Source organism: Gossypium arboreum, chromosome 5, assembly GCF_025698485.1.
Source record: "Gossypium arboreum isolate Shixiya-1 chromosome 5, ASM2569848v2, whole genome shotgun sequence".
NCBI classification, from domain to species: domain Eukaryota; kingdom Viridiplantae; phylum Streptophyta; class Magnoliopsida; order Malvales; family Malvaceae; genus Gossypium; species Gossypium arboreum.
Window position 1 is genome coordinate 32963020 of NC_069074.1, and position 70613 is coordinate 33033632.

A 70613-nucleotide genomic window follows, 5' to 3' on the forward strand; every position below is an offset into this window, starting at 1 on the left:
CTGTGAATGTACAACATCCAGGGACACATTTATGGTGTAACATCCCAATTTTGGGCCTAGTTTGAATAGTGATTTTGAGACCACTATTCAAACTTATGATTTTTTTTATAATTTTTTTGAGGTCCATGACATGCTTGCATGATTCTGTAAAAGTTTCATGAAGAAATTTTTTGAATAAGAGTCCAATTTAACTTTTAGGACTAAATTACAAAAGTTGCAAAATATGAGATTCTAGAAGCTTTAAGTTATTATTAATTAGAGGTCCTTAAATAGCAATTTGCCCAATTTTTAATTTTATGGACAAAAATGGGCATGCATGGATAAAATTTGAAAGTTTAGTAAAAATGTCATTTTGTCATTTGGTTAATAAAGATTAAAGAGGGAAAAATCAAGCAAAATTTACTCTTCTTTCTCATGTGGGTGCCGAAATTTCTGAGCCATAGCTAGGGTTTCTTCACTTTCCAAGCATGATAGTTTTTTATGTTCCTTGTATTTTTGAAGTTGTCATCAACCGATCTAGCTATTTCTACCATTATTTTGAGTTAGGGTTCATGTTCAAAAACTTACCCATGTGTGACATGCATGTATTTTGATGTTTAATGGAGGAATATAAAAGTTTGATGTGTGATAAACATATTTTACAAAGGGATTTTGTACGAAAACACCTAAAAAAGACTTTTTTGTAAAAGTTGTAAAATAGGTGGTAAAAATCTAATTTGAAAGCAAATGTGGGCTGTTATAAGTATGATATAAGTTCGGCTAGGCTTTGGTAACAAAGAAAATAAGTATATTTCATTTTACGAGCCTAGGGATAAAACTATAATTTTTCCAAAATATGATTTATGGGCTGCTTTGAACAATGTGATAATTAAATAAGTGAAATTTACAATTATAGATCAAGAAAAACGGAGTCCGGACCTAAACCGAGGGAAGAACAAAGTTGTGGACTAAATCGAGTTAGTTGTCCATATTTTGTACCGAGGCAAGTTCGTGTGTAAATAATTCAACATCATGTTATTATGTATCTAATGCTTTGATATTGCATGAAATGTATATTTGTCTCTATGGATTTGGTTAATGATGACTTGATGACGATCCAACGAAGATTTGGTACTTTGAAATCCCGGTTAAACCTTAGGAATAGATAGGATACAAATGTCATGACATTAGGGTTATTGAGATTCCATATAAGACCATGTCTGAGATATGGCATCGGCATGTGATTTCGTATGAGACCACGTCTGGGATATGGCTTCAAAAATGAGACTTCATATAAGACCATATCTCGGATATGGCATTGATATGAGACATCGTGTATAACCATAGTTGGACTATTGGCATCGATATGTGATCCCATGTAAGACCATATCTGGGATATGGCGTTGGCATCTTACTATGTGTATGAGATTTCCCTGGTATCCTTTAGTATTCCAAGTGGTTCAACGAGTAATCCAAAGATTATGTCAAAGAAATGACAAGGTATGATCATGTTCGAAGGGTACATGTGTAACACCCCCTAACCCCACGCCATCACCGGAATAGGGCTACAAGATATTACCAGACTTATACACTAACATTTATACAAAACTCAGTCATACGCTTTACATTCCAGATCAATATTCATCAAATTTCATCATAAAGCCCCTAATATGGGCCTACGATGCCCAATATATATTTTAGAAGTGATTCGGGACTAAACTGAAAACTTTAGAAATTTTTCCTTGGAAATAGGGGCACACGCCCGTGTGGCCTAGGACATGCCCGTGTGGCCTGGAACATGGCCGTGGGGCCAGGCCGCGGGGCCAGGCCATGGGCAGATTCTGACTTATTCACTCGGACTGGGCACACGCCCATGTGACTTGGCCATGTGAAAACATGATTTTTGATCATTTTTAAGCTATTTTCACATGCTAAACACATCTATCTCATGCCCAAACATTTACTAATAGTTCTTAAATCAAATGTCATTCATTATGCCATCCAAACTTAGCAAATATTCATTCATTTCCTTGAGGCATTGAAATTGTCCAAAAAAATCAGCTTAATTTCCGTCTTTTTAAAGAGAATTTTTTTTTTATTTCTTAATATATTTACCGAAAACAACTCAGTATTTAATCCTGCATATTTTTTACTTATAAGAGGAGCTTATATAGAGAGGTTTGATGTGGATCCTTGAGTAATGCCTTACAACATAGAGTAGCTGTAAAGGCATAGAGAGATTATGATTGAAGTAGGCTGAAGCTCAATTTTAAAAAAGTTTCATTCATACCGTAGTTGGAGCTTGACCCGCCCAAATCATCTATTTAGTTGTTTAAAAATAATAATTTGTATATTTAAATTTAATTATAAAATTATAAATAATAACATAAAATCACTTTATTTTTATTATTTATAAATAGTGAAATAAAATATATCTGTTCAGGGTTGAAAATCTAGGTTCAAGCTTAATCTAAAGTGAAGCGAATTGTTTGGAACTTAAATAGCTCTATTTTAAATTCACCACTGAACAATAAATCTATTCATGAGACATATTACTGTTTAAGTCTAAAATTTAATTTGATATTTTAGAGTGTTGGGATAAAATATTAAATTCAAAAATAAATTTTAACAAAAATTAAATTTATTTAAAATATGAGTTTAAATTGATATTTAAATATATATTTAAATACAAACTAAAGATTAAATGGTTTGTTTGGGAGCAATAAAATATAGAAACATACTTAAACAAATTACGAAATTTAAGAGATTTTTATAATTATTTTAACCAAATGCATTACTTGTTTCAAATTTTGTTCTTTTCTATAAAATGTCTTCAGATTTTATATTCTTTTTCAAATTTATTTGCATAAAATATCTTCAGATTCTTTTTAACTTTTTCTTTTGCAAAATATCTTCAGATATTTGGCGCTGCAAAAGGAGGTGTGAGTTTATTACATCACCTTGACTGCTAACACTTAAAATTGTAATTCATTGCCAAAATTTCCTTGTACTGATGTCACCTACAACTCACAATATTAAATAAACATAAAGAAAATATTTTATATAAAAGCCTAGCCAACAACCACTTGATCCGGTCACAAAAATAGTATGTTATAGACGTAAGAATTTAGATTTGATTCTGAACGATCTCATTTTCCTGCCTAATTATTATAAAAAAAAAAGTCTAAATTTGGTGAATTTCCCCAATCCTTTCAAAATTATATATTAGATGTTTCCTATCATATCAATATTTGATTATTCACCCAGTTGCTTTTGGCTTTTGTTTTGTTAAATAACTGATTTTTTTAAAAGAGTTTATTATACATTTTCTAAATATAATTCTCTTTTAAATTTGTATCAAATTTTAAAAGATTCTAATTACATTTTAAACTATTAAGGTTATATCATTTAGATCATTTTATTGTTAAATTCGTTAAATCTTATTTGACATAAATTAAAATGAAATTTTAAAAGAAAATAAAACATTAAAATGAAAAAAAGTTAAATGAAAATTAAAAGAAAAATAAAACATCGTCGTGAAACAAAAAGTAAAGAAAAGAAGTTTCACTCTTCACTCTTTTTTCTTTTTTTTAGTTTTAACTTTTTAAGTTATGGGCAACATTTTACTTTTCCTTTTTTTTATTTTTAATGTTTTATTTTAAAATATTTTTAGTCGAATTAATTTATTTTAAATTATATCACATAAAATAATTTAATAATTAAATTAAGGATTTAGTAATAAAATATTATTGATATAATTTTGAATTAAAACACGTTAAAGTTTAAGATTAATTTAGAACAGTTTAATAATAGAAAGAACTCATTGATCTTCAATAGTTTGGAAATATAGTTAAGTTTGGGAGTCAATTTGAAATTTTCTAGTGCAATTAACTGGTATTAAAGTTTGAGATTAAATTAGAATGGAAGGGTTAGTGATTTGTGTAACAATATTTGTGGTTTTTCATGTTATAATTATAATGATTCATACTAAAAGTGAAAAAAATTTATGTCGGCACAGCTTCAATGTTTAAGCTTGTACCAAAAACATATCATCTTTATACAAATTTTAAGTCACGAGCTTAATCGAGTGTTCTTTATTGTCCCTCCTTGGGTTAAGAAAAATACAAGGATTTAGTGAATATGCCTTACTTTCCCTTCGCATTTAAAAAATGAACCAAACGTGAAACATAATAGTTGCAGGATTGAATATCTTTGTGCCGGGGTGTTGCTGAAATTTTACATAAAAATCTGTCATTGTTCCTAGGGTTTAAAATACACAAATGTATCAGGCAAACACAAACTATTATATATATATATAGGCCATTTTAATACATCAACCCATCAACCCAACTGTAATCATTGGTGATGAGAGGTTCCAGGTTCTTCTTGCCTTGCTTAATGTCCTCCTGGATTTCTGTTCCATGACAAATACGATGGGTCTCCTAGTCGCCTGAAATGGTAACACAATACCTCATCAGTTACAACTACCCAAAATTATATTATGATACTCGGACTTGGGTGTGAATGCTGGATATGAGTAAATGTCAGAAATGGATACAGTTCACTTGTTTTAAAAAGAACATCCTAGCCTAATTTATATCGCTAACATGTTAGCTTCAAGTTCAAAGGAAAAAAGAAAAGGTAGACTTGAAAATGCCGCTTAAAAGAGGGGGACAAAGCTATGCTAAATTGTAGAGAAAAAAACGACTAAAAAAATTCTACAAGTTTAGGGTTTAGATGCTATGATACCTAGCAAATACCCTAAACATCCTAGCCTAATTTGTATCACTAACATGTTAGCTTCACCTCCTCAGCTACTAGAAATTATTAACAGATAACAGCAGCCTTCGATAATATTTTGAAGTCTAGATGCCGTTTGACTATAGGTAGTACGAAAATGACCAAAGAAATTACCTTGGCTTAACAAGGTAGACAACAGTGAAAGACAACGCCAAAAAGAAGCACAGCCCGCCAACAGTGAGATAAGCAATGCCAAGGAAGTCGTTTTTTCCACCAAGCCAGCTAGTAGTTGAAAGCACTAGTTTTTTCTTGCCATTGAAACTGTAAGTATTGTAGTTGTTATCCAATGTCACAACTATTTGATCATTTGGTTGGAGATCCTGTTCAATCTTCCCATACAATTTTCTAAATGTTGGCAGAGCAGCAGTTCGCATCCAAACAATGAGGTCTTCTTGCTCACTTAACTGTTATACAGAAGGAACTGGATAAATTAGGCAGTAGTTCAATGTATGCAGGAAGTAATTCAACAATAAAACAAATACTCCTTCAATGAAAAAAAAAATTGCAACCACGTGGGTGGTTTTTTTTCATGAAAATTGAGATTTGAGTTCCGGGATTTGACATTTGAAAGTTCATAGTATTTTCTTGTTGCTTATTCCATTTTTTTTTTTTTTTGAATTCTACATCACTAGTTGAAGAAACTAAGTAGTTCAGAAAATAAAACAGTAAACTAAATTATGCCAGATTTGAAGATGAAAGCTTACGGGGATAGATGAATTAAGCGTTGCACCACCTTTAAGAGTTCCATTCTGAAAATTTTTGGGAAATACATCTTTCCCGAATTTACTGTCCCTATCACTTTTCCAGGAGATGCCCTTCTTGTTCACCGCCAATTGCTGATTGTTGAGGGAGAAATTATAGGTATCATTAAATAAACTCCAAGCTATAAGACCACAGGGAACAATTGGCTGGTCATTAGACATATCTTCAGGCTTACAAGAACTAACATCATCCCAACTGCTATTTTCTTTCAACTGTGAGTCACTTCGGCTCTTCACATACCTGAGTTATGGAAAGCCATCATCAAACTTGATGAGAAAGAATCATCATAAATAAATGCATTTCCAAAAATGGGAATAGGAAAAAGGAAAAGGAGCAAGAGGTTGAAATGGCTCAAAATAAATACAACAAATGCAGGGCTGAAGACAATGGATTGTCATCAAACCAATGGAAAAGCGAAATCAAGCACACAAGCAAATTTAAAAGCCTAGAAGAAGAGCATGAGAACAGTTCAAAATAAAAATAATTTTTTTTTAGTGCCCCAAAGGGAACATCTCAAACCAATCAAAGAATCCATCAATGCATAAAGTTTTCAAAGATCTAATTACTACCATTCCTTCATAAATCCTAGATCTCACCATTCCTTAAAAGATGTAATATTTTCAATCTACAGGTAGAGAAAATCTGAAGAATGTGGTTCATTCATTGAATATTTTTTTATTATACATTTTGACAAACTACTTCTGGTCCATTAGTTAAAATATTGCATGATGTCTGCTAATGAAAAAAAGGACATCCTTAACATTATTTTAAAGATCAGCCAGCATGCAATAGAGCACATAATGGAGCGCAAAACTTATAGTGAAGGTAGAAAAGATATACCTCCGATGATTCTGGTAGAAATTGTCCAGTTGGTAGTAGACATAGATAGGCTTCTTCATTCGCTTCTTAACCTAGTAAAAGCAACAAGAGAATGGTAAGAAGATATATTTATTTTTCATTTGCCTGCAGGATTTAATTCTGATCATTGATATGCTAATATAATGACGCTGAGACCATGGTTGGGACTGGGAAGAGAGTGTCTTATCAGAATTTAATTTCTTTATATATGCCTGATTGCATAAAGGACATAAGCAAAGCAGTCAATTTATTCCCTAAAACCATAGTTGGATAACTAGGAGTTACTTCCAGGATTTGATTTCTTTAATATGTGCTTGCTTGTCTATATCATGCATTCATCACTTGATGTTCTGAAGAGAGAAGCTGTATAAGAAACTTACTGTCAATGTTCTGTTGCATTGTTTGGTCAAATTACTTTGTATGAATGTGACCTTATCATTTTTGTAGCCGTCCGGTACACATGCAGTTTCATACCGATCAATGATTTCAACGACCTGATAAAGAAAAATGAAAATGAACGCTTAACCAATATAAAAAGGAAGACAACTGAATATTGCAAGATTCTTTTTTTTTTATCTTATAATCATACATCTCGAGAAGCAAACAGAGAGACCACTCCAATAGGAATGAAGACAATGCTAACAAGCATAAAGGCTGATATGACCTGCATAACAAGAAAAGCCATATTTAACGAAAACAGTTTTCCAGAAATGCCAACGAATTGCAACGAAACCATTGTTTATGGACTCGAAATAATAAAGACCCACCCATCGTGGCGTGAGGATTGGCTTGCAAGCTGGAAGCTCTTGCTGAGTGAACTTAGAGTCTGAGATGAAAATCAAACAGATAAAAGAAGGGGTTATTATCACAATCAAGAGCTACTAAAACAAAAGATTTGATAAATTATTCTTCAGTTCTAATATCTAAAATTACAAGCACAAAAGGCAATATCAGGGTCTAATGAACAGTTAGATTTGACTAATAATACCAGTAAATCCAATAAGCCCTAATTATAAATCTAAGGATTTGAAATCTAACTTTGGAACAAATTATAACACAAAACTAACAACAAAAAACACAAAACAGACAAACAGTCAAACAATCACACAGCAAAACTAGAGCAAATACAAGAATTTTAAAAAGAAAAAAAAAGATGATAAATCGCAGAAAAGCTAAAAACAAGTAGCAAAGTCAAACTACGCAGGCGATAAGAAGAAAAGAAAGGAGATTACATTTGGGTCGCTTGGAATTTCTTCTAGGAGCAGCAGAATCAGCGGATCCAACACCTCCAGCGCTAGATGATGGTGTACTGGAACTCATTGGATCAACCTTTTACTTCTCTAAACAAAAAAACAATTTATGATCTGAGAGAAAAAAAAGGAACAAAAAAGCAAAAGAAGAATAGATAATTGTAGATGGGGGGTTTGGGAGAAGATTGCTAGGCAGTAGCAATTAAAGAGGAAAGAAAATAGAAAAGAAAAATCAAAGTAAAAGAAAAAGAAAAAAAAAAGAAAAATTCAAAGAAAGTATATACTAATGTTGGGGTTAATTTTGACTTTGAAAAGAGAAAAGAAAAGGAAGTTTCTTCATACGATGGGGGCGGCACCAAATATTATTGTACGCGTCCTGGTGTCTAACTCCTTCAACTCTTGGGGATCGTCTAGAAGACGTTTGTGTTAACAACTAAAATTATTTGTCGAAACACAGCTTACTTGGTCAAACCTCTGCTTTGCCATTATCGCTCATTACATCAGTTTGAAAAACGTGCTTTGTATCCTGCATATTTTTAAAATGCAGTAATTTTATATTTTTAATAGAATTTTAGGGTTTTTTTTTTCTTTAAAATTTTTTTTCTTCTTATGATTTCTAGAAGAATTAAATTAAGACAAACCAAATGGATGTATACATTTAGGGAAAATATTTGGTGGAGTGCAAAGGTAGTTTTAGACTATAATTAAGTTAAGAGTTAATAAGTGTAGTATGGAGTATAATAAAATATTAAAATATATTTAATTTTTAAAATTATTTATGAAATAAAAAATATAATAGTAATGTATGAAATATTTATTTATATATTTAAATTGGACTTCTTATTTTAAAAAAAAATAAAGAAATGTAACAAGAAGGTTCATACGATCAATAAATAAATAAATGCCTGAATTTTCAATGTTAGGCTTAGAGGCTAATTTGGGTGTTTCTGGGGCAATCATCTAGCGGGGAAGTGAGTTCCATGCATTCAACGAGTGATAGCCTCGGCGACGGTGGAGGTTAAACGGATGATTTAGGAAGGGGAACAAGTATGAGGGACTAAATTGATAGTTGGATCGCCGGCTCGTATAGGCAAATCCCGGGCACCACAAGTGTTGATGCCAATTTTACAGGCCCTACATGATGGACTTCTTTTATATAAAAATGCAAACATAGTAAAATTTGAATCTTGGATCAGACCATTAGTTGAGTAATAAATTAGTGTTGATATCAAAGTTATTGACGTGAGTTTCTTTTTCTTCATTTATAATTATTCACTTGTATACAAAACTTGAAGTTAAGCCGTCACTGCAATTATTAGCCTTGTGACTCTCATTAAGGAATTTGAGAACCATTGCAAACACATGTTTAGGAAGAGGAACGAGGGTGCAATACTCTTACTCGCTTTGGGTATAAGCTTTCAAATCCTTCTTTTAAGGACTCTACTTTTCGTTTGTTTTATTTTGGTTAAATTTTGTTATTATTCTTTATAATAAATTTAATCTTTATACTTTTATTTGATTATTTTTAGTTATTGTATTTTTAAAATTTTAAAATTTAAGTCATCACTGAACAATAATTTGTTAAATTTATCAAGTAAAGTTTGCTATTTCCAAAATTTGATGCGCTAAACATTTTGTCATATGTGTAATGTTATGTTAGCTTATTATTTCCACATATTACTCACTAAAAATTCAGTTAATGAATTAATGACTGTCATTTGCATTAAAATTGAAAAGTACAGGGGCTTGAATGATTCAATTGGATAAAAAAGACTAAATTTACAACATATGAATAATACAAGACTAGCAATTAAATTTAACCGTTCTTGGAAAGACTAAAATTTCAAAAATTAAAAGTATAAGAACTAAAATTAATCAAATAAAAATATAAAACTAAATCCACAACTTTTACAAAATACAAGGAATAATAGCATAATTTATGCTTTCATATTTTATTTTCTTATATAAATCTACACTAGAATTGAATGTTTAAATCCCTTTTATTATCATATTGTTTTGTTTTAAAGTAATAAATGTTTGTTTGTTTTAAAGATAAAAAGGGTTGGGCTCATGTCTACATCCTTTCTCTTAAACCTAAATTAAACTACTTAATTTAAGTATTAAGCTTAAAAGTTTTGTTATCCCAAATCAATATCAAATTCAAAACAAGCATAACTATTATTATCTGAAAACTAAACATTTTCCTATCTCGATTTGTAATTAATCTTTTCCATGAATTCTTGATGTGTGATTAATTTTCTCCTTAAAATATTTTTAATTTATTTATGTAATTCTTGATTTTCTTAAAATGAAATTTTTTATAGTTTATAATTTTTAAATTTGTAACGGTGAAATTATATTTTGGCACTTCTAAAATAAAATAAAAATTTAATTTAATTTTTAAAATTATTAAAATATAAATTATTAAAATAATAAAATTACAATTTTACTAAATATATAATTTAATAGTGATTCCTAAAAAAATTTGTTGGCCTCTGACTTATGCAATCAATTGTTGGTCACCAACAGTTATATTATACAGAATAGCAACTTGAAAATAAGAGATTAGGTGAGTTCTTTTTTTTTCTTTTTTTCTTTTTTAAGATAAGATGAGATGTTGAACTGCGTAGCCTATATTCAGTTCACTCGTTAGGATACGAATATACCTAAGGTAGCTTAATACAAGCTAATTTTTAATTGGTTAAATTCTTCTATTAGTCTCTATACTTTATAAATGTTATGAATTTAACCAATTCTTCTATTAGTCTCTATACTTTATAAATGTTATGAATTTAGTCCATGTACTTTAATTTGATCAATTTTACTTCTTCTACTTTTTGAATCGGTCAATTTTAGTCATTGTACTTTTTGAATTTTGAAGTTTTAAAGTGTTGACCCAAACAGTGGATGTTAAATCTATTTAGTTAAGTTCAATTACTACTTACTGGTCATGTATTATGCGTACAGTTGTAGATTTAGTCATTATTCTCTAATTACATCATTCTAAGTCCTTATATTTTTCAAATTTTGAAATTGTGATATTGATGCAAAAAGACCGTTATTAATCCATTAATTAAATTTTAATGAGTAAGATATGGAAATAACAAATTGACATGGCATTACACAACTTAACGGAATGATTTTAACAATTCTTGTTTGGTGAGTACTGAAATTTTAAAACTTAAAAAATATAGAAACTATAAATAACCAAATTAAAGTATAATGACTAAATTTACATTTTCCGTAAAGTACAAGGATTAATAGAAGAATTTTAACCTATTTAATTCAACAGCAATGGAAGTGGGTTGGATGTGATTAATATTTAGTCACGTGTTATTATTATTTTTCATTTGATTATTACATCAAATTATCCACAATTTCGATCAGTTGTTTTAAATTCATAAAATTCTATTTCTGCTTACAATCCATCACAAATAATAATAATAATAATAATAATAATAATAATAATAATAATAATAATAATAATACAATTTCCTTAGCACACAAGAAAAAAATCTATAATGTAATCATACCGCTTTTCTTTATCCTTTCAACTTTGAATTATTTTTTGTTTCTTAACCCTTTTTAGTTGCTTTAATATCTATTGTGATCATTGTACCATAATGAAATTCCCACTTTGGCCACATTGGTCCCTCTACTTTCATTCCATCTATCATGCTAGCACCTAACTATATTCGTTAAAAAAGTTCCACGCAGAGATATAAATATATAGAATGTTCGATAAATAATTCATGAATAATTTGATTTTTTTGTTTATTTTCGTTTATTTTAAGACACGTATATTAAATAAATCGAACATAAATAAAGCTTGTTCAACTCAATTATATTCATGAACATTTTTTTGTTTAAATTCATTTAATAAATCATTTAAAGTTTATTTGTTTTTCGATTATTATATATTAATGAATTGTTATTGTTTGTGTTCTTATTTTATTTATAAGATAATTATTAATCATTGTATTTGATTATTTTTATATCTAAAATTTAGGCTCCATTTATTTCACTCCGGAAAATAATTTCTGAAAATTTATTTTTATGAAAAATCTAATATTTTTGGTGTTTGGATGAATTTGTGTAAAATATTTTCATTATTTGGTAGATTTCTTAAAAATAGTTCATAAAAGTTGTTTTCAATAAATCAAACATACATTTGAGATTTTATTTTTTATTGTTTAATTGAATTTATTTTTATCTATAATTTCATATTTTACATTGTTTTTACATATATTAAAAATATTATGCTAATTCGAGGTTCATTACTACGTCATTTTTAATTATATGAATACCAAGTGAGTATTTTTATTTAAAATGTGATATCAAAAAATTGACCACAAAATTTAACATGTCAATAATTGGACTTGATTTTCAAATTTAAAAAGTAAAGGGACTAAATTCTTGAAAATAAAAGTATAATGACTAAATTGTAAATCTGTGAAGTGTACATAAACTTATGACATATTTTAAACTTTATACTATAAAATATTTATTATTAATATATTTATAATTGTAATAAATATTTATTATTAAAATATTAATATTGAATATTTTCTATAATACGTGAATAATATTATTTAAAATTGTTATTTTTAAATTTATTATTAAAATAAAATTGAAATATTAAATAATTTATTATAATAAATTATATTTATTATATTAATAATGTATTATATGACTAAATATAAATAATTAAATTAAATAGGTATGTTTAATAATATTGAAAATATAATATTTTAATAATTTTAAATATTTTTAAAAATAAAAATAAAATTTATTATCAATATAATAATATTAAGCTTGAATTAAGTTAATTTTATATAAAAATAAAATTACTTATAATGAACTCTTTTTCAAAAATGACTTATGTTTTTCAAAATGATAAGTCATTTTACAGGAAAAAAGACTTATTTTACATTGACCTGTAAATCATTTACTGTTGACCAAACTATTTTCTGTTAAACAAACACAAAAAAATATAGAAAACATATTCCGTTAAACTTTTTACATGTAATCAAATAAACTCTAAGATATATATTTATGTTTTATTTGCTTGTTTATTATTCCATGAACATTATTTATTCATGAACATGTTCCTCGACATAATATTTGTAAGCAATGTCACCAGAATCTCATCAAAAGTTGTTGAAATTTGACAAACTATGTCACCAGAATCTCATCAAAAATGGTTGAAATTTGACAAACTATAAAACTAACCCAAACAAAATAGATGGGTTTTAAGAAAAATAGATTAAAACATAAAGATTTCAAAAAATCTAAACCAAAACTCACCTTAATTGCTAAAATTCAAGATTGATTTAAACTTCCTATTCTTTAGGGTTAGCTTTTCCCAAAATCCCAAAATAGATAAACTATCAAAATAGTTACTTTTATTTGTCTTAAGTTACATTTCAGTCACTTATGTTTGAAATATTATATTTTAGTCACTTATGTTATCGTGTTGTAACATTTGAGTAACTAAGTTTTTAATTGCCGTTAACCGTGTAACGATAAGCTAACTTGGCACATTAAATTATCATTTCAAACGAAAATTTTAGGTTAAATTCTACAATTGGTCCCTATAATTTTTAATTTTGAGCAATTTAATTTTTTTCTTTCATGTTCTTTTAACTTTCATTTTTTTCCTTTCTCTTATGTTCCTCCCTTTGTTTTTCTCCCTTCTTCATTTCATTTAACGTAGTTTTTCCATACTTTCTATTTGTTAAAACTAGTCCACAAGCTTACCTCACTAAAAAAAATTAAATTGTTCAAAAAAAAGAATAAGGACTAGTGTAATTATGAATAAACCTTAAAACTATGGCTTGGTCTCATTATCAAATATAGATTCTGGAGTACGATTATATGTAGGAAGATTCTAGCACCCCTACAATGCCCATTTGAATACACTATGGAACGTTTGGTTTGCTGAATCTTAGATTACATTCCGCAATAGGATTACGAGAATGCAAGATTGCAAGTGATATGTGAGATTACCTTGTTTAGTTCATTTGGTTAAAATGTAAGATTCAGATATTTAGTTAATTGAACATAAGAAAACCTAAAAGCAAATTTTACTATATTGTCTTTGTTATGAAATATGGACCCATTAATCGAATAATTAAATTAGCTACTAAGAGAACAATTTAGTTCACCAAATTAATATAATCCTAATAACTGAAAAGAATAACCTAAAATCCTGTAAAGAAAAAAATGAATTTAGTTGAAAGCTTTGATTTTAGTGAAATTTTTATGGAAACAATAATTTAAATCACAAACAATAAAGTAAACAAGCTTCAAACTTCAATCTATAGCAATAATATTAGATTAATCAGATAAGCATTAGTAATTGTTCTTGATTAAATAAATTAAACTCATAACAAAAAGAAATTTGGAATTTAAAAGTTAATTGAACTTATGAACAATGCAACACAAAGGAAGGGATGACAATGATGGCTATTATACAAGATCTCTAATTTCTACTTATCTCTCTCTATATTCTCCTTAATTAATTAAATAAAGATTTATAACAATCGAAAGAACATTTATAATATAACTAGACGATATATAGGAGAAGTTGAAAATCTAACTCGAGAGGAAAATGAATATACATGAGAGGCTTAAAGTTAAAATTGGGAAGAGAGGTTATGAATTTTGATTTTTCAAATTTATGAGAGGAAAAAGGAGAAGGAAAAAAATATATTTGATTTTTGTGTTAAAATATAATAAAAAATATAAAATAATTTTATCTTAAAATTTATATTTAATTATAATATAAGATAAAAAATGATGAGAATGTTAAAATCCAAAATCTGCAATGGAATACAAGACAGTAATTTTATACTCGGCCAACTAAACTTGGTTATTAGAATTAAAATTAGAATACTTTTGAACCCGACCCGGCCATTATCAGGTCTCGAATTCTCAACTTGATAGCCGAAGACGCCTTTCGAATTTTACTTGATAACGAGGGTAGTTTCCATGAAAGGAGTTGGGAGATTGATTAGTCGAGCTGTATCTCATCGGCAAACATGCCGATCGGTCGCCCCTTCCGAGTTAATTTCTCGTCGCCTCATGTTCTCTTCCTCAAGAACGCCGTCCTTGCTGGCTGTCGGAAACCCAAGCTCCGTCCTTTCCTCCAATTCTGAGTCTTTAGCATCTTTGCCATCTCTCAAGTGGAACCATTTTATAGGTTCATCTGTTTGGTTTTGTCTTTGCTGATTGTCCTTTTTGCCTTTGGGGTCGAATTTGTTTCTCAGTTATCTGATGGGTTTTTCACTTTTTTATTTTCGGGTTGCAGGCCAAAGGAGAAGCATGTTTATTCAAACTCAATCAACACCCAATCCTTCGTCTTTGATGTTTTATCCAGGGAAAGCGGTGATGGAAGTCGGGAGTGCTGATTTCCCAAATGCCCGTTCTGCAATGACTTCACCATTGGCCAAGGCCTTGTATGGAATTGACGGTAAGAAGCTTACCCTGTCAAGTTGCAGTTGAATTAGAGGGAGAGTGAGGATCTTAGACTGCAAGAACTAATCTATTGTACCGCTATATATGTCATGTTGTCTGTGTAGAAATGAAACTATGGCTATTATATTACGGAATATGGGATGAGAGAGGGCTACCTCTCATTGTGTGACGCAATTTCATATAATACCAAAATATCGTTAAGGAATGGAAAGGGCCAAGGTGAACTGGCTTCTGGTCAATCAGGTTTTAAATCTTACAACGATGTCCCAGTTGGTGAACTAATAAAGCTTCCCGAGATCATTTGGTTAAGCTTGATTATCTTGAAAGTAAAAACTGGGTTGGTTTTTATTTTGGGATTTGAAGCTCTATTTCTCTTATTCATCTGTTTATTGGATTATTTGTAAGAATCATATTAAATAGAAATGCATGATGGATTTAGGATTGCTAGCTGCTTTTAAACTAGATTAAATTGCTCAAAATCATCTCTCTAGAATACTAAGCTATGTGATCTTCAGTTTGACTTGATGGTTGTTGAGTTGAATTTGAATGTTGCATGTCGTTAGTAAGAGTGACTAGCTTACACCTTTATAATCTAGACTAACTTTCAAGTGATTATACCAAGATGAAGTTTTAAGGGTAAAAATGATAGTTGTTCTCCTGATGGTTTTGAGCGTAGAATTTCTAGCTTATGCTTCATTAGCTTGCATTTCATATGTTTATTCTTCCTTTCTTAATGTTTAACTCTAAGGTTCAAACTGAAACGTAAATGAATGTTTTAAGATTGGAGGGGGACGAATGGCAAGAACATACATATTGTGAATGCTTAATTTTCCAATCAAAAGTAAATATATTATAAATTATTTGGAAAAGGAATGACCTGGCTATTTTCTTCTGAATTTAGTTCCATTACTGGGCTTCGAAAAAGAAAAGAATGAGTTACTAAGCATCGTATAGAGGGATTTGCCTGTTTGTGGAAAGAGAGCTTTTAGAAACATTTGGCTTTTTGGTGTTCCCTGTCTTTAGTTGAATTGTACTCTAGTCTTGAGTTGAAGATTTTGATCGAGTTTGTTCATGTTTATTGGGATTTTCAGGTTGCTATGAATCTGGTTTAATCCTGTTGTGCCTATTTTTCCTCTTCCACATATAATACTTTAGTTCTGTTCTTTTGATGTTTTCTTTAACCATTTTGGAGGTTGTCGTCGGTGTAGAAAGAACCACAGGAAAAGTCGCAGGCTTTGTGAGTAATAACTATAATTTATAGGTCACGTAGGTTTGATTTATGATAGAGCATGTGATTAGAAAAGTTGTGAAGAAGAATGCTAGTCTTCTTTAAAAGATGTTTTGAATAGCAGCATGATTCTTTTTTGTTGCCCAACCATTGTAAAATATTTTAAAGGAGTATCATATAATGGTGTATTGCAGGAAAGTGGGGGTATCTTAATAGAAACAACATTGATTCATTTCTGTTGGCTTCCATCACAACAAAATTTCTGAGCCATTTCTTTTGATTAATTAATTGATTAAGGTATTACTTGAAATGAAATTAGAAGTTAAAAGTTGGATGAAGATGATACTATTTTTTGTCTGTCATTTTTCAAACTTTATCAAAGTGTTTTTGCAATTACTTGAATTGAATATTCAATTATATTTTGATTGGTGAATGGATGAATTTAATCTCGTTTCCTTGAAATGCAGGTATCACTCGAGTTTTCTTTGGATCTGATTTTATCACTGTAACAAAGTCTGATGATGCTTCTTGGGATCTCCTCAAGCCAGAAATTTTTGCTGCTATTATGGACTTTTATTCCTCTGGACAACCATTATTTCTAGACTCAAAAACTGCATCATCCATGGACACTGCTATCCATGAGGTACTTTTTCTAATTTCAGTTTTTCTTATGTTTTGAAGAGTTTAAATCTATTTGTTGGCTGTGACTGTTTGACGTGGTCTGCCATAACTTCTTGCTTTTCTCACCTTCTATCTGATTATTTTAAGATGGGTGGTTTCTTTGAAACTTTGTACTGTGCTATCATGTTTTCAAAGCTTTGAAGAAGGCACAGATTGAATGAAATAGGCATTTGCTTTTCAGCTTGAGCTTATCTTGTGTCTAAAATTTATGTCATAGCCACTGAAAGAAGTTTCAAATTGCACTATTTAGGCATGATCCTTCTGCAATTGCTGCAAAACCATTCTCTCTCCTTTCATATATTTTATAGGTTTTTGTAGGATTGAGCAAATAGTCAGTTGGATTGACTAAAACACTGAACTGGAGCCTAGTTGCTTCATTTTCTTCAGTTTGGTTTAAAAAATAGAAAACACAAAATGACCAAATAAAACACTGAAACAGACCCTAGTTGGCTCATTTGCTTTGGTTTGGTCGTTTTGGGTAGAGGTTGGTTTGTTAAGTCGGGTTAAATAGGTTTATTTGATTATTTTTCTTTTCTATTTTTTAAACCAAACTGACCAAACAAACCACCACCTATTAAAAAAAAAAATTTGTATATTGTATTTATATTCTTAAACCCAACCCATTAATGGAATTGTTGTGCTACCCATATCCCACCGGACCAATCCATAATCATACAACTGCTACACCGTATTCAACCCAAACCTAATTAGTACCTAAAACAGAAAAGAACCCGTCTATAGTCCCTTCTATCTTCTTTCTTTTCCAAACTCTGCCTAGCTGTCTTTGCCTCTTCATGCCTCACCCTCAGTCCCTCTTTGGCCAGTGCATCGACTTCACAGGCTCAACCTCACTCATTCCTTCACGCCTTCTGCCTCATTTGCCCACTGGCCTGCTTCTCATATTGCTATACTTTATATGCCTCTGCATTTCTAAATGTTCATTGTCTTATTAATGGCAATTATTTGTATCTGTGTTCTCTGGAATCTGGATATTCCTACTTGGCTTAAGAGTGTCAAGTTATAGATACTTGTAAAATTACAAAAGACAGCAATAAAGAGCTTTCATGTTCCTGATTTAAAAAAAGAAAAAGAAAAAAAGAAACCTAGACAAGTCTTTCTTGGTCATGTTGCTTGGTTAGTTTCTGTTGCCCTTGTTCTGTCTCTCATTGTGTACTCCCAAAGATTTTCTAGCAGCTCTCTCAAAGTTGCAAATAGACAAAACTGAACAGATCAAACCATTTGATTTTGGTTTGGTTATTTCGTTCCTTAGATTGATTTCGGTCAGTTTGGTTACTCATGAATATTTGCTCATTTCGTTCGGTTTTGCATATTTTTTTAAACCAAATAAACTAAAATGTCCAGATACTCTCCCCTATTTGATGTTTTATTCTCATATGTATCTTTAATCTTAGAATAAGCTAGTGGGAGAACAAAAGAAGAATTATATTTGAAGATGAAAGGAAGTGAAAATGTACTAGTGTGGAAGGCAAAAATATGGAAGAGTAATATCAGTTATCGAACATTGTTGACTGGGAGATATAATAGATGTGCTTATCTTCTCTACTTGTGGAGAATATCACTCCTTACTTGCTTCATCAGTATCTTTATTTATCAGAAACACTACCTCATAATTATGAAGGTCTGTGAATCAATCATGTAAATGCTACTGCATGATGCAGGATGACTCTGAAACAGTTGCAATGATCAAAGAGTTGTTGGAGACTCGAATTCGACCAGCAGTGCAAGATGATGGTGGGGATATTGAATATCGGGGATTTGATCCGTAAACTTCCTTTTATCCTTATTTGGTTTAAATTATTTTCTGATATCTACACATACTTTGTTTTTTCGCTTTTTTGTACTATCATTGATTGAACGTGTCCTGTTCACATTTGTAGAGACACAGGAATAGTGAAATTGAAAATGCAAGGAGCATGCAGTGGCTGCCCCAGCTCATCCGTCACTTTGAAATCCGGCATTGAAAATATGCTAATGCATTATGTTCCTGAGGTAATATCTAATGACCGTCCTTATACTTTATTCAGAATTTATTTGGTATGAATATGGATGCAGAGAATAGCATAATTCACCCATATTTGAAAAGGGGAGTGATTGGTTTGAATTTGTTTGTGTTTAATACACACTGAATCATGGAAATAGAAAAGGATAAATATTCGGGTAGTGCATGCTAATGTTAATATGATCAAAATTTTAAAAATGATTGGATAATAAGTTTTATAGGTCAAATTACCCTTGTTTGTGCCATATCACTGTCTAGCTGTATCTGTTGTAAGCAGATTCCTATCAGAATGCAGCCATAATGATGGTGAATAGCGGGTCTACTGTTTTTGGTTGTGATCAAGATTTGAATAATGACGGTTTCGCTGATGTCTATGCATATCATGGCAGCATCTTTGTCGTGTATCTGATATTCTGTTATCTTTTAGTTAGTGAAAATTTGTTCTGAGGGATTCAATCGTCACAATCTGTTAACAAGTATGCGTATGCTCTATTTTGACTTAAATAATCGCGCAGACAATTGACTTTGTCTCTCATTCCATTCTTGAATTTCGAAGCATACACTGTTCTAGGACGTAAAAGTGTATGTTATTGCTTTACTAGCTTATTCTATTGATTTCGAGCAAGTCATTTCCCCAAAGATAGCCACATGTAGCTTGCTTGTTAATTTGTCAGGGAATTATCGAGTAGATCTAGAACTCAGCATCCTTTCTAACTGGTTTCTTTACGGACTATCCTGATACAGGTAAAGGGCGTCGAGCAAGAATTTGATGCTGAAGATGAAGATGAGGATGCTGCATTAGCTGGTAAGTTGGAATAGTTCAAAGCTTAATCATCTCCTTTCACTCTGCCCATAGAGTAATCGGATGAAATAACGAGTTCAAGGACTACCAGCGGCTCTCCTGTGTAGGGTTAACAAACTATTATATGTTGGTAGAGAATCATGTCCATTCCTTGATTTAGTTGCTGTAACATGTATTCGAGAGCAAGGCCGAAGCTAATAACCATACATGCATTATACTACTTGAGAGTATATGAAATGATTTAAATGATCTTTTCTCGTGAATTTCGGGATTTTGTTCCCGGTTGAGATGATCATTAAGTTGATCCTAGAACACGAATTTAATCCTGTTAGTTCATATAGTTACCCTTAAAGGATAATGTCCAATAAATTTGTAGTTCAAGTCTTTTTCTGACTTCATTTTGCCAGAAAACATGGACGGTTGTGTTGGAAATAAAAAATAACAAGTTCCAACCATGACGAAATATGATGAAATATTAAAATATTTTTTATTAAATAATAATTTGAGTTTAACTGAATTTATAAAAACTTTATCCAAAATTTAGAGAGTGATATTAACATTATTAGAAAGAAAATTAAATGTTTAACAGGCTATCGATTTTATAATACCGATCACTTGAAATGAATAGTATAGTAGGTACTCAAAATAAAGTTAATTAATAGAAAATTTAAGAGGAAAAAATTAAACAAATTCGTACTCTTTTTCTTAATGAAAAATAATTTATACTCTCCTATTTAGATATTTCATTTTGTGACTCTTAACTAGCAAGAGATAATATAAATGCTATAAATAGAAATTTATTAATAATTTTCAATCTTTTGTTGTCCAGAAAGATTTTCGTGCTTTGTATTTCCAAAAGGGTAAATATTAAAACTGGAAATAACCAAAATGGAATGTTAAAATTAAACAGGATTTGCGTGACCCAGGCATCTTTAAGTGGGGCAAACGACATCGTTTGCGTTAAAGGATAAGAGGGGAAATAAAAGAGGTCTGAGACCTCGGAAAAAACTGAAGTACATTTGAACCTTGCAGGACTCGAAACTGGCCTTCGCGTTATTAGCACGACGATCTAACCAGCAGACCTAATAAGCCGCTATGTTGTTGTCTAAATTCTATTTTATTAACTAATGTAAAACGCTGCCGTTTTCCAAAAAAAAAACGAAAAGAAAATAGCGCATAATGGCCCATGCAGGTCTCGAACCTGCGACCTTCGCGTTATTAGCACGACACTCTAACCAGCTGAGCTAATAGGCCGTTGGTGTTCACGACCAAATTCTGTTTTACTAAATACTGTAAAACTTTGCCGTTTTCCAGAAAACAAAAACGAAAGAAAAAAGCACTTAATGGCCCATGCAGGTCTCGAACCTGCGACCTTCGCGTTATTAGCACGACGCTCTAACCAGCTGAGCTAATAGGCCACTGGTGTTCACGCCCAAATTCTGTTCTTCTAAATAGTGTAAAACGGTGCCGTTTTCCAGAAAACAAAAACGAAAGTAAAAAGCACTTAATGGCCCACCTGCGACCTTCGCGTTATTAGCACGACGCTCTAACCAGCTGAGCTAATAGGCCATTGGTGTTCACGCTCAAATTCAGTTTTAATAAATACTATAAAACGTTGCCGGAAACAAAAACGAAAGAAAAAAGCACTGAATGGCCCATGCAGGTCTCGAACCTGCGACCTTCGCGTTATTAGCACGACGCTCTAACCAGCTGAGCTAATAGGCCGTTGGTGTTATGGCCCAAATTTTGTTTTTTAAATACTAGGAATGTTGCCGTTTTCTAAAAATCAAAAAATTGAAGAAAAAAGCGCCCAATGGCCGACGAAAGTACGAAATGGCCGATGCAGGTCTCGAACCTGCGACCTTCGCGTTATTAGCACGACGCTCTAACCAGCTGAGTTAATAGACCTTTATGTCTGTATAAGTTTGTCTTATATTTTGATTATGATTTCTTACTAAAAAGTTCCCTGCACGATTTGTTTTACGAATGGAAACAATTGTGTGACAGCGCAGAGAAGCAAACCACAACCCTATGATTTCTGGCGGGAAAATTGTGAAAATTATTATAGTAACAAAAAAAATGAGGAAGTCTTTAAATTTCAGTAATAGCTAAAGCAGCCATGGCGTTTGAGTGATTCAGTTTACTTTTTGTAGAATACAAATAGAGAAATGGGATCGGAAGCTCCTCTCCCCAAATGGGCATCTACTCCTTGCATTATGGGCATTGATGAAGCCGGGCGTGGCCCTGTTTTAGGTTTTCTTCTCTCCCTTTTCTTCCTTTTCTTCGATTTCATTTGATTTTCCCCAGTTTTTACTATCTCACGTTACCCATGTTTCGTCCATCAATTTTCTTTTGGTTTTGTTTGTTTCAGGACCCATGGTGTATGGTTGCCTTTACTGTGCTCGCTCTTATCAGAAAACTCTTGCTTCCTTGAATTTTGCTGGTTCAGAATATATTTTCTTTTTTTTTTCCTTTTTAATCCCTTTTTTAGATTAATTTTGTCTCAAAATTTAAACCTTTATATGATGATATATTATGCGGCTAGGCACTTGAAATGCATACTGTAGAATGTGAAATTCAATTGTTTTGGTTGGTGTAAGCATATAAAATTTAGTGAAGATAAGAGCTTCTTTGAGGAAATTAGCACTTGAGTATGGAAATTTTGGTCTGATTTTCTTTCAAAAGCTTTTTTCGCAGTAAAAAAAATCCTAATTTAATTGATTGGTGGTTTTGATGAAAGGATTGTCTTTGTTTCTTCGTTTCAAGCTATAAAGCATCTAATTTGTTAATTTCATGTAAAAAAATTGCAATTTGAAAAGAAGTTGTGGTTTTGATAAAAGGATTGTCCTCCTTTCTTCATCTCATGCTATAAAGCGTCTACTTTGGTAACTTCATGGGAAAGTTACTTGTCAATTTAAAAGAAGTTGTATAGTTTCATGAGTTTTATGGCATCCTTTTGTGTTTATAGATTCAAAGACTCTAAAGGAAGAGAAGAGGGAAGAATTGTTTGAGAATTTAAAAGCTGATGAATCGATAGGGTGGTCTGTTGATGTTATAGATCCAAGGGAGCTCTCAGCTAAAATGCTAAAGAAGTCAGTTATTCAAATTGTAATATCTTTTAGCTTTTCCTCTCTGTATTTTTCTTTTCTCTTACAAGATTTCACACGTTTGATCATCAATAGGAATAAGGTGAACCTGAATGAGATATCACATGATTCTGCAATCGGTCTCATCAATAGGGTATTGAACATGGGAGTTCTTCTAACTGAGGTACAACTTCTTTTAACCTTTCTAAAATGAGCTGGCTGTTGATTGCATCTGTTAGTTTAATACGAATTTTACATGTATTTTTGGTGCTTCACAAGCAAAACAAAATAAAGTAAATGGCATGTTGTTATTGTTATGAGATATTACATTGTTCGAATAGTTGTTTGCTTTTCAATGCTGTAAGGTAATATCAATTTTCAGTTGGAATAGATGCCCGAATATCCTTGGATGATTATATACAAGGAAAGTTTGGCAGAAATACTGACTCTACTGCGTAACAAGTCATAAAACTCTAATTGTTTTTAGTTGTGGCAGATATTGCTTGAATATTCTGATCAATCTAAAGGTATAACGAGGTTAATGAAAGAAAATGGGGACTGGTAATAGGATTTTATTCCTAGGGTTTGAATGCTCAAGTGGTAAATATTACTTGAATATTCTGATTTACTCCTAGATTGTCAGTGCACAAGCAGTTAAAAATAGTTAGTTTACCATGCAATAATCAACATCTTTAAACCTTTGTTCTTTCATGCATCCAAGTATTGCATAAGCCATACCTCAAGCAATGGATGCAAGCTTCTCATCCAAGATTCAAAACAATCATTGACCTAATTCGTCAAACATTTGGAGATATAAAAGATAGAAGCAGAACATTACTGTATAAAGCTAGAACTGCAACCATTTTGGAAAGAATATTGACGTGTTTTAAACATGCCTAGCTATTTTATTTGCTGAAAAGCCTTGTAACGCAATTTCAAATTTCAGTAAGTTACAACAAAAATAAGTTGTTTCAGATTAGGTCATACCTAAAATGTACAAGAAATTTTACAAAATGCAAACTTGGCACCATTACCGTGTCAACAGTAAATTTATATTCATGAACTTGGTATAACATACAAGCATGGATATGAAAAAGGGAACAATTGCAACCTAGCTATCTAAGCTGCAATATTGAAAGAGAAACAATTTAGTAAGCTATAAAGATCAATAAGGAAGCTAGTGATAATATTTAATTAAATATGCCCAGATAAGCATGAATGGAAGCAAGCCAAACTAAGGTATTTTCAGCACACTAACAAGACAAACAAAAGAGCTTTAAGAATATCGTTTCAGGCAGTTAAGAACAGATGTCAAAATTAATGATTCAGATACTGAAAGTACACAATGACAATTGTAGAGTTTACAACACTGAAAATGTATTAAAATAGAATTAGCATAACATTCTTATAAATAAGAACAGAGATGGATATTTTCGAAGCAAATTGTTTTGAATCCTGTTTTGGATGTCATATAATGATCTAGCTAGTCAAAAGATCTAAACATTCATTATTTCTCTTCAAAGTAACATAGTGGAACTTAAACTCACGTGGATGCATATAAACTGGTCAAACTCCTATAATAAGGGACTATTAGTTGCTCAAACTCAAAACACCATTTTCTAAGGTCCCCAGAAGTGAACTGGATGGGTCAAAGCTCCTGTCAAACATATTGTAGAATGATGAGATTCTGCACTAATTTGATAGAAATCAGGAAATCTCAACAAAATTGTCTAGAAAAATCTGACGTACTAAATTAAGCTATTATAGCCAATTAACATTAGATTGAGGAATATAGTAGCTTCCATGATCGGCTATAGGTTGAGATGTTTGAATGCTGGAAACATGCTTTTTGCGCTGAAAATTTGTATTTCAGCCCAAAGAGGGCAATAGCAGTCTCTTCCGCAAAATCAAATTAAACAGTGTAATAATGTCAAGCAAAATTCAAAAATAAATGTTGAATCAAATATCGCCTAGAATTCACAATGACTGCCATTATTAGATACAGTGAAATCTAATTAGAACAAAGGGTGTCTAAGCTTGAATTGGAATGAAGGCAGGTATTAATAAAACCCAAGGATTGTTAAGTAGAATTAGCTACTTGTCTAACTAAAGCGAAATAAAAGAATCTTCCAGATTTCTGATACTCTCAGCTGCACAAGAGGTGTGCATCCCTTATTTTCTCTCCATTTCAGCTGCTGTCATTGCGATTTGGAGAAATTTGGAGATTACCGTTAAAGTCTATTAATCACAAACTTATTTTCAACTTATTTTCAGTCATCATGTGTTAAGTGAAGTGGAAATATTTTTATGACACCTATGTCTAGGAGAGGATGGAAAACCCTTGCTTAGGTAGCAAAGGCAAAAGACATTATCGGATGTTCTTCCAAAGTATCCTTTTAAAATTAATGTTAGGCAAGATTTGAAGATCTAGCTACACTGTTTTGTTTAAAGGTTTTTTGGGGAATCCTAAAAAAGGGAACATTTTAATGTCCCTGTTTCAGGTTTACCTTGATACAGTTGGAGATGCTGACAAGTATAGAATCAAACTGTCTGAAAGATTTCCATCCATCAAATTTGTTGTTGCAAAGAAGGCTGATAGTCTTTATCCAGTTGTGAGTGGGGCAAGCATAGTGGCTAAGGTCAGTTCCCTTTTCCAAGGCGTCACCTTCAGCTCATCTTGAACTGCTTTCATTTTTATTTTATTTTTTATTTAACCATGCAGGTAACCAGAGACAGAGCCTTGCGAGAATGGGTGCTGGAGGAAACTTCTGAAAACATGCATAGGAGTTTTGGTTCTGGATATCCAGGAGGTCGAAAGTGCTTGACATTATCTTATTTCATCTTTTTCTTTTTCCTATTAGAAAAGGTTAACTAAACAAGGAATCTTGTCATCTTTGATTCGGCTAGATTCTGAAACAAAGGCTTGGCTGGCACATCATAAACACTCAATATTTGGATTCCCAACACTAGTCCGCTTCAGTTGGGGTACTTGCACTTCATATTACAAGGATATGGTTGAAGTGTTATGGTATTTGCTCAAACACTCAAATTCTATTTACTTTTTAACACTTCCACATAATTGTGCATGGCCCTTTCTTCACAATGTTTATGAAGTTTAAGTGTTCTTGTGCTTTAATCAAGGAAATTCCATGATTTATTGTTCTGTAGAAAGAAGAAAAAGCATAAATTACAATCCTCTGGTTAGTATAAAAGTAAAGACATTATTACCTTGATATGCCTTTAGAATTATGTATTCTCTATGTTTAGGGATAGGTCTACAAATGGGCTGAACTGACTGGTGTAATGCTTAGAATAGATGGTTGATCTTTATTTGAGTTTGGTTGAATTCTGCAAAGACGGTTTTACCTTAGCTGCTAAGCTGAATTAATTTTTTTTCATATTGCATTAAGCTTTAGCTATCGTAAAAGTTGATCATTTACCAGAGATGTAGAAATGAATTTGGTTTGCTTTATACAAGGTTTAAAAAAACCTGACTGGAGGTCAATCTGGTAAGACCTCGATCATCAGTCTAATTGGTTCAACCATATGAACCAGCCGGTTTAATTTAAAAAATTCTACTAGTAAGTAAATAACTTTATTTTTAAATAAGTGCTAGATATATTAAATCATTGATAAAAATACATATTTGGCTTAATGGTATGGTCTTTAATATAAAATTAAGAAGGCTTGAATTGCATCCTATTCTATATGTTAGGGAATCTGATAAGGTGGATGAAGATGTTGGTTATGGCAGCAGTGGGAAGCAATTGAAACTAAGTAATATTGGTTTCGGCAAGGCGTCGAAGCGGAAAATTGAAGAAATAGAATCAAGTGGTAAAGGGAGATGTAAGTTCTTCCATTCTCGTAAGCTTGAGCAACTCACTCATTTCTAGGAATGCACTTTGATTCCATAACTTGGTTTCTTGGTTGAATCCCTTTGATTTACTTTGTGATTTATTATATATGAATTTCTAGATAGAACTCCTTGGCCATACATCTTATTCTTGATTATGCAATATATATTCCTAATTTAGATGGTAGAATATTTAACTTTGCCGTACAGTATTGTTTCTTTTGTTATTATTATAGTGTGCTGGATACAAAAAGTGAAAAAGGTGAAAATAGAATATATATATATATATAGAGAGAGAGAGACAGAGTAAAATTAAAAGAAAAAAAAGTATATATGTTTCAAGCATCATAAGTTAAAATAAAAAGAAAAATAAAACTTTAACATGTTTAATTTTGTAAGTATATAATAGTTGCTCATACTCTCTTTTTTGTTATCTAGATTTTCTTTTTGCAAATTAAAGTGAAAATAATAATTTGTATTTTATTTTTTCTCTAGATTTTCTTTTGCAAATAAAAGTGAAAATAATAATTTGTATTTTATTTTTTCTATCAAATACATTCAAGTTTCTTTTTACTTTCTACTGTCTCTATAGAGATAAATCTCAAAATTCTATATAATCTTTGGTTTAAAGTACAATTGTGTACATGAAACTTTGATTGTGGCTTAAATGTATACATGAAACTTTAATTTTGATTCAATCATACACACTTAAATAAATAAATATTTCAATTTATTTTTATATTGGATAAATACAATTATTTTTGAATGTAATATATAAACATAAAATAATATTACATCAATAATTGTGTTAATAATTTGTGAGAATTTGATTAAATCAAAATTTCATGTATAAAATTATACAAAATCAAAGTTCTTATATAATTTTGAGATTTATCCTCTATATAATAGATTTTCACATTATAAATTATACAAGTTTAGAAACAGATGTAACGCAATGTTTTATGCATGACTATTTATTTGGTGTATTAATGGTGAAGTTTTTTAATTTCATACTGGGGTTAATAAATCATTAAGTTTTCTTAATTCATATTTTTAAAAATAAAAAAATCGATATAGCTTTGTTTGCGAAATTGGACTGTAAGTGTACAAGTGACTGTACAAGTTTTATACGCGTAATTTTGTTGAATCGAATAAATCCCGATAACAATAAGCGACAACTAAACTAGCTTAAAATCAAAGGTGATCCAAATTAGGTCAGCTTGAATTCAAAATGATTTTACCCAAAAATTGATTCTAACAATTAATCTTTTTAAGGATGTCTACTTAAAAAGTGCAGATATAGAAGTAGTTATTTTGATAAATTTGGAGACACTTGTTAAATATTCGTCTCGCGCGCCCGTTTATTTCGGTAAAAAATTGAAATTATTATTCTTTTTTGGTAAAACAAAGAGTTGGAACAGATGGTAAATAGCATAATCAGACAACAAAGGTCAATAATCATCCAACATTTGATTCCTATCATTCCATTCTCAAGCTAATTCAAAAAGAAGACGGTTCCTCAAGCTTGAAAGCTCTTATTCAGTCAAACCTCCTATTTCCTCTTCTCTGTTTATTTACCTCGGATTTTAACTTTAAGCGTCCAATTATACCTTCCTTCTGGGAGCGGTATGGATTTTGGCATCCGCAATTGCACATCAAACAGTCCAAATGTTTCCAAAGGTGTTGGAAGGTGCAGATTTTCAGGATCAATTTGAACGCAAAGCTGCCTTGCAACCTGAAATGGAATAAAAGGAGGAGATTAATCGAGTGCGTACATGGAAATAACAAAATCATAATATTCCAAATCCACATCTTAAACGTTTTATGATTAAGCTATGTCACTTGGACTTGAAGCGAGTGTTTGACATGGGTTTATTCAACTTGCTCCAAGTTGACTCATATATTTGGAGGATATAAGCATGCACATATCTAAATAAGTGTCGAACATGAATACTTCAGAAAAATAAGAGTCCGAATAACATAGCATACACAAGGAGATTGTCTATTGCAGTGACGTGAGAGAAACTATTACTATCAATAAATATCATGGCCATACCTCAGCAACAATTTCATCTTTTGTCACAGGTGAGCGCAATTCAATTGGGTCATCTTTGGTCGATCGGGCACGAAACTTTTCAACATTGATAGATCTCCTTAATACCTATAAAATGCAATACAAGTTACACACTCGTACCACAAAGAGCCTGACATAAATACAATTACTGTTTTCAAGCTTCAACAAACTTTTGAAAAAGATTCACCAATAACAAGTTGTATCAATTATGACTAGTCTAGTGGCAACTTGTTGTATGTAGCTTCAAGTGTTGGCATGCTATCTAGGGTTTGAACCTTGTGAAACCCCATCCTCCTCCCACTTAGAATGTAATGTAAGCTTTGCTTGTACCAAAAAAGAATTTAAACAAGTCTTAATTTAAAATTTTAACACCATTGTTATCCCACATATGCCTAGTTCCACTATTGTTAGCCTAACCATAGAAGAGGAGGCAGGTCCAATGTTTCAGTCCCACAAACCTTGACCTTGTTTCCCCAAACACTTTAAAAACACACATATACATACATTGTTGAGAGGCTGTTTTTTGTGTATTTCCATGTGTTGGGAGGAAGGCAGACAAAGTATCAGGCATTTAAACCAGAAAAAAACATTTACGAAATTAAGGGCTTCATAGATGGGAACTAACCAGCCGGCCATTAAGTAGACGATATGCAGCCTTTTCATATACTTTGCTCTTATCTTCCACATTCTTTGTAACTACTTGAACCTCTTCTTCCTTGGGTTGATAAATCTGATGAGGAAGTATACCACTGGTAAGTTATCATTTAACTGAAAATGAAAAGCACAATATCCCACATATCAGAAGTGACTCCACCAAATAAAGACTTCAAAACAGTAACTTAATTTGACAAAACTACAAAAGCAGAATGTGCATCTGAAATAAGGAATGGATTTTTACTTCATCAATATCTAATATCCATATGCAACATATGAATCCTCAAAAAGAGTGAGAGAGTGAGAGAGTGAGAGCGAACGCAAGATTTAATATAATTGCAGTCAGAGACATGTTTCCTCCTTAAGGCTGAAATAGCAGATAATACATGTCTAAGAAAAGAAACTACTTATACCATGACCAGCAAAATCTAATCAAAAACCAACAGCAATATGAAAACACTGTTACTCAGACTCTTCATTTTCCTAAAAAACCTGTGTCAGACACATTCGGATATAAATATATGTATATGATCTTCTAAATATACAGAAAAACTTAGAAAAAACAAGTATACTTGTGTTGAACACTTACTTGTATCTAGCACTCACCCCCTATGTTAGATGGACTATTCATTTCCCTAATATATTTTTGTCTGATACATATACAGACATAGTATAGAGATATACTCCTCCAAATACAAGAAAAAAAACCTTATAGAAGCAACATATACTCATATCGGTCACATTCACATATCCAAATCCATTCCCAAGTCCAGCCAACATGGCTTGCCCCATAACCCGAGCAACAAACTGAAAACGTTCGACCTTTATGACAAAAGGTTCATGAGAGACTTAGGTAATGCATACAGATGTGTGTGTTTAATGGAAAACAAATTGATGCATAATTGTTTGTAAATTAACAATACGATTATGATTAATATCAACTGAAAAACTTCTTTTTATAAACAAACAGCATTGCAAGAACACATGTTTCAAGCATCAAACACAAACTAAAAGAAAGAAGAAAGCGACCTTACGCTGCTCCTTAATGAGATAAGCGAACTTATCAATATTAGGAACAGCAAGCAATTTCGGCATCAGATGATTGCGAAAATAACCAGGAGCGACTTTGACAGTCTCACCAGCTTTGCCAAGTTTCTCAATGCTCTAAAAACATGGTAGCAAAAGCAAACGTGAATAATATTTTGCAATCTGAAACAACAAAAAATTGAGAAAAGAAAAAGATTATTGGATCGAAATGACTCACCGTCGTAAGAATCACATCCAACTTTCTGTATCTAATTCCTTGACAAGCATAGAACAGAGGTTGCATCAAACGGTCATGGCTTTGCTGGACATTCGTTTCTTTGATAATTTGCCGAAGGGCATGTCTTCCATTCTGGATATAAGCCATTAATTTCCTAACTTCAAGTACCTGATTTGGCGGAGGGGCGGGGAAATGGATCGCCGGTTAACGGCGAGTGGGAAACTCGGCGAGCGGGAAAATGGATCGCACGGCGAGGTGGGAAACTCAAATGGGTTTAGGGTTTTTCAAGTGGACTGAAAAAGCTAAAAGCCTAAAAGGCTAAAACTACTGCATCTGTTCCTCTCGTACTCCTTTGGGCTTATATATTTAAAAACCCTCAAATTATAATGACTTATTGAAATAACGGCTTGTAGTATTTTTGTGCCTAAATAAGCCCTTATATATTAATAAATTTCAAAGGCTTTTATGAGTATAGATTACAGAAAAGGGGCTTATTTAGGTACAAAAATACTATGAGGGCTTATTTAAATAAGTTACTATTGTTTGAGGGTTTTTTTAATAGTTAAGCTTTTTTTTTCTTTTTTGTTTTAAATCACCCTATTTGAAACGACGTTGTTTAGAGTTACTAACATCTCAAATTCTTGTCTTTTGGGTAAATTCTGCATTTGGTTCCTATACTCTAACCAAAATTTAATTTAGTTTCTCTGCAATAATTTTGGTTGAGGTGATTCCGATGGGTTAATTCTAGGGATGAGTATTCGATTGAATTAAGTCAAATTGAGTAAAAAAATTTCAAGTTAGTCAAGTTGACGAATCCTATTTTAGCAACCGAACTCAATTTGAAGTTTTTTTAATCAAATCAAGTAAAAAAATTTTGAGTCAAGTCAAGTCGAGTTAACGAATCTTATTATTTATACTCAATATTGTGTTCACATTGACCGATTATTTAACTAGTAGATAAAGTATAAGATTATTTAACTACATAAACAATATAATAATTTTGCCTTTTAACTTAATGAGTAAACATTTATCAAAATGATGTAGTTTTGCATTTTAACTTAATAGTTTTGACTTTTAACTTTGTAAAAGATAAACATTTATTAAAACGATGTAGTTTTGCGTTTTCTTATTTGGATTTTTGAATAACTCAAATTGTGCCATTCATATTTGAGTTAAACAAAAAAATTAATTTTTTATTCGAGTTGATTCAAATAACTTGAATTATTTAATTCAAAGTTTGATTTTTTTTATCGAGTTTTTAAATCGAATCGAATTTTGCTCACCCCTGGTTAATTCTCCCTTTGGACCAAATTAGTAAAAATATGAAGAATAAAATATGTTCAAGTCATTATATTTTTCACACATTTAAAATTTAGTATCATACTTTTATTTTCAAGAAATCTTTATACTTTTTAAATTTAAAATTTAAAATTTAAAATTTAATTGTTAAATCATTAAAATATTAGCTATACATATAACAAAAAAAATTATATCGTAATAAATTTAAATTTAAGAAAAAATACATAAATTTTAATTTAAAAAATTTAATAATATTACACATCACAAGAGTCAATAATACCAAGGGTTCATTGAATAAATTAATACTTTTAATCATTATAACAAAACAATTTGATGTGTTTATAGAAAATAGGAATCAATTTAATCATTTTACAATAATTCTTAATATTAAAAATTTGACATACATCTGAAAAGTATCGAATAAAATTTTGAAAAATTAAGTTGGAAAACATTAAAATATATATAATAGTAAATTTCAAGATTACCTTCATCAAATTTTAATATTCTTGAAATATATTTACTATAAAAACATTATTTTATTATAGATACCCAATTTTTATTTTAAAAATAATATCAATTATTTCTTTTATATGTAAAATGCAAAATAATATATTTATTTGAAAATGATATATATGATTGAACTAAAAAATTGACAACATATATAATAGGATTTAAACATTTGTTTGGAACTTGAAAGTGGAAATAAAATTGAAATTGAATAAAATTATATAAAAATTGAATTATTAATTAAAAAAAGGAAAACACTTACAATTTTTAGTACCGAATATGCAAAATTTGTCCTTTTCAATTGTTATTATTAGTATTATTGCTCTCTTACCGATCGATTCCACTCCCTCCTTCCTTTTTCTCTCACCGAAGAACTTTTACCATTTCTTTTATCTTTTTCAGCTTAGTCCATTGAAGATTGTATACAGAATGACCTAGGGTTTCTGATTTCCGTCCAATTCGCCGTCATGGCTTTAAAAATCGTTTTTCTCATTTTGCTCTTTAGTTTCCGGTTTCGTCTCTCTCTGTCTGGTAATGGTAAGCTTTTCTTTTGCACATGCGATTTCTAACTCTTAATTTCTTAAATTCGAATATGCTTTTTTGATTTGATTCTTACAAAAAGGGAAATATAGTCAAATTTGTTGAACACTATTGTCTTTTGTGACTTCCGTTTTATGATTATTTCAGTATTTATTTATTTTTTTTTTGCAATAACTACTTTGATATCTTTTCGTTTACTTCAATTTTCATTTTTGCTGTTATTCTTTAACATTGTTGATTTGGCGTTTCTGTATTGAGTTTAGCATTTCTCTTTATTTCGGAAATTTTAGGGCAAACGACCTCCATGGAATCAGTTCCTGATCTTCAGAAGTCAATGTACATGGTTGTTGATGGATACCCTTGTGTACGACTAGTCAATCTTTCTGGAGAGATTGGTTGCTCAAGTAAGACCTCCCCCCATCTCACTGTACCCCAATGATGGTGGAATCGTTGTACCTAAATGTTTCCATAGAGTAGTTCTTTCAGTTGCTGTTTGTTAACTTGTGCTTTTCCTGCTAATGTTTTGTTCTTCAGATCCTGGTCGAGACAAGGTTGTTGCTCCAATTATAAAATACAAGAACAACAAGGAGTTGGGTCAGCCATCTGCAATTTTGTTGTCAATGGATGATGTGCAAGGTTTCTTTCTTAGGTATGTTCTGCCCATCAGTATGTTTTTGAGGCCTCCTTGGGAGTGTCTCCCTGGTATTCATGTAAATTTCTTTTCCTCTTCCTGGGTCTTTGTACTTTTCTAGTTGAGGGAATATATATATATGTATATTTGCCATACCATATAGATTTGTTTCCCTCATTAACTGGAATTGTTTACCAAAAGGTTCATTTCAAATTTGTTTTCTTTAGGTGTATATGTATGTATTTTAATTTCTTATATCATCTTTTGGGTTTTTATGTTATACATTCTTTGAATAAACCTGCCATAGAACTCTCTTATGTATTAAATATTCCATAAAAAGGTAATTATATAGTATATTGAAACAATGCCTTCTAAACTGAATTTCCCTTTTTGATTCGTTAAGTAATAGATTGATTAGACTTTTGAAAAGGTCCTAAGTCCTAACTGTGATACTTCAAATTTGTGTCTAATTTTGGTTTCTGTACAGCTGGCAATAACTTCTGATAAAAGCTTAAAATATTGTCATTTTGGCAAGGACTGGTATCTTTTGACTAAGATGTACCAGAACCAAAAGAAAAAAAAAAATGTTGCAAACAAGGCAACAGACAAGATAGAGATAGAGATGCTAGGCAGTTAGGATTTTTGAAAGTTTTCTAATTTTAAAAAGTTGAGGAGAACAGGAAAAAATAAATAAAGAAAACAGAGAAGAAATCAATCCCTAAAGACCAAGCAATGATGCTGAAAATCCTAAAAGAAATAAAATTCTTATTCCTATTATGACATCAACAAATACTTTAAGACTCCAAATTGAAAATTAATAAAATTACCCACAGTAAGATTCTAGAGTCAAATCAGAAATTTCCAGCAAACCAGAAAATTAAGAAAATACTGTTGCACTTTAACATTCAGAACACAGAAAATGAAATGAGAACCTTTGACTTTAACATAAAGAAATGTAAAACTAAATTCAGAAGCAACCAGTAAAGTCTGCCCAAGCAATTAGTCCCAGCTCAGCTTCTCATCATGGCCTTATGCATTAGGCTTGGTTGCAGGCTGCTGACAGTGTAGAGACTTGCAATTTCCTTTTTTTTTTTTTAAGAAAAAATGATTTAATATGTATACTTTTTCGGTTTTAAATGTAAGAAGATTGCTATATGGTATATGGATGAAATTAGGGTTATTATGAGCGAGGATTGGACTTGTTTGTGAATGTGGAATTAATTTTCTTGAAGTTGTAGAAAGCTATTTGAGATCACTATTCTATTCCATGTATTAATTTAGAGCACAAAAAGGAGGATAATAATGTGTTGTTTCTATGTTTTAGAATAGTATATGGAGAAGGAAGGCTAGTGTAGCATTGTTATATTTTGAGGTAATCTCTGTACATTTGGGTAGCTATGAGAACTGGGGAAGTCTTGCAGCAATACTGAATTGGTTCTGAGGAAACATCTCAATGTGAAGGATCATATTCAAAGGTCAAATTCATTTAACAATGGATGTAAGAACCTGTTTCTCAACTCTGAGTTTGACCACTATGGAATAAATATAGAGAAAGTTTGCAATATCAGTGTTATAATCTTGGTTCTTGGGGCCAAAAGTATCTATCATATGCTCGATTGTTGGTAAATATTCACAGTTTAGATGTTTCCAAGTTGAAAATTTCTGAAGATTGCTATTAGAGAGGTGCTAGCCCTTCATTGCAATTTATAGCTTAAGTGCTTACTTTAAACTTTCAATAAGTTATGAAGATGGCAAACTTTGGGATGAATGTTGTAATTGGTGGCTTTCTGATGATTTTGTTTGTTGAAGTGATAATTCTCTTCAATAATCTTATTGTCAAATACCTTCTTGTATTTCAGAATATCAAATGATTCAAGCTTTGATAGTAATGTTGCTGGTGTTTTAGTTGAATCAAGGGTTGAAATCCAACATAAGCTAAGAGGTAACCCTGTCTTTTACTTATTGCTTTTAGTCTTCTCTTTATGGAGCTAGGCTGGGTCAAGGAAATATGCTCATTTTACTAACAATTTAATCTTTTTCTTGCAGGATTCTCTCCTGCTCGAAAGTTTCCACAAGCTGAATTTGCACCCTATCATAACACTAATTATGAGTGGAACCCAATTGTATGCCATTAGTCTATAGTAGGATAAAGATCCTTTGAGTTTTGAAGTTTCTTTGTTAGCTAGTTCGTATTGTACATACGCTCAGTTTTTGTCATCAATATCTGTTATGATGGGCCTTCATACTTTTTTTCAGGGATCTGGAATCATGTGGAAATCGTATAATTTTCCTGTGTTTTTACTTTCTGAAAGTAGCACATCAACCTTGCAAGAGGTAAATCTTGCAGCTTCCAATTCCAATATCTTTTAGTATGATGTTATTGCTCTGATTTATAACATGAAATTAAGTCTAATCTAGTGATCATGTCTCTTGCATGCAAGAAATGAAAGAAGAGTCTTAGATTTTTTTTGTCAGCTCGATTCAATGGTTACAGTTAATTATCCTCTTGATTTGTCAAGTCTAATTGCAGTTGTTTGATGAAAATAGATTAAGAGACTGTCTTAGATTTCTTGGACAGCTAGTTTTCTGATTTGGATACAACATTTATATCTTTTTGGTTCATTTCTAGTTTTGATTTGCTGGGCATGGTTTATTTCAAATAAAAACCAATATATGATGCCGTTATTCAAGCAACTTTGAGTCATGCTGGAAGAATTGAACGGAATATGAGTGGGACACATGAAAACAGAGAAAACAAGCAGTTGAATGTGCCCAAAACAAAAGGCCAACCGGATAAAAAATTTGTCTAAAACTATAACACAATGGCATTTGATCTCACTACTAATTTTAGGACGTCCAAACTCATTACAACTTATATGTACATGAATCTTTAATCAAACAACAGTATTAGAAGGAAGTATGAAGAGGCTAAGAAATAAAGCTGCCCTTTTGGCCCTAGATTGGTGCTTAGATGCTTCTACATCTCAAATTGTGCCCAAATTAATTGTGTATATGGCATAGTTAGTACAATTTTAAGATCAGAAGCAAAGATGTCCTGGTATGTAATATTTTAGGCCACAGAAGTATCATGACTGATAGCTTGCTTGTTTAGTTAGATTAGTCCTTTTTTAGATGCAAATATCCTAATGAGTTCCCTTACCATGCAGATTGCAATGAAGAATGAGAAAACAGAGCAAGCTTATACTACAAATGTTGCAGAATTTGACGTGGTGATGCAGGTATATTTTACTACTAGTTTAACTGTGGTCTTGCAAGATTTTGTTGATGATGTAACTTCTTGCACCAGTTATGACTTACATTCTAGTTTTTGATGCATTTGCTTTGTATTAGACAACTAAGGTTGGGACCCATGATTCAGAATCATGTTTGAAAGAAGAGACTTGTCTTCCATTAGGAGGATACAGGTAAAGTTTCCTTTCCTGTGGAGTTACCACTTCATAGTGCAATCTGTTAGTTTGGTTTGAATCTATTTGGGTTCTAAATAAATATAAACTTCTTTCTTTGGTATCTATTCGAAGTATGAAGTTCATCAATTGGTTACTTCTTTGTTCCTGTCCTTACAGAATTGTTAACTTTGCGAAGGAAGAGTTGGACCACTTTAGCAAAAAAAAAAGAAGGAAAAATCTGATTAATATTTTCAGGAATAATATAAGAAATGAGTTTGCTGCACCGTTTGATTGGCTATTTTCCTAATTAACAATTGCTTCCTTATTTAATTTTGTTTTATCGGTGTTCTCAATTTGACTGGTACAAAAAAATTAAGCTTTGAATATACAAGATGAAGTGATGTTTATTCTTTTGGTGACATAATGTTTCTACTGATAGGTGGCTTGATCAGACGGGTGAGTCTTATGCTGCATTAGACTTCTATGCTTCAATTTGTGAATTCTAGTCTATGGAGTCACATCTGGCAAATGTTTGCAGTGTTAGTTTTGGCATTATAACCCTTTCGTTTAGCCAAAATTTAACTAGCCCTTGTCATTAGACAGGCCATAATAGAAAAAGACTAGCCTGCTAGGTGAGGAAAACATCTATAGCCAAAATTCCATTAGCCCTTGTCATGTGATGGGCTATAATAAAAACGAACAGCCTGCTGGGTGAGGAAAATATCACTTCATTAGCTCCTTGATTTTCCTTCGTGCCTAGTGTGGAACTGATGCATCTCCTTTTAGTGCTTGGTTTGAGCATTCTCTCCCACTTAACATCTGAGAACCTTGTTAGTAGTTGGGCTATTCTGCCTTCACTTAGGATATAGAGATGCAAAACAACAGATGTGAAGGGGATTTTAGGACATCTACAGATTTGGCAATCACCCTGTTATAAGTAATGACTAATGTGGGAGAAAGCTGTTTCTACGTCTGTTGGAATAAGGAGAGTAAAAAAACAGAGAAGTAGAGTTGTGTCGCAAGATATATTCTCAACATGATCTTGGGCTACCATTAAGGTGCCACAATATTATTAGACTGACTTGATAACCATGACACAGAAGTAGAACTTGTTGGTAGCCAAGCTGGAAGTCACATAAGATGCTTGACTAGATGAAAACTGTAAGTGAAAATGCAACACTGCTATAAAATTAACTTGAAAATCCTTTCAAAATACACTAAACTAAACTCAACCTGGAGTAAAATTACAATATCCCATGTCAGCTCTAATCTTCAGTATCCAAATTAGAATTTGTGTCTCACACCAAACTTTCCCTTCCCTTTTGTACAGCTCGAGTCAATTCTGCCAGATTTATTTTCCATGATGAGTCAATCTGGTACCATATTATCAGAGGATGCTGTCAACTCAATAGACACGCCCATCAAGTTAGGCTACCATCCTGCTTTATAAGCTCCACAATTTCTTCACCTCTTAATATATTTGTTTGCTTCATTCACCCTCCTCTGCGTATAATCTCCTTACATGGCATCTCTCCTTGGAATTTCAAAATAACTATTTATTGAGCTTCTTTTAGTTAGCCGGCACTTAACCTTTTCTTAGTGTAGATAGTTGAACTGTGGTTATTTCTTTGATACTGGATTTTGATGAAATTTAGAGCACTTATCCATGTTGTAGTAGTATCTGATAATTTTACAGCTTATGTTCTTAAAGGGATGGGTAATGTGCAGAAATCATGTCATTTTTTTTCCAGGAATGTATATTACAAAAAATGTGATTAAACAAACACCCTACAAAATGAAATTAAAAAAAGGGAAATGGTAAAACATGTTTTCTGATGACCTAAAACTGCTGTATGACGTTATTGAGGTGCAAGGGTTATTATGTTTTCTGAAATTTTACATCAGTGTCTAATTTTATTCATCTTAATAATGAAGGGCAGTGTTTGGTCAGCAGTCCCACCCATTAACAACTCATCTTCAAATCAGTCCAAGCCCATTATACTAACAGTGGCTTCTATGGATGCTGCATCATTTTTTCGTGACAAAAGCCTTGGTGCAGATTCCCCTCTATCTGTAAGTTTGTATATTTCATGGTAATATTTACTTCATTTATGTCTTTTCTGCCAAATAAATACAAACTTCGGTTCACAATACTTTTCAGGGAGTGATATCATTGTTGGCAGCAGTTGATGCCCTTTCTCATGTAGATGGTTTAGACAACCTTAATAAACAGGTTTTCTATGGTGTTCTCCCTAGCTACATTTTTGGAAGGTGTCAATCTCCAAGATAAGTTTTTTGTTTGTTAATGTTTCTATAAATTTAATGCAGCTTGTCTTTCTTGTTTTCACTGGTGAGGCCTGGGGTTACCTTGGTAGCAGAAGATTTTTACTTGAACTTGATCAGCAGTCAGATGCTGTTCGTGGTCTCAATAGCTCACTGATTCAGTTGGTATTCTTCTCCTTTGGTTAAACTTGTTTTTCACTATGTCATTGGAGGGGGTTTCTTTGGCTATTGCTCTCTTACTTTGATTAATTAAGATTACCTGTGTGGATGTGTATGTTGTGAAGTAATCGGTCCTTCTTTTTTGCTTCTTCTGTGTTATGTAGTTGCCCTGTGATCATGTCAAGTTTGCTCTTTCATAGATATAAATATCAATTTTTTATTTGATTGCTTGGAAAAGGTCATGGAAATTGGATCAACTGGAAAGGGCTTCAGTCAAGGGAACAAAACCTTCTTTGCTCACACACAGGTAGTGAATGGCTTGTTTATTTCATTAATATTAATAATGTATCGGAAGTGTACAGTAACATCTAAAAATTTCCTTAGACATTCTACACATGATTGCTTGTGTTCTTTTATTTTTAAACATTCTATGCAGGTGTTTGTTCTTTGCAATACAACATAGTGCCATAGGTTAGAAAGGTGGAGATGATAGAAGGAATTGTTGATTTGACTTATTATTGCAGCTTGTGTTGAGGCATTAATGCTATTCGCTTTAATATATGGCTGCTGCATTAATCTGTTTAATGGCGGATCATTTACAATGGGGGTAGCAATGAAAACATTTTGCATTGTTGGGGCCCCTTTTAGTGTTCCTGTTGAAAGTTAGCATTGTTTAAAATGTAAATGCAGCTAGCCACCCATGTTGGTTACAAAATTGTCGTTGAGCAAATTGAAAAGTTTTACTTTTAAAACATTTTTAAAATTGAGTGAAACCAAGATAGACATAGAATTTATTGAAGAATGTCTGAATCTTCTTTTTGATAAGCAATTAACCATGGACATGTGTTAACCACTTTCCTTTTATCCTGGTTTGTGCTGCTTTAAATTAACACTATAATAATGATCAGAAGAAGAACAGTTTCCATGATAATTGCTCTTAATTTGTGAGATCCACCTGTTTCCCTTGATTGAGATAGTTATTATGCTAGCATTCTTAGGCGCCCGATACTATGCCACTAATTAATATTTATTATCCTTCGGTAACTAATTGATATTCCACTCTCACTTAAGTTTGCTGATTATTGCTGTAGGTTTCATCTGACACAAATGAAGCTTTGGATGCCTTGAAACTTGCTCAAGAGTCCCTTAAATCTGAAGGTGTTACAGTTTCAAATGCCAGCTCTTCTAATCCTGGAATTCCTCCATCGTCCTTGATGGCATTTCTGAGAAAGGTTTTGGGGAGTAAACTTTGACTCTTACATTTGTGTATGGTCAAGCATATACATGATGCAGAGCGTACTGCTTTTTTCCAACTAGAGCTGCAAATCATTTTAATTTTAAGAAACCTTAAAATTTTAGTTTATTCTCATTGGAGCTGTTCCTTGTCAGAAATATATTGATTCGTAGTCTGCATGACCACATGATTTTTTCCCTTCTCTCAACTGATTTTTCTTGTTAAAAAAAATCTTGCCTTTTAGGCCTTCCCTCTTAAAGGAAAACCCATGTTCTTTTCAAAGACTTTTCTTGCAGGAAATACCTTGCCTTTTAGAGTCGATAATAACTTAACAGCAGTATGACATTATGATATGATATGGTAGGAATGTAGCATGCTTATCACTCCTTCCTTTTGAGGAGAAACAAATCAAGTCATAAACAACGCTAATCTTGTCAATTCATTTGACTGCATTTTGCCCTAAAACGAAAGCCTCCCCTGGAGAGGGATTGGGAGTTCTTGGAACGAGAAATCCTGAAATTTTCTCTTTTTGATTAATTTAGATCAGTCGTTTCCCTGGAGATTCTCTTTTGCTAAAACATCTTGGAGGGCTTGAGACATGAGGTTACATATCCTGGATCCTTAATATTGAAAAATTCTTGCCCCTCTTGATTTCCTTTCCTACTTTTATTTGAGTCGTTTCCCACGGTAGTCAATTTCCCTGGAAAAGTAAATTCCTCTTGTTCTGCACTCTCTAGTCGTTCATTTCCATGGCTATTCCTAGGGTAGGAGTAAAGATGAGATTCACTTAATAGGCTTACTTTTATTTTACCTTATTAAAATATATGATATATTAGTATATTCTACGACTTCAATTGTATTCTGTTCTTCACCTTACCTATTACTTCTTGTACATATAAATAGGTTTTCTGAGAGGTTACCCTTTTGCCATGAAAGTAATACCATATATTCTTATGGATTTATGAATTAAAATTACAGCTTATTATTTTTATGGGCAATGTTAGCCCAAACCTTAAACTAGTAATTGAGAGTAATGCTTACTATTATTTGATAAAAGGTAATTAAAACTTTTTAATTTTTTGGTACATACATTTGAGAGGCAACCTCCATCCGTTAAACCCACCTCCATTACCTAACATTTCAGGATTTGAGCCCAAAACCTCTAAGGTGGAATTTTTAACTGTTGGGAATTTGCTTGGGGCCATGCAACATTACTTTTATAGAAACATTTGATTTATTTTGGTGGAAAACTTTTTGATTTTCTATTTAGGCATGGTAAGGTCTTAAGTTTGTTACTTTCCCTCTAGGATTTTCTTACATGCACTCCTGAAAATACAGACCTTTTAATCTGTATATGTAAATTTCAGGATTAACAAACTGTACCTTTATTATTAACCCATTAAGACTAAGAAATATTTTTGGTTCCACTTGCCATTCTTGTTGCCTAACTTTGCTTTTCACATTAATCATTGTTATTAGAAGATCTTCCACTATGCACTGCCGAGCTTTTCACTTTATGCGGGGAATTTTTGTTTTTATTTGTTTATTTAAATACATCACAAAGTAAAACCATATTTATTATCTGCTTTTGATCTCTTAGTAGAACTCTTCAACTTCTGGGATTGTGTTAGAGGATTTTGATACCGTTTTTGCCAACAAGTTCTACCATAGTCATCTTGATGATTCAGGTGAGTTCATTTCATTCTTGTTTGTTTTTCTCTGCTCTTCATTTTTCATTATGTTACTCAAACTTGCAAATACTCTGGCCATCATCTATGTTGCAGCAAATATAAACTCTTCAGCAATAGTTGCAGCTGCTTCTCTTGTTGCTCGGACTCTCTATGTTCTTGCGAGTGATAAAAAGGATTCCACCAGTTCAGCCCTAAGTTCAATTAATGTGAATGCCTCTCTAGTAGAAGAACTAATTAGTTGCTTGTTGGACTGTGATCCTGGTCTGTCATGTGAGTTGGTTAGCAGCTATATTATAAGTGTTGATACATGCCCAAGCCATTATGTTGGTGTTGTTCTTGGAGAACCTTCCTCAACACCTTCTCCCAATCAGGTGGATGACATTTCCAGGTTCGTGTGGAACTTTCTGGCAGATAGAACATCAACTCCAAAGGGCAGTACAACTGTTTGCTCAAAGGATTGTAGCAACAATGGTGGAGTGTGCATTAGAGCAGAAACCGATGGGAAAGGCATTTGTGTTAACTCCACAACCAGGTAACTTTGCTGCTTAAAGTTTCTAAAAGCATTTTGTCTTAGTAAGACCTGAACGGATAGTCTTGAGCCAGCATTTTGAGAAGCAGTGCGTGTTATGGCTTGTTGCTTGTCTTACCTCGTCCGTTCTTCCATGCTCTGGATTTGCAGCCCATGAACATTCCATTTTGTTCAAGCATGTTTTAAATTCAACTTATGTTGGATAATTTCAACTTAAGTTGTCATTGCTGCAATCATTCCTCCAAGCATTGTTTCCTTCATTTTCTTTTTCAGTTACATTCCGTTACCCACTTTAGAGCAAGTGTGTTCGTTTTGGCAAGTGAATTTATTGCCATTCTGTCAAAGGGACGATCAATAATTAAAAATGTATTATAATCTCTGATGCCTTAGATGATTAAATCTGCTTCATTTGCTTTTACCGAAGTAGAAAATGCATATATATACATGGTTCGGTGTTCTCTAATGCTAGAGTATGATTTGTCTGGTTGATACAAAGCTCTGCACTAACTGTATATCACTACCCAATTATCAGTACATTGTCTGTACAAATTGAAGCAGTTCGTATTATTAAGTATGATTGTGTGAGAATTAGCTATACGGCTTGCAAAATGATTGATTAGTATCCTTAATTAAAATTGGACAATGCGATTGTTATATTTCTAGAATTGTAAACGAATGTTATTCCTCATCATAGGTACATCCCGGCATATTCAACTCGCTTGAAGTTGGACTCTGGAACATGGAAAGTGCTGCCTCCGAACTCCTCAGATCCTATGGGGATGCTGGACCCTGTCTGGACGGAGAGCAATTGGAATACGATTGGTCTCCGGGTATACACCGTCCAGGAAGCTGCATATGACCGATTGGTTCTGCTTGGAGGTATAAGTGTCACAGTCTTGGCTTATTTAGCAATAGTACTAATAAGAGCCTACATAACAAAGGCCTTGAAGCAAGATTGACAGATGAAATTAGAATTCATGTCTTACAAATTTTTTTGAAAAACATCCAGAAATTGATAGTACCAAATGTCAAGTATGATAATTAAGGATGGCATTGCATAAATTAGTTTTACGTTGAACCTATATCAGAATTGCATAAATTCTAGTTGCCCTGTGGGCTGTTCTTTAGAGGGTAAAAGCCATTGGATTCTATAAGATTAAAGCTTTTTAAGATGGATTTGAATTTGGATTTCAAAATTTTAGATTTAAAATTTTCTGAATTATGGATGTAAAAACCGTTTTGGGAGAAAAAAGTTTTATGCTTAGAAATTTAATAAAAGTATATATTTATATAAAATCGAGTAAAAGATATATAATTATAAATTTTAAATAAAAAGTTTGTATTTTAAAAATTAGAAAATATGGATGAGTTTAAATGAATTTGGTTTTCTCATTTGAAAATATGGATGGATTTAAACAAAGCTTAACGCACCTATTTTGAGTTGAATTAACTGTGTTGCACACTCATCCATAAAACACTTTTAGTTTTTTTATTGAGAGCAATGTTTTTTAAATTGGACTTGTAGTTGAATTTGTCAAGTTATCAATACATCAGTGTAATTGGTTTAACTGATTTGATTAAAAAATATAAAAAATTTAAAATTAAGTAATAAAATAAAATTTGTTTAATTGTCGATTTAATTGATTTTTAAATCGATTCAGCCGGTTTTATATTGGTTTTCACTTTAATCTATTCAAAGTCATTCTCTATATTAGTGCTTAACTTGTTTGGTTCAGTTCGAACAATATTGATCAAGAGTCCATTTCTCAATAATAAAACCTTACATATAAATATCCAAAACTAATCAACTAGTGGTTGGGAGAAGTGAAAATGAATTTCTTAAAGCATTTAAATCTAGTTCTAATCATGAAGTCGACATTGTTCAGAGGATATTCCCTGTATGACAACCTCAACCCATATAAGACTTGGCTAGACAGTAAAATAGATAAAAGAGCGCACGTATATATATATATATAAAAGAAGGTAAAAAACCTTCCTTCCTACACATAGGCGTGGCAAGTCCAACTTTTTTTTTGGGGGGGGAATTTCATCAAAATGGTTAAACTTCAGCAATGGTCTCTTTAATATATCTAAATTTAAGATTTAATCTATATATTTTAAATTTTAATATAATTTAGTTTTTATATTTTTATCATATTATTAATTTGTCCAAATTATCCGTGAGTATATATAATTTGAATACTTTAATAGTCTTAGAGTTTGACACATGATTTTCTATTTTTTTTAGATTTGCGTTTTTTTTTACGTCACAAGACAATGGTCAAATTTCAATTTTGGCCTTTAGACTATGTTGAAACTTGACATTTAATCTATGTACTTTAATTTTGACATAGTTTAGTCTATCTACTTTTATAATATAATTAATTATTATAAATAGTTAATATTGTTAACTATTTCAATCTCGACGTCAATTTTTTCTTAAAAGCAGTATAATTTCAATGGAATTTTTTATCGTGACGTTTCAAATGTGTTTTAATAAAATATCATAATAAGTCTTTTCAATGTTATTTTCATTGTTACATGATTACCAAGAAACTTAAAAAAATTAAAATGTCACACCAAAGAAATTAATAGAAGAATTTCAATGATGATCACAACTAGACTTAAATTTTTAAATTTCAAAAGTAGACTATATTTCTAAAAATAAAAGTAGATAAATTAAATTCCAAACATACTGAAGTATACAAAAATTAAATCATATTTTAACCTTTAAATTTTACTCTATAATTTAAAATAAGTAAATAATCAATTCAATACGAAATGCGTACTAAGAAACATACTAATCACTTATGTATATATATAAATAAGGAACACTTGCATTTTTTTTATTTTTTGTAATTTTCAATTTCAAATGAGTTGTTATTCTACCATTGTGTCATCATTAATTTGAATATAATCATTGGTGAGACCCATTTAATTTAACATAACTTTAATAATTCTAAAAGAAATCAAATATAGGATAAAGATTATGTAAATAATTACTTTTAAGGAAGAAAGGAAGGAATGTAAAGGAAATGTTTAATTGTGTTATTGGTATTAGTATTTTTACGCATTTAAAATTTAATCCCTCTCTTTTAATTTCAAAATTAATCTTTTTATTCTTGGTTTAATAATAGAATTTTAGTTGATAATTCTATAAAAAGAATTCCATTAAATTGAATTATGTAACATAAATAAAAGAAATATGCTGATGAGGCCAATTTAGTGCTTGTAGAAGTAATTTAAGAACAAAAATGACTTTCACTTTCATTCTTTGAAGCAACTTAAAACTCCCAATCAATATTGGATACCTTCCAACTCTACTATATTCAACATTTGTTTCTTTGTTTTACTTTTCATGTGTGTAATATTAATAATTTCTGTATTTTTATTTTGAAAATAATATATAATTTAATTTAACAAAAATCTTTTGTCAACATTATCAATTGAATTTCAATCATGGCAGTCAATATGATAACAATATTGATTGGCATGTATCGTTTCATAAATTAATACTGTCGTCTTCATGAACCTCCATAGAATTATTGGTTTTCCTCGAAGGGTTGTGAGGATTTGCGTTCTGATGAATCCAGTTCTTGTTTGGTTGCTCTCTATTCAGTATTGTTAATGATCTTGTTTGAGCAACTATCAGTCAAAATCCCACGACTGAGTGATTCGTTTTAGTGTTTTTCTTGTAACTGTTGGTTCTTTTAATTGTTTTTCTTTGTTCTATTCTTCAATAAAAAGGAAGGCTTTTGAGTTAAAAAAATTATTTTAATTTTTCTATAATTGCATTTAAAATTAAAATGTAATCATTAAATTAAGTTATAAAACCTAATTAATAAATTTAAAATTATATTTACATATAAATATATTTATATGAATGTAATTAAGATATATTTGCTAATATATATAATATATACAATTTAATAAAAATAAAAATTTTGTATGTTTAAAATATTGCAGATTTATTATTATAAATATATATATATTTACGTATTAATAAATTAAATACATGTTGACATATTTATTTGTGTTATGTTGGTTTTGCATATTGTGCTTATGCCATATATTTGTTTATTTGAAATTTTATTTATCTCATGTATTATTTTTATGTTCGTATTATCTTTAATTCATATTATGTACGTATAATTTGTTATTGTTATTTAATTTATAAAAAGAATAGTGAGGTCATTATCTAATTCATATCATTATTTATCATACAAATTAATTTTAAAACATTTATATCTTTGTAACTTTTAATATAATTTTGTGAATTAATAATTAACACATTCATGAATTTATGTTTTGTTTTTGTGTCGTGTTATATTTTAGTTTTGTCATATCCTATTTTATGTATCGATTTGTAGGTCAATTAGTTTGATGCCTCTCTTCAAGCTGGTACTCCGGTTGGTCTAATTGGTTCAAAAACCATAACTCTAAGTCTCTACACTTTGTACATTTGGAATGTAGTCTTCCAATTTTTACTTTTAAGAATTTAATCTCTCAACTTTATGGATTTAAAAATCTGTTTTCAAATTATATATAACCACATAATATTTTAATTGAAAATCTAACGATTTTAACTATTTCAACTAATTAATAGAATTATAAAATATACAGATCAAATTATGTTAAAATTTAAAGTATATAATTAAATCTCAAATTTAAACATATTAAAAGGACCAAAATTAAAATTAATTAGTTTTCATAAAATGAAAAATCAAAAGAAGAAAGAGCTAATGGTATGGGCCAAGTGTCTTAAGAAGAAACATCCTTTCAACATTCCTTTAATTAGGGACGTTAATTTGGTCTCATTAATCGAATTAATCGAAATTTATACATTTTGTTTTGTTTTTATTAAAACAAGTATAAAACATAACAAAAATAAATTAAAATGTTCATTTGACTGAATTAACCAAATTAGTAATCACCTAATACATAAAATATATAATATTATTTATTAAGTCCAGTTAATTACCTGATTTCAACTCGAATTAACTGTTAATTAAAATTCAAAAATCTTTTAACGAATTAGATCGATTCAATCGATTAATTCGATTTTAACCAAGTTTGAACACCCGTATATAAGTATAGATTAATTTAATATTGTATTCACGTTAAAAATTGATTTTATAAAATAAAATATTGATCCACATTATTTAAAAGGGTAAAACAATCATATATTCATATAAATTTATGTTATTTTTATTTTGTATTGTAATTGTTTTTACGTTTCAATTCATAGCATATTTTTGCATATATTATATGTATTATGTTGATATCATGTCATTACCGATAATTTTTCATGCTAATTAAATTTAAAATAAATATGTATTCTTGATTTGTACATGATTTTAATATCAATTTTAATACATTCATAACTGCTTTACATAATTGTTTTTGTGTCATCATATTTTATAAATATGAATTATATAATATTTTATTATAATTATATAAAATTGGTTTATTTTATTTTATTATATTTTCAACATTCGAACTTATGTTTTCTCAATTGAGAATGCAATGTACCTATCACTTTTTGATTGATTGTATAATTAAGAAATCATATTTATTTTAATTATTTAAATGCAAATTGACCGCATAAAGATTTTTAATTATTCGTATTAATATTTAATATATTTATTTGAGTGAGTATATTTGAACGTACTTTTGTTTAAATTCATCAAATTTAACTTAATTTATGGGATGAAATCTTTGATTCTTATGAATATATCAATTAAATAATGGGATATTAATTTTGATTATTAATATTATTTATTAAGATGCCAAATGGCATATATCTAACTATGCCAAGCAAGCAATGTTTCCTAAATTTTAACCTTATATTAAAATTGAACAAATTTTATTGAATTTGAGTGGAAATTGACTTTTTTTTTTTTAAATAAAAAAAAATCCAAACTATACGGACAGATTACCGGGAATCTACATTCAACGAACCAAAATCATCATCTTTTTGAGAGAGTTTCCACCTGTAATAAAACAAACCCAAGTTCAGTGAATCTCCCCACTTTCCATTATATTAAATGGCCGTCCCTTTCATTCTTTTGCTTGTCCCACTGCCCTCTCCAATCACCTTACACAAAATTCCCTGTTTCAGACTTGTCCTTTTCTTACGAACTTCCATTTCCATTCCTTTGTGAATTCTCTTCAGAAAATGAAAAAACAATGTATGGGAATCAATCTGACAACACTTGCAGATTACAAATCCAACTGAATGGTTTGGAGCCGGAAATGATGGCCTCCTTCAATAGAAGCTGGGCTCAGCAGACCGAAGAGAGTTACCAATTGCAGTTGGCGCTGGCTTTGCGGGTTTCTTCGCTGGCTGCTTCTGCTGTTGATTCCAACTTCTTGGATTTCAATTCTGATGCTAACACCAACAGAGTTTCCTCCTCCTCTTCCTCTTCTTCTTCTTCTTCTTCTTCACCTCAGCATGTGTCTCATCGATTCTGGGTATCACTTCATTTTTTCTGTTTCTTTGAGTTTACTTCTTTTTGTCCTTGAATTGTTGGTTAGTAAAGGGTTTTATGCTTTATGGTTGATGATTTAATTTATGTTACTATGTTTTCCATGATTATGAGGATAATGTCTGTGTCGTATACATTAAATATTGGATTTTCTATTTATAATGTTTCTGCAATTTCACTTGGCCATTTTGTTCAAGTTTTCATGTTTATAATTTTTTGGAATTAAAAATCTGAGTGACCATGTCCTTCATAGTTTTTGTGATGTTTATCTCTTGTTGGTTGAACAATGTGTTTATATTTAGAATATTTCTATGAAACCATATTCTTGGTAATGGTAATAAAAACATTTTTCATCAAGTTTAAGCAGGCAAATAGTATTTTATGTTGGAAAAAGTAGTTCTGGATTATTTTTCTTGGTGGTTGATGAATTTTACATCCCAATGACTGAAGAAGTTCAGAAAACAAGTTTAATGATTCATATGAAGAATTTCTAAGGTACTCTGATTTGCTTTGGTTCAGGTAAATGGCATTCTGTCTTACTTTGATAGACTTCCAGATGGATTTTACCAAGTCAATGGGATGGATCCTTATGCATGGACCTTAAGTGCTGATCAAGGAGAGATTGGCCTGATGCCCTCCATCGAGTCATTGAGGGCCATTGATCCGCATGCTGATTTGTCTATTACTGTTGTTCTGATTGATAGAATAAGGGATCCTAGTTTGAAGGAACTTCAAAATTGGGTTCTCAAAATATCTAGCAGCTGGATCAGCACAAAAGATGCAATTAATCGGCTAGCATGTCTTGTCTGTAACCAAATGGGGTATGCATGTTCTTCATTTTGCATCAGTTTTAGATTCAATGGTTTTATGTCATATCTCTAAGGAATAAAGTTTTGTTGTCACCGACAGGGGTGCAGCTTCTTCTGAAGAAGATGTTTATAGACAATGGAAGGAGTGCACCGAAGTTCTGAAAAACTGCTCAGGCTCTATTGTATTTCCAATTGGAAGCCTATCTGTTGGCCTTTGCGTCCATCGTGTGTTACTGTTTAAGGTATATCTCTGAATACAAGCTAGCTATCATTTCATGTGTGTATACATACATATATTTGAGTACGTATTGGTTAATTTCAGTCGATGTTTTATTTCTGAGTGGCTGTTGATCAAAATGCTTATAGAACGGAAAACGTTGTCTAATTATAACTTTTGCAGATATTAGCAGACTTGGTTAATCTACCATGTCGCATCACAAAGGGTTGCAAATATTGCAGGAGGGAAGATGCTTCATCCTGTCTTGTGCAGTTGGGTCCTGACAGGTAAATTGGAATTGACTCTCACGCTTCACAAGTGTTTATTGGAATGTACATAGGTTTTATTTAGGTGGTTATGTGTCAAATTTTTTCAAATTGAAAGCTTATTGAATGATGAATTTTTAATGTCTCAAATTGATCCTTATAAAGTAGTTAGACTTTTTTGTTGGCATTTTATTTTGAAGTTAGAACTCTATGAAGCTATTATTGAGAAGATCCAGCTCCCTTTCCTCTCATTCCATGCTTTAACATGCAAATTTCCAGGGAATATTTGGTTGATTTGTTTGAGGAGCCAGGAGCCTTAAGTCAGCCTGATTCCTCACTCAATGGTACTTCATCAATTTTAGTTTCTTCACCGCTGTGTCATCCAAGATTTAAACCGGTTGAGATTGCTACAAACATCAAGACATTGGCCAAACTCTATTTCATTGATGATCAATCCCATAAACATGCTTGCGTTGATGCTTCCTCAGGTTATTCTCTTAAGTTATTCGTGCACTTACAAAAAGACGATGTGCTTGATGTATTTTTTTTTATAGTCAAATATTTGAGGACAAGTACTTGAATTGAAGAAGTGCTTTTTCAGTCAAACATCTATCTATCTATCTATCTATATATTATTCGCTATCTCATTCACTCTTTAACCCCCTGAAGTTGCAATTGCTAAAGTTCAATAGTTTTGATGTTGAAAATGGTTTCTTAGAATTGCATGTCAAATACGACCTAAAAAAGTGATAAATTGAGCTTGCTTGAGAAATTAACTACCGCCCAATACATGGTTTTGACAATTTTTCTGGTCTTTGATTACTGCAGACAATGCTAGCAATAAAAATGAGCAAACTGGTCCACAGCCTAGGAAAGCATTTGATAGAAACTACTTTAACAAGAACAGCCACTTTTCCACCTTAAGCAACAACAAAGAATCTTCTCTTTCACCTCTGCACCAGAGCACTTTGTGGAATATTGGCTGTGATAATGATCTTCAGATGCTGAACTCTTCAAATTTGTTGCCAAAAGCCATCAACCCAACACACTTGATCAGATGTCCTCCTCTGCCAAGTTCTGTTACATCTCACATGCACAAAGATGTTTATCAAGCTTTTCCATACTCAGATCCAATGCAATGTACTATTAACTTCAAGCAATCAGATGATCCAGTAATGAGCTTTGACCAGGAAGATCTGAATATTCCTTGGAGCGAACTTGTTTTAAAAGAGAGAATTGGAGCAGGTATATGATGTTTTAAACTCTGAAGAACATAAAAACTGCATGATTTAGTAACATTGGACACTGCTTATTTCTCATTCAAGAAGTGCATTGTATTTTATCTTATGGTATGTTCAAAGATCATACATTAAGGATGCTAATAAATGCTTTTCAGGTTCTTTTGGAACTGTTCATCGTGCTGAATTTCGTGGTTGTGTAAGCACATCTTACTCGTGTTTGTATGGATTTCTACTTGTTTTCGTAACTTCCCCCTTTTTTCGTTGTATGAATGAGGGAGCTCATAAATTGAGTTTTTTCCTTAGTTCGTGCTTTTCTTGGAGGTGCAGAACTTGTGAAATTAAATAGAAAATCCTAAATCTCCCTTCTCAAACATGGATTGTCTTTGAAGGCACCCAATTCAATTGTTTATATCAGATTACTACTCCTAATTAACTTATGAATCCACTGTCATCGTGTATGAACTGTTAAAACTTATTTTATACAACATGTGCCTTCAGGAAGTTGCTGTCAAAATTCTCATGGAGCAAGATTTTCATATAGAACGCTTCAGGGAATTTTTACGGGAGGTATGATTAGGCTACTGTTTTCCATCTGTTTGTCCCTTTTAATGTTTTAAATCACCATTTTCTCATTTCCATTGCTACTTGCTAGGTTTCCATCATGAAATGTTTACGGCACCCTAACATTGTTCTGTTTATGGGTGCTGTTACTCAACCACCAAAGTTGTCCATTGTTACTGAATATTTGTCAAGGTACCAAGATTTCCCTCTTATATCATTCTTATGTGCTTTCCCTGCATTTCATCTTAAATTTGAGGCCCTTCTGATACACAGAATGTTTCTTTGGAATTAGACGGAGTCTCTTTCGACTTTTGCAGATGCCTGATGCTTGGAAGGTTTTAAATGAGAAGCTTCGCTTGAACATGGCATTGGATGTGGTAATGTGTTGTCAACAAGTAACTTTATTGAATCTCACAGGAATTCTAATTTGCGGTATTTGAAATTATGTCATATTTCCATTGCATGCTGTTGAGAAGGTGGGAATAGGATTGAGCCACTAGGCAATTAACGGGAATGCTGGAAGCAATGGCCTTCCCTTTATCACTATTCCTAGAACGACCTATGGTGATTGATGATCAGCTTGTCAAAGGGAGACTGAAACCTTTAGGACTTGTTTAGAGAGAAACCAATACCTGTTGAAAATTAGATAGAAATTCTGCTTATTATTTTATTTTACCATAGGATTCTTAAATAGAGACTAGTTACATAAAAAGATGTTTCTAGGAGATAAAACAACTTAACCTTTATAATTAAAAATAGCTTAAAATAAACTAAACCGAAGTAAATAGTTTTACTTTAAGGACTTAACTAAAGCCTTTTTCCTCTCATATGTGCGACCAAAAAAAGCGTCCACAACATATGCTGAGGCATTTTTTCTGGTGACAGGCAAGGGGAATGAATTATCTTCATCAACTTAAGCCTCCCATTGTTCATCGGGACTTGAAGTCCCCAAATCTTTTGGTAGACAGAAATTATACAGTTAAAGTAAGTGTTAAAATTCAATTCATGTTACATGCTACATACCTGTTTGTAACTTTATATGACAATCTAGATACTAAGATCATATTTTACCATTTGTTCTTTTAATGTTTCAAGCTACAATAGAAATGCTATTTGAAAAAGAACCTCTACACAAGGTACTTTTATTGGATAGTTTCTGAAAATGTCTTCTTGAAACCTTCATCAAAGCTCACCCTTAGAGGGCATAGGACCGGTGTAATTTCTTTTGTTGTATAGTTTTAGAATAGATAGTCAGCTGTATGCGATAATTCTGTAAGAACTGATAGGAACTGTGATACACTGCCTTTCTCATATGCTTTGCAAGAGGGCAGCATTGATAAGGACCTGAATATTTTTCTGCAATTTTGGTCATGCAGGTCTGTGATTTTGGTCTTTCACGTTCTAAGGCAAATACATTTCTTTCATCGAAAACAGCTGCCGGAACAGTAAGTTTTGTTTGGATTCATTATTTGCACTTGGATGATTTACGTACTAAAAGTTAAATTTCCTTATTCTTTGTCTAGCCGGAGTGGATGGCACCTGAAGTTCTATGCAATGAGAATTCAAATGAGAAATCCGATGTTTATAGCTTTGGAGTGGTTCTGTGGGAACTTATGACACTCCAGCAACCATGGAAACATTTAAACCCACCACAGGTCAATCTATCTTTTATTTCATTAGAAATAATTTATCTAGAGATCCATACATCTATGTTGCTCCTGCTTTTCATTTTTCCTGAAATACTCATGTCTGACATATAAATACGGGGATGTGATCTCTGAGGATCCCTAAAATACATAGGAAAAACTTGGAAAACCATGTTAGACGACATGTCTGTATCCCACACTTACACCCAAGTTCAGGTAACATAGCTTTACACGTGTGCACAAATAGGGAAAAGAAATGATTAGTAATAGAAGGTATCTTCATCAAAGAAAGGGAGGTTTTAAGGGAAAAAAAATCTTAGTTGTGGGAAACAGGGTTCTTAAGAACAGTTTTTGCTCTTTACTACTGTGTTCTTAAAGAATAGCTTCAGTTAATTCAGTCGGTTTGGTTTTACAGTTTATGAACCAATAATCGATTGACTTAACCTATTAAAACTGACTGTTCGAACAGCATCAATTAAAGTCGGTAAGCCAATTTTAGTCTGACTTTGGGTTGGATCTATTAATGACTGCAAGGTAGCTGTTGATGATGTTATATAATATAATTTAGGGGCCAAAGCATATATAAATATAAATCTTGCTGATTTGTTTCTATAGGTTGTGGCGGCTGTAGGTTTTAAAGGTGAAAGGCTTGAGATCCCAAGCCATGTAAACCGAGTTGTAGCTTCCTTGATTGAACAGTGTTGGGCTCGGTAAGTAGACTTTCTTACGGCCTAATGTTTGCATCTCAATAATCTCAAAACTTGTGAAACCATTTGAGTTTAACATTATTATTTATTTGGGACCCCCCTCTCTTCTTGGTCCTAATATCTTTTTTGGTTAACCTGCAGTGAGGCTTCTGAACGCCCTCCCTTTTCCCATGTCATTCAATGTTTGCAGCAAGTCATCCAAAATACTGCATCTCAAGAACTTCATGGACCAAGTCTTTGATCCACAACATATATGGGTATGTCCAATTTTTCATGCAAATATATGAAAACTTTAGACAAAATTCAACATAATTGTATTAACACATATCCATATTAAAGACTTACCCTAATCCAAATAACATGGGTGATATCCTCCTAATTATCAATTTTTATTTTAAAATATTATCAGATATGTTTGATAGGATTAGTTCATTAAATAAGGTTGAATGCGTGTAGTCTTGGGAGCAAATGTGCGATTCTTCTAAATGTTATTTTGATTAAAAAGAATTACTATAATATAAATTATTGTTTGCTAATAGCTGTCGGATTGTTTATTATTAAGGTTACTTGGAACGAGCGAAGTAAAGAAATTTTTTGATAGAATAAGTTGTATATTGTTAAGGCAGTAAAAATATAATTTTATCTTTATATTTTATAATTTTCTAAAGATTAAATTAATTTTTATCATTTTTAAGGTGTAAATACGTAATTTTATTAAATATTAATTTAAAATTTTATAAATATAAAAGAGTTAAAAGTTAAAATTTTTATTTTCGAGGGTCAACCCATGGCTTTGCCCCTAATTAGGGAAGTTATGTGTCAGGACGCTTTTGTTTAATTAATCTATAACTTCTATTTTTAATACAAAATTATTATTCTATTAGAGTCTGTTCAGATAATAATTGAATGAGAGTGTAATTATAATATTTTGAAATTACAAAGAATTGTAATTCTAATATGTTTAACATGGCTAGTATAAATTACTATAAAAATTATTAGCATGATAAAAGAAAATTTCTAAACAATTAGTAAAAATTAAATTTCAATTATCATATGTATTATCTTAGTTAATAAAGTAGTTGATAATAATATTACTAGTAATAATAAGAAAAATAAGTATCATATACAATTTTATTTAATTGTTCTAATGTTCCATATTTGTTGGGTTACATAACCTTTTTTATTAAATGTTAATCTTTGATCAAGTTCATCATCTGCATCTGTATTATTAAAATTATTAATATATTTTATTTCATATACTTTAAAATATGGGTAATTTCAATTTATCTATGAATAAAGTTATAAAGCATGTAATATGTTAATACGATTTAAATTATGTGTGTTTAATACAATCCATTTATTAATGGAGTCGATATGTCACATATTACTATGTTATTGAGCCATGACACCAACTATGAGTATTATGAGACTTAATAACATAGCAGCATGTGACATAAAAAACCTCGCACGCATTGCTCAAGTGTGATGGATCAACTTTCAATTTGATTTTTTTTTTAAATTTTATTATATAAATTTTATTTTTTAAAAAAAAATTCATATAAAATTTTAAATAACATATACACTATATAAAATAAAAATAATTCAACATTTAAAATAAAAAGTATATTTATGAAAATTTATTATATATAGATTAAATAAAGTTATATAAGATAATTCTCCCTTAGCATCATATAATCTCCCTAAACAGTGGGCAGACAGACATTAGAAGTGAACCCATATCCATGTAATTGGATCAAAACAATTAACATTCCTCTTTAGTCCTCAGAATTCCAGCATTTTCCAAAAAATAGTAATGAGGGAGCTGGCCAACCAATTTCCCTATTTCTGATTGCGTGACTTCCAAAACTGGGTCTTCCTGGAAACAACATTAGTCGCCTTCCAATTCGTTGCAGGTTTTTATAACTTACATCCTCAACTCATTTTTATATATCTATTTATATTTTTATAAGTTTTCATAATTTCTTTTATATTTTTAAAATTAAATATATTTTTAAAAACTAATGTGATAACGTAGTATAATCTCATAGTATCATGATATTGCATTTTAATGGTGTTAAAAATAATTCAAGTATTTGATGGAACCCTTTGTGACAAAACACATTAGTGAATCAAATATATAAATATAAATAAACAAATATTTATATAAAAATAAAATATAAATAGAATAATTTATATTTAAATTGTCAAATACGTAAGCTAATAAAAACCATAATAAAAAGATGAAATCGAAAAGAAGAATACATTGAGGCCTGTTTAACACAATTTCCTTAAGATAAATTCGGTCGCTCTAACATAACTTGGAGAAAAGTTAGTCGAATGTTTCCCAGGATACAACAACACAATAATCAAAGTAGTAGCACCTCTGCAGCAATCAACGAACAAACGTTGTCTTTTTAAGAGCAAAATAAATTTGGTGTGAGAGAGTACGAGTGTGGAAAAATTCTTCAGAATTCATAGCCTTTTATAGGAATTGAGTATGATGGAATTTTAGAAATTTTCACAAAATTATTTTCTTTGGCTTGTTCTTGTCTCATTCTTCTTTCATCTTGTTTGGCTTTAAGGTGCTTTCGCTTAAGTTGTGTTTTGGGAAGAATTCTGTTGAATCCTTCTTTTGTAGAAGTTAGGCTGACTTAGGCGTTTTTGGAGTAAGAAACTGCCTAAGGCCGCACGGATTGTGAGGCAAGAATCCTAAGTCCGTGACAGTTGGTATAAGTCGCTCACGTTGTGTGAGTACACCCCAACCTTGATGAGTTTGAACTTGCACCCCTATGCTCAAGGCAAAGTTCTAAAGTTAATTATTTAATCATCTTTCAAGATGATTCTCATATATAAACACATCTTACATTTGGTATTTAACCAATTTGGGATTTAAGCTTTTCTTTTCCTCAACAAATATTTTCAAGTAGCTTACTTTGAGCATCAATTTCTTATTTATCACTCAACCATTTTAAGTATATGATATACCGTTGTAAAGTTCTCATAGAGTAGAATATGAAACCATAATTTTATTATTCAACTCTCCAACTTTACCTATTGAAAATATGCCTCATAGTTTCGATAAAATATAATTTTTCCAACATCTTTATCAAGTTTATGGATTTATAAATAAAAAATTCAAGTTAGGAAAATAATGCCAAATTTGCTTTACCCAAATATAATAATATGACTCTAATGCAAGGACTATGAAACTTTTACCCAAAATAATAATTACAAACACTTATACCTAAATTTAATTATTGAATAGCTTTGCAAAACACCAAAAATAAAGTAAAGATTTTATGTACAAATTTTTTTTGAACATTAAACTCATTATATGTTCTTATTATATCCGCTCTTTTTGATATAATGTCTAGAATTGCGTATAGCCTCCTAACCCTTAAATAGGAGGATAACGTGTTTCAGCACACTTAAATTCATGTCCTCCTACACTAACAACAATGCCGATACCAATTGAATTAAAATTCAATCCGCAATTTTATGCATAAATTAAATTCAAATTAATTATTATTAAACATAGTTTATCCATTATTGCTTATTTGTATAAAATACCTTGCGGTGTAGTTATTACTTATTAGTAAAACTAATTTAAGGGTTAACAAAGTTAGTGTGACAAAGTTATTGCACAGCAACTCAAATAAAAATTGATTAAAATTTATTTTTACAAAGTAAAAATATTATTATAAGGGTCTTTTATTATATTTTTACATTTTATTTTTATGAATATATTTTTACATAATTTTTTCATCTGCATCGTGAATGTGTCATAATCTAATAAGAATTAATAATTTTCATATTTTAGGTTATATGCCACATTTTGTTTATTTTATGGTTTAAATGGAAATATAAGCCAGTATGAGTAATATAAATTTGCATTTTCTTCTTCTCCTTTGAAATTATTACTAGAAAAACGCAACGTATCCTATCCTGATGGTAGAAGATCTGTAGATTGTCGCCATCCGAACCACAATAATTTAGTTTAGATTCACAGCTGTCGCTATCAGTCCCCAACTCTCCGACCTTCTGCCTTTCTTTTTAATGCCTTAATATATCTGTGTTAATGACTTGATCACGTCCACAGCCAATCCCCTCCTCAAAATCTTCAAAGTCAAGTAAGTTGACACTAAATAAAATATGGTAGTTGAGGAGAAAAGAAAGCTTCTACATCTACATTCCCAAACATTATCTACATCCGTCGGAAGACAAAATTATAATATGAACGTCACATAAATTAAAGAAATTTGTTAGCTTTTCTAACTTAGACATTGATTCAATCTTTACATAATAAAGAAAACAGGAATTTAGTCTTAAAAATTTAGGATCAGGAACAATATTCTTTTTTATGAGAGATAAGAGTGTTAATTAAAGGTTTGAATACAATTTTTTTTATAGTAATTGTACCTGTCATTGTTAATATTATTTGTACGAAAAACTCGTGTAATCATATCTTGTATTAGTTTATATAACAAATTATGAGTATAAAATTTGATACTTTCATTTGTTAACACGAAAGAATGTTCAAGCAAAAAAGAAATGCATAAGGGTAAACTTAAAAATTCAATTAAGTGTAGAGGCTCAAATTTGCCCGGTCCAAACAAATTAAAATCAAACCTAAATCTTATCAATTCACAAGCCCAAATCAAACCAGACACTACCCCATCCCAAAATTTTACAAGCCCATAATTCTAAAAGAATAGCAGAAATAAAAAAAAAAAAACCTAGCAGCAGTGTGCGCCGCTCCCCACATGCCTAGTCAGCACCTCCAACGCCCAAGGCTCGGCGCCCCATCCCATCGCCCGTACCACCAAACCCTCTAACACCTGCAAAACCAAAGCAACAAGCAAGAAAAGCAGACAACAGCAAAGCAAAAAATATGGTATTGGCCATTTTTTTCGGTTAAAAGAGAAAAGAGGGAACTGATTGTAGGGGAAGCGGTTTTTTTAATACAAAAAGATTGTATTACACGGAACATATTTTAGAGAAATCAAAAGCAGAAAACAAGTTGAAAAGGTTTGCTTTTATTTTATTTTATTTTTTCTGTTTTTCCCTTTTTTTTCTTTTTTATTTGTTTTAGAAATCTTTTTACAAAGAAAAGCATAATAAAAAGGGGAACTCACTCGAAGCCTCCCGCGGTCGCGACGTCAGTGAACCTTTCTCCATCGTCAGAATCGGGCCCAAAAGGGAGTCGAGAGCCTCCTCTCTTCGGCGTCTCTGCGTTTCGGTCGTGTGGCCTTCAAGGGGTGTCCAAAACGGGGTTAAAAATGCCCATTTGCGTGACGCCGGCCACCGGTCACAGTGGTGGTGCGACGACGGTGAGGATGGGTTTCTTTTGAAACCCTAGTAGAGAATAAATGGGAAAAGGAATGGGTGTTTTCGGATTTTTTTTTAAGAGAAGGAAGCAAAAATGAAAAAAAAATTTAGTTTAAATACAGGGGTGAAATGGTGCCGTTTTGCACCAGGGTCACCAGCGCCTAAACGGTGCCGTTTGGGGCTCACCAGACGCGACCCGACCCGCTTCCTCAGGATCCGCGCGTTTCCAACTTTCGGGTTATTTACCCTTTTGGTCCTTCCGCATTTTTGAAATCTTAAATTCTATTTTTTTATTCTTTAATTTGTCCCTTTAATTTTATTGCTGTTTTACTTCAGTCCTCGTGGAGCTATGCGTTTTGGGGGACGGGGATATTGCCCCATTCGGTCCCCCATCTCATTCGCATATCACAATTTGGGACCCAATATTTTATTTTCATTACATTTTGTTCCTTTTAATTCAATTTTAATTTCAATTCGGTCCCTTATCCTGTTATTTTATTATTTTGCAGTTTATTCCCCTCAACTTCGTTTCAGTTTCAAATCGATCCTTATTTTTATTATAATTTAGACTTGAAGTCCCGTCCTAATTCCAGTTTAGTTCTTTATTGATTTAATTTCATTTTTTATTTATTTGTTCATTTCTTTCTATTTTTTGTTATTTCTTACTATTTCGTTTTAAAATTTATTTATTCATGTTTGTACCTTCTTGTTGTATCATCAATATTACATATATTTCTATTATTTACTTATTTATTATTTTCATGTATACGTTTTATGCATATATTGTTGCTTTATTCATTTTATATATTTCATGATACGTTTACTTTTTATACACCTTCCATTTTATTTCATCTTTTAGTCAATCGATTTACTTTATTAATATTATGATTTGGCCATCCATATTATTTTATTATTACTATTGTATTACTACTATCATTATCATTATATTCTTTTCTTTGTTTGCATTTATACATAAGTTGTTATTATTATTATTATATTAAATGAGTTAATATTATTTTTAGCACATTTATTTTATTTTTTATTTTTATTTATTCTTTTCATAACTCTTATTATTATCATCATTATTGTTGTTATATTTTATCTCATCTTTGCTATTTTATTTTCATATTTCAAAAGATTTCCCACTTAATATTACGTGTGTATATATATATATATGTACACTTTATTTACTTATATTTTATTCTATATGCTTTATATATACATATTAAAGTTCACAAAGTTAATATTCTCTTCATAAATATTTGTTGATTCACATCATTTCTCACTACCAAAAATGCACTTATTTGTTCATTATTTGTTTCTCTTTTACATATGGTTTCATTATTTCATCCATTCCTAAATCCCTTTTTTATGTTATGTTTGTTTATTTGTACGTCATGTATCCTTGTTTTATTGCTTTACTCATTGATCGAGATTTGTTTACTAATGTTGCATCCACCTTTGTAATTTTATTATTGTTATTATAACATTGTATCACATATTGTATATCACTTTAAATATTACATTAATTTTCACCAAAATTCATAAAAGGGATTCTTTAATAAAGGTGATATTTTGTGTTTTGGAAATTCGGGAAATCGTGCCCTAACATGCTGGGTTTCGATTTTTCGTTTGTCCAAATAATCAAATATCCCTTTTAAGTTTCTTTCGCATTTTCTAAACTTCAAAATAAAGGCAATATCCCTTTTTTGAGATTCGGAAGATTGTGCCCTACGTGTTGGGTTTCGATTTTTTTTGTTTGACCCAAATAACCGAATAACCTTTTAAAATTTCAATGCATTAGTCTTGGAAATCACAAGATAATTTTGGTATCGAAAGTTTGAAATGTCGTGTCCTACGTGCTGGATGTGATATTTTATTTCTTCGAAACAAGAGAATCTTAATATTCACTTCAAATTAACCAAACATTCATAAAAAGGGATCGTATTTTAAAATTTATTTTAAAATCTTTTTAACTTTCGACATCAAGACATCAATTAATCAATTAGGTACCAATTTTGGGCATTACGAGGGTGCTAATCCTTCCTCGTACGTAACCGACTCCCGAACCCGTTTTCTCGAATTTCGTAGACCAAAGTCAATTTCTAGTAAAACAAAATGTTTTATTAAAATAATCAAATTACGAGGTGACCCGATCACACCTCAATAAAAAAGGGATTGGTGGCGACTCCCAATTTTTGTTTATCATTTTCAAAACTAAAGTCGATCCCCGTTTTCAAAAAATGGTTTCGACAGCTTGGCGACTTCGCTGGGAACTTGAGAGTCGAGCCATAAATTGATTGGTTTTTGTCCTTCGCCGAAAATTGAAAACTCGTTTTAAACTTATGATCCCTTCATTGCATTTAATCCGTTTTTCATACGGTTTACATTTTTTTCCTATTTTCTTTATTGCTTCGGGTTTTTCTTATGTATATATCCTCGCATATTGCATTGCATGACCGCCGTGGTCACACCTTTTAAGTGAGAGTGAGAAGCTATGCCTTCGTGAGGTTTTCACCTATGCATGGGCTAGTGGATCGCTTTCGGGATACATCCGTACCTATGTCTTCGTGAGATTTTCATCTCCGTATAGCCATAGGGAAATGTATTCTCCTGAACTGAACTCGGTCCATATGAGCCTATAATGGGTGAGGATCGAGGAATCTACTAGTTCAGGTACCCTTACTCTAGAACTGAACCACATATAGAGAGACCTAGGAGCCTACCCTAGGTAGAGCCACGTTAAACCCCTAGTGGTCACCCAAATAGGTGGTTTATTTGTTATTTATTTCTCTTGTACTAACGTGTTTTGTTTTTGTTTTTTTTTAAATGCATCGCATTACATCATCATAGAAATGATGTGTTGATTCATATTTGATTGCTAAATAGAGCAGTTTGTCATAAGAAAACGAATTTCTTGATAAAGTGGATTATAACACAATTGTCTAAATATGGTCTAAGTAAACACATTGAAAAAAGGCTGATAGCCCATGAAGAAATACACGACTTTGCTTCATTGCCCGAGGATTAAAACCGACAAAGGTTATTCGAGAGCCATCAAGTCTTGACTTTCTTAAAGGAGCTGACGAGTATCGAGGGGATAAGTGAACAACGAGTTGCAGTCTGGATCAAGCAAAAAAGAGTTCATGGGGACGTCTTTTAGAAAATTCGTAAGACTCGACCATAACATCCGGATATGAAGAGGAAGATAGGTGTCTTCGCTTATGAGAGAAAGGTCGTATATGTAATCCGTTTTATGTAAAGGAATTTGTTTTCTAGAAAAGTTGTTCTAATGAACTTAAATTCAGAATCAACGCCTTTTTTTTTTTGCATTCATTCCATGCATTTGCATTGCATTGCATCATTTGCATTAAACTTTCATTAAAAGACCCTAATTAGGTAAAATTATTTCAGAACCAATAAAGGATATGGACAAAAGGTTGGAGAGAATAGAGCAAATGCAAATACAGATGCAAGAGCAATTGACCAAACTTCAACAAGATATGCGAGAAAAAATGCTAGAACTCTAAAGAAATATGATGGGCTAGTTAACCCAGTTACTGGCCGGAGAACTTGAAAAAATGAGTGGCCTAGTGGTCAATAGTGAGGATGATAATGAAGACATCGTCTATTCCCCATGTTTTACCCCAATAATCGTCCTGAGCCAACCAGACATGTAAGGGGTACCCGTCATTATCGGACCCCAATATCAGGCTGATGCGTCGGAACTGTTGAACTTTTCGATTGGTTCAGGTTTTAACCCGAAAGATGATCGAGCCAAGCCGGTTTTTCTAGCAGAAACAAAGGAAATAGAAGGGTGGACTTTAAAGGCCCCGGAGAAGAAGGAAAAGGAAGCGAATAATGCGAGTGGGTATAATAAGGGCTATTCGAAGCTTGTTATAGTAAGCAAGCCAAAGACAACAACTATTAGCCATCAGGTCCCCCCGAGGCAAGAACCCAATCCAAGACTAAACTCAGACAAACCCCAGCTCGCGCCCATCCCAATCACGTATAGGGAGTTGTACCAAATTTTGTTTGACGCACATGTTGTATCCCCTTTTTATGTAGAACCGATACAACCTCATACCCTAAATGGTACGATGCAAGCGGCCAGTGTGAATACCCTGGGGGAATCACAGGGCATTTGATCGAGAGCTGCGTCACTTTTAAAAAGATGATCGAGAGACTCATCAATTTGGGTATCGTGAAATTCGACGCTTCCTCTGGTGCAGAAAATTTGTTACCCAACCTTTCTGTAAAAGGGGTAAACATTATGAGTTCCATGATGGATAGGGGCATGAGATCTAAGGGTACATCGAGCTAAGGACAGTAGTGCAAGACTTGATATTGGGAAACCTAAACATTAACGACATATTAGAAGAGGGAACCCGGGAATAAAATTTTATGAGCATTTTCCCTTACATACTTGGGAGTGTTTTGAGCAATGAGACTGTGGAAGAGATCCTTTTTATTTTTAGAGCTAATCTAGAGTAGTATTCAAAACATGCTTGTTGCTTTAAGCCTAGAAGAAATAAGAATCCTTTGGTGAAATAGGCTTGTGTCCTAAGTCTTTATTTTAATAAAATGTATCTTTTTGAGCAAATATTCTTCTATTTCATTTCATATTGTACAGATAATCATTCTTAGATTCATTTGTTCTTTGGACTTTCTTTCAAATATTCATTTATACTTCATTCATGATCATACCATACGAAAAATCATCCGTAGAATCACTTATTCTTTGGAATATGGCTTCAATAGTTCCCCAGATATCAACGACATGAGTGACGTTGCTACTGACCCAGAATCTTCTTTTGAGCGAGATATGTGTCTTGAGGGATCTCAGGACTTGAAAGATGACAAAGATCGTAACATATCTCCTGATTTGTTAAGGATGGTAGAGTAAGATGAAAACAAATCTTAGAGTAAGATGAAAACAGATCTTACCTTACAAAAAGTTAGTGGACAATAAGCCTAGGACAAGAGAAAGAGGTAAACATCGGAGTCTGCATCACAACAACGACAAAGCGAGAAATCATTGAGCCGTTCCAAGATTTCAAAGATGTTTTCACATGATCGTATCAAGATATGCCTAGGCTACTAAGGCCTATGGATGCTAAAAAAGGATCCATACGAGCACATACTTATAGTCTTACGTTAGCCAGACTAATCATGAGGTTCGGATACTGCTGATCCACCATGGAAGGGGATTGTATCAGTCAAACCATGAATGCCAAATGGAGGAAGACAAGACTTTTATACCTCCTCAATTTCTTCACAAATTTTCTCCATGTGGGGCATAGAGGTTATGGGCCGATCTCTTTGAAAGCTTCTAACCGATACTGATTCGTCTTTGGGGTCGTCAATTACTCCACGAAAAGGGTGAAAGTTGTTTCATATGCCAATGTCACTAAGTCGACAGTCATCAAATTAAAAAAAAACGAACTAAATATCATGGGAAAGATGACAGAGACTTGTAAAGATTGGTGTGAGAAGTCACTATTTACCCTCTATGCTCATCGAACGTTGGCCAAGACCTTCGCCGGGGCAGCATATTTCATTAGTTTACGGGATAAAAAGCTGTTTTGAAGAAGAGATTCCTTGTCTATGAGTCTTGTCAGAGCTGAAGTTGGATATGGCAAAATGGATCCAATCCTGATATGATTAGTTGAATTTGAATAAAGAAGGTTGAAAGCTATCTGTCATGGTCCAATGAACGATGTGAGCTTACGATGAAGAGGTTCACCCTAGAGAATTCCACGAGGGGAACTTGATATTAAAAAAGATCCCTCCTATACAAAAGAACGTCTAAAAAAAGTGGATGTCAAACTAAAAAGAACCTTATTTGGTAAAGAAGACCTGTTTTGGAAGGGCATTAATATTGACCGAAATGGATGGCAAAGATTTGCCCAAGTCAGTGAATTTGGATTTCGTCAAGAAGTATTTCACCTAGAAAGTAAGAGGCCAAGGCGAAAACCCGCAAAGGGTGCTTTGAGACCTTTAAAAAAAAAGAGAAGAGAAAAGAAAAGAAAAATGAGAGGCCAAGGCGAAAACCCGCAAAGGGCGCCTCGAGACCAAATGGGATTCGAGTTGAAAACCTGAAAAGGGTGGCTCAAATTTGGATCAAAGTGGGGCATACAACAGTTTTGCTATGCCTGAATTAACAACAAAGAAGTATGTTACATCTTGGAGCATCGACAAAGTACTCTGGATCCCTTAAACACATGAAAGTATTGCTCCATCTCCCACAAGAAATTATCCACTTTCCTCGCTGACCTTGCTCCCTAACTTCTCTGGTTTGAGGACATTAATGTCTCGGTTTAGTGTTACACTCAACACCCCTTTACGCATAATAGCTCTACAAACAACATTCTCTCCTTCGAGCTCTTCGACTTTTGCATTCAAATTCATCATTGTGGCTTTATTTTATTTCTTCATAGTTGTCATCTTAACTTCAAGAGCATTATTTTTCTTTGTCAGCTAAACCCCATTAGTAATGAGGAGTGTTTCTATTACATCCATATTGGAACTAAGGGCCTCCGCCATATATTCCTTGAACTGCTCTTTTATCGAGTACAACTAATCAGTGTATGACTCCACTATCTCGAGCGTCTCCCTCATGTCCTCTATAGACTCCTTGACCGCGTCTGAACGTACTAATGTCTAGAGTGTGAAGGCTGCAACCAAAGTATAAACGTTAGGCAATTTTTGCAAGTATACGGGCCAGGTTGTAATATAGTTTTACAACGAAGTATGGAAGTACTCCAAGAATCATACCCAATGGAGGCTAGACTAAACTAATCCTAACTTCTATGCTAATAGGTCTAATTAGTAATTTAATTAAACTATATTACGATTACTCTTAAGGTGATAGAAAGTAATAATTTATTAAAATACTAAAAGAACATAAAAAATTAAAGAGAATAATTTGTGGATTTTATCAGATTTAATGATAGAAGATTAACTCGTTTCAGTGTTCATAATTAACTCAAATTTCGGGTTCTATCTAATCAACTAGTCATTAACCTAGCAAGGCCTCTCGGCCTTCCACTAACCTTATAAGTCAGCAAAAACTACTTATCTCTTGACCTCATAGTCCAGACCAGATTTCGGTAAGGTTTTCACAAATCGGCAATACCAATTTTGGGTTCATTCCCACCTATATGACTTCTTAGGGTCATCTAGGTTAGGGTTTTATGTTCTTTCTATCCCAACCAGCTGATCCACTAAAAAACCCGTATATAGAAGCTAATTAATCCCACATCCATTTGTTACTCCTCCGTTACCGGATTAGTTCCCCATAGATTTAACAAATATCATAAACTTGATTAAAACATAAATAATAAGAATAGATTAAGTAAAAAGTTTAGAAAAATCCTGATAGATATATTGATAATGTGCGAACAATAATCCTTTGAAGAGTTTGATTGATCCACAATTTGAATTCCATAAAGAATAGAATAAAGCTAAAATTATAATTATGACTGAAAAGAAACCTAAATTATGAATGAAAATAAACTAAGCAGAAAATGGAAAATTAAAATTGGTAAAAAACTATCCATAAACTAAGCAAAGCAATCCTATTTATAAGCCTAGGGTTGGTCCCAGGTCATTGACCTAATTTGGCTGACTATTTCCTATAAAGTTGTTGTGTCGCGACATGATGGCAGTCTACTAGTCTTGGGCATGTCATTAGGGCTGTGTTATGACACCGAAGGCAATTTGCTCATTTTGAGTACTATGTTCATAGTGTTACGACATCGAAACTACGTGTTGCAACATCGCAGGAAGTCTATTGTCTCTGGGCCTACGTATGGTGTCCTACACACTCACTAAATAGGTTACTTTACCTTTAGGCCCGTCTTGGCCCGCACGAACATATAAATAGTCAAAATTGCTCATTTTATTATCTGCAAACTATAAATAAAAACTAAACAAAAACATAACTAAATTGTTTTCCTACGAGTTTGTTAAGTATGAAAAATAGTTTAATCTGCTAAATCGAATTGTGACAGATCACTCCTCGAGATAGACCACACAACTTTCCAAAGCCGACAATATATCCTTCAATAAGTTATTTTTCCTGAACCTCTTCTGAGTCTCCAATGAGACATTTTGCTTGTCTCCTCATTTCGTCATCTCAACGTCTTCAAACCTTAGCTTTAATACCAAATGTCACAAGACTAGGACTTTAGTCTCGCAAACTGCACGGCTTTAAGCGATTTTTTGCTTCGAATCTACCTAAGTCAGTCTAACTCTCACAAGGGTGAGAATTCTCATATAATTTTTCTAGGACAACAAATTATAGTGGAAGAAAACTCGAATTGAAAGAGCAACGGATAAAAAAAATGTAACACCCCAAACCTGGCTTAGACTTTATGGCCGAATCTAGCGATGTCACATGGAATGGAATTTGAAATTGAATTTATCAAGTTATAACCGTTTTTATTTGTTAGCTTTTATTTATCTTTCATCAATTTCAAAACTATTTTCTCGTTAATTTAATTCATTTAAAAAATATATTCTATAGCGGAAGCTTTTAAAACAGTGATATTTAAAGAAAATCGTTCGCATTTTAGGAAAAAAATTGTATTTAATAAAACCGAGGTTTCATTGCAGTTCTAAAATTCATGAAAACAATTAAAATCCAAAACCAAGGAAAACAGTCCAAAAGTCCCAAATTACATCAAAATACCTCGGAAAACAAATAGGAAATAAATACTATAACTGAAATTAAAACAGTTCAATAATCATGTGGTCACTATTGAGCCCTCCGCCGCACCGATCCGTCTAAGTCTGGGGATTACCTGTGCGGATAAATAGGAAGGGGTGAGTTTACATAAACTCAGTGTGTGATCTTTACAAAAAAACATACATACAGTCAAATGCAATCTGGGCCTAAGCCTATTACCGATTCAGATACAGTTTAGGCCTTAGCCCATTCAGATACAGTCTCAGATGCAAATTAGGGCCTTAACCCATTCAAATACAGTATGTATACAGTAACAGAAATCAGTATCCTACCCACTAGCCTCTATACACCATCTCCGACCATCCCTACACACCATGTGGGGTTTAAAACACCCACCCAGCCCTACATACCAAGTCGTACCGAATGTGGCACATATCAGTAGTATTGTAGCTGAGCTGCTAGATAATAGGCATAAAAGCCTTTCAGTACACTTTATTCAATAGTCAACTGTCCCACCCCAATGTAGATGGAACTAAACATGCTCAATGCAAATATACAGAAATACATGCTTACATGCTATTATTCAGTTATTAGTCATACATACAGATTAGTAAACATGCATAAATTTAACAAGCTCAACACATACATTGTATGTTCAAATCACACAATTTAAGGTCTAAGTAGTGCTTACTGACCCTAGAGTGGGTTCACAGTCGACTTGGACTACCCATGCAACCCTAAGAAACATTTTAGCTAAATGGGCCTTCACGCCCATGTGCTTTGCCCGTGTTAGCCCACATACCACAATTTGCGTTGGCCCTTGTAGATCACACTGCCTGACCCAAATTCCACATGCCCGTTTGGACTACCCATGTGGGCCCACACGCCCCTGTGACCCACACGCCCAGTTCGATTTAGCCCATATGGTCCATACGACCATACTTTGGCAATTACACGGCCGTGTCTTACACACGGCCTAGCCTTCATCAATCACACGGCCGTGTTGTCGCATACGGCCTACCACACGGGCAATAACACGCCCATGCGTCAATTGTAGAGTTTTTTAGCTTTTATCGAATCTCATTTTCTGCGTTTTCGGGTACACACCTGGTTCGTTTTCGGTGCAAAATTACTCCCAAAGCCTTGCAACCTAAGAAAGAAGTACCCAAAAGTCGATTTAGCAGCCAAAATTATGAATTGGTTCAAAACCCAAAATAAAAATTAAGATTTACCGACGACGAAAAACCACAGCTAAACCGTTTGAGCAATTGGTGCGAAGTTCACTGTTTACCACTTTCTGCTACCCAAAATAATGGCAGAAAAATCAAATTCCACGATTATACTAACAAATTTAACACATAAACATAATTATTCCAAGACACCAAGAACCACTTACCTATTCAAGAGTACGAAGAATCGACACGCCAGCGAATCGCAATTTGAAAAGGGGAGATTTTGATAAAAGTCAGAAAAAGAAAAAGAAAAATGAAAGTTGGGAGTAGAATAGCAAAGAGGGAAAACAACGTCAGAAGAGAAAAATTTTGGGGAAAACAGAGAGAGAAGAGAACTGCCTGCATATCCCTAATTT

The 70613-nt window shown here is 32.1% G+C and overlaps 6 protein-coding genes and 4 non-coding genes across 14 annotated transcripts; 4 read left to right on the forward strand and 6 right to left on the reverse strand.

Annotated features, from left to right (window-relative positions):
* Window positions 1-4043: 4043 nt before the first annotated feature.
* LOC108451880 (ALA-interacting subunit 3-like) lies at window positions 4044-8201 on the reverse strand. 2 transcript variants are annotated; one of them, XM_053028200.1, is made up of 9 exons: window positions 7992-8201; window positions 7632-7734; window positions 7167-7225; window positions 6989-7063; window positions 6780-6893; window positions 6382-6452; window positions 5484-5781; window positions 4894-5183; window positions 4044-4429 (listed from the first exon to the last, which is right to left on the reverse strand). In XM_053028200.1, exons 2-9 carry the CDS (start codon window positions 7717-7719, stop codon window positions 4375-4377), a joined length of 1050 nt encoding a protein of 349 aa, XP_052884160.1. In that variant the 5' UTR covers window positions 7720-7734; window positions 7992-8201; the 3' UTR covers window positions 4044-4374. The 2 variants fall into 2 exon arrangements, with proteins under 2 accessions (XP_052884160.1, XP_017605070.1); XM_017749581.2 differs by having other exon boundaries at window positions 7632-7739; window positions 7992-8200.
* Window positions 8202-14524: 6323 nt separating this feature from the next.
* On the forward strand, window positions 14525-20122 carry LOC108451881 (nifU-like protein 4, mitochondrial). The gene is made up of 6 exons (XM_017749582.2): window positions 14525-14853; window positions 14962-15123; window positions 16824-16999; window positions 18717-18820; window positions 18936-19047; window positions 19802-20122. The coding sequence occupies exons 1-6, from the start codon at window positions 14643-14645 to the stop codon at window positions 19874-19876; spliced, it is 840 nt and encodes a 279-aa protein (XP_017605071.1). The 5' UTR covers window positions 14525-14642; the 3' UTR covers window positions 19877-20122.
* Window positions 20123-21039: 917 nt separating this feature from the next.
* On the reverse strand, window positions 21040-21113 carry TRNAI-AAU (transfer RNA isoleucine (anticodon AAU)). The gene has a single exon. It is a non-coding gene; the product is annotated as a tRNA-Ile (tRNA).
* Window positions 21114-21203: 90 nt separating this feature from the next.
* On the reverse strand, window positions 21204-21277 carry TRNAI-AAU (transfer RNA isoleucine (anticodon AAU)). The gene has a single exon. It is a non-coding gene; the product is annotated as a tRNA-Ile (tRNA).
* A 233-nt stretch (window positions 21278-21510) lies between these two features.
* TRNAI-AAU (transfer RNA isoleucine (anticodon AAU)) lies at window positions 21511-21584 on the reverse strand. The gene has a single exon. It is a non-coding gene; the product is annotated as a tRNA-Ile (tRNA).
* A 109-nt stretch (window positions 21585-21693) lies between these two features.
* Window positions 21694-21767, reverse strand: TRNAI-AAU (transfer RNA isoleucine (anticodon AAU)). Its single transcript has one exon. It is a non-coding gene; the product is annotated as a tRNA-Ile (tRNA).
* A 46-nt stretch (window positions 21768-21813) lies between these two features.
* Window positions 21814-26988, forward strand: LOC108451882 (ribonuclease H2 subunit A). The gene is made up of 8 exons (XM_017749583.2): window positions 21814-22112; window positions 22231-22302; window positions 22828-22951; window positions 23042-23129; window positions 25447-25584; window positions 25668-25755; window positions 25853-25973; window positions 26661-26988. Exons 1-8 carry the CDS (start codon window positions 22028-22030, stop codon window positions 26836-26838), a joined length of 894 nt encoding a protein of 297 aa, XP_017605072.1. The 5' UTR covers window positions 21814-22027; the 3' UTR covers window positions 26839-26988.
* A 1170-nt stretch (window positions 26989-28158) lies between these two features.
* LOC108451883 (uncharacterized) lies at window positions 28159-31158 on the reverse strand. The gene is made up of 5 exons (XM_017749584.2): window positions 30791-31158; window positions 30556-30690; window positions 29498-29602; window positions 28855-28959; window positions 28159-28533 (listed from the first exon to the last, which is right to left on the reverse strand). Exons 1-5 carry the CDS (start codon window positions 30935-30937, stop codon window positions 28369-28371), a joined length of 657 nt encoding a protein of 218 aa, XP_017605073.1. The 5' UTR covers window positions 30938-31158; the 3' UTR covers window positions 28159-28368.
* A 1716-nt stretch (window positions 31159-32874) lies between these two features.
* Window positions 32875-44207, forward strand: LOC108451884 (nicastrin). 3 transcript variants are annotated; one of them, XM_017749587.2, is made up of 16 exons: window positions 32876-33133; window positions 33427-33540; window positions 33671-33785; window positions 35627-35709; window positions 35814-35890; window positions 36024-36101; window positions 36935-37006; window positions 37119-37192; window positions 39115-39247; window positions 39336-39407; window positions 39503-39622; window positions 39855-39923; window positions 40708-40848; window positions 42454-42538; window positions 42635-43073; window positions 43765-44207. In XM_017749587.2, the coding sequence occupies exons 1-16, from the start codon at window positions 33064-33066 to the stop codon at window positions 44027-44029; spliced, it is 2007 nt and encodes a 668-aa protein (XP_017605076.1). In that variant the 5' UTR covers window positions 32876-33063; the 3' UTR covers window positions 44030-44207. The 3 variants fall into 3 exon arrangements, with proteins under 3 accessions (XP_017605074.1, XP_017605076.1, XP_052884161.1); XM_017749585.2 differs by having other exon boundaries at window positions 32875-33133; window positions 42454-43073; XM_053028201.1 differs by lacking the exons at window positions 32876-33133; window positions 33427-33540; window positions 33671-33785; window positions 35627-35709 and having other exon boundaries at window positions 35890-35908; window positions 42454-43073.
* A 4818-nt stretch (window positions 44208-49025) lies between these two features.
* Window positions 49026-55541, forward strand: LOC108489847 (serine/threonine-protein kinase CTR1-like). 2 transcript variants are annotated; one of them, XM_017794524.2, is made up of 15 exons: window positions 49026-49544; window positions 50078-50379; window positions 50468-50609; window positions 50768-50871; window positions 51130-51338; window positions 51679-52095; window positions 52247-52287; window positions 52590-52658; window positions 52744-52844; window positions 52945-53029; window positions 53538-53636; window positions 54029-54097; window positions 54176-54307; window positions 54914-55008; window positions 55147-55541. In XM_017794524.2, exons 1-15 carry the CDS (start codon window positions 49260-49262, stop codon window positions 55244-55246), a joined length of 2250 nt encoding a protein of 749 aa, XP_017650013.1. In that variant the 5' UTR covers window positions 49026-49259; the 3' UTR covers window positions 55247-55541. The 2 variants fall into 2 exon arrangements, with proteins under 2 accessions (XP_017650013.1, XP_052884206.1); XM_053028246.1 differs by lacking the exon at window positions 53538-53636 and having other exon boundaries at window positions 49027-49544.
* The last annotated feature ends 15072 nt before the right edge of the window (window positions 55542-70613 follow it).

Bases quoted from the DNA above. Each gene is read 5' to 3' on its own strand.
- LOC108451880 (XM_053028200.1), bottom strand. From the start codon at position 7,719: ATGAGTTCCAGTACACCATCATCTAGCGCTGGAGGTGTTGGATCCGCT. The intron at 7,226-7,631 runs GTAATCTCCTTT...TTTTCATCTCAG, and splicing joins AAATTCCAAGCGACCCAAAT to ACTCTAAGTTCACTCAGCAA. The intron at 5,782-6,381 runs GTATATCTTTTC...TCCATAACTCAG, and splicing joins TTCTACCAGAATCATCGGAG to GTATGTGAAGAGCCGAAGTG.
- LOC108451881 (XM_017749582.2), top strand. From the start codon at position 14,643: ATGAAAGGAGTTGGGAGATTGATTAGTCGAGCTGTATCTCATCGGCAA. The intron at 18,821-18,935 runs GTAAACTTCCTT...TCACATTTGTAG, and splicing joins GAATATCGGGGATTTGATCC to AGACACAGGAATAGTGAAAT. The intron at 19,048-19,801 runs GTAATATCTAAT...ATCCTGATACAG, and splicing joins TAATGCATTATGTTCCTGAG to GTAAAGGGCGTCGAGCAAGA.
- LOC108451882 (XM_017749583.2), top strand. From the start codon at position 22,028: ATGGGATCGGAAGCTCCTCTCCCCAAATGGGCATCTACTCCTTGCATT. The intron at 22,952-23,041 runs GTCAGTTATTCA...GATCATCAATAG, and splicing joins TCAGCTAAAATGCTAAAGAA to GAATAAGGTGAACCTGAATG. The intron at 25,974-26,660 runs GTATTTGCTCAA...TCTATATGTTAG, and splicing joins GATATGGTTGAAGTGTTATG to GGAATCTGATAAGGTGGATG.
- LOC108451883 (XM_017749584.2), bottom strand. From the start codon at position 30,937: ATGGCTTATATCCAGAATGGAAGACATGCCCTTCGGCAAATTATCAAA. The intron at 28,960-29,497 runs GTTAGTTCCCAT...TGCATTTTATAG, and splicing joins GTCTACTTAATGGCCGGCTG to GTATTAAGGAGATCTATCAA. The intron at 28,534-28,854 runs GTATGGCCATGA...ATTCCATTTCAG, and splicing joins AAGATGAAATTGTTGCTGAG to GTTGCAAGGCAGCTTTGCGT.
- LOC108451884 (XM_017749585.2), top strand. From the start codon at position 33,064: ATGGCTTTAAAAATCGTTTTTCTCATTTTGCTCTTTAGTTTCCGGTTT. The intron at 33,134-33,426 runs GTAAGCTTTTCT...CGGAAATTTTAG, and splicing joins TCTCTCTCTGTCTGGTAATG to GGCAAACGACCTCCATGGAA. The intron at 33,786-35,626 runs GTATGTTCTGCC...CTTGTATTTCAG, and splicing joins GTGCAAGGTTTCTTTCTTAG to AATATCAAATGATTCAAGCT.
- LOC108489847 (XM_017794524.2), top strand. From the start codon at position 49,260: ATGTATGGGAATCAATCTGACAACACTTGCAGATTACAAATCCAACTG. The intron at 49,545-50,077 runs GTATCACTTCAT...GCTTTGGTTCAG, and splicing joins ATGTGTCTCATCGATTCTGG to GTAAATGGCATTCTGTCTTA. The intron at 51,339-51,678 runs GTTATTCTCTTA...TGATTACTGCAG, and splicing joins TTGCGTTGATGCTTCCTCAG to ACAATGCTAGCAATAAAAAT.